This window comes from Mytilus trossulus, chromosome 11, assembly GCF_036588685.1.
Source record: "Mytilus trossulus isolate FHL-02 chromosome 11, PNRI_Mtr1.1.1.hap1, whole genome shotgun sequence".
Lineage (NCBI taxonomy): Eukaryota > Metazoa > Mollusca > Bivalvia > Mytilida > Mytilidae > Mytilus > Mytilus trossulus.
In genome coordinates, this window is record NC_086383.1 from 9,535,887 (window position 1) to 9,604,784 (window position 68,898).

The following is a 68,898-nucleotide window of genomic DNA, read 5'->3' on the forward strand; positions in this document are numbered from 1 at the left end:
AAATTCTTTTTTATTATCCATTATGATAGAAATGACCTTTATGGATCTTTAAAGAGTCTTGATCATCGAATATTCTGTAAATTAAAAAAATCTTCATATTTTAAAATAGTTTATTTTTTACGCGGGAATTAAGTGTAAACTGGTTGCTTTTTATATAAAATGGGTTTCTGCGTTAACTCGTTTATATTTATATGAATTTGGTAAGTCCATTTTACGTTGCACACGACCCTAAAATCAAGATGGTACTGTAGTTTCGTGTGCAACACATTGTGGACGGACATTTTGTGGAATAAACTGAAAGTTCAATATAATATAGGGTCAGCTTCCAAGCTTTTCATACAGAATTTACACTTTAATTTACCAATTTAAAAATCTAGACCCATCGTCATTATACAAGACGCAAATTTGTATTAGAAAGACACCTAAAAATACAATTTCTGCGCGTATCGGTACAGAGCAGAACAATTGTAACATGCTGCACAGTAGTCACATATACAACAAAACTAGATTCGTTGTCCGCGGATCTGGAGACGCGGCCGTTTAATAAACTAGGGGGAGGGGGATGCTTTCTGTTCCCTCCTTTGACTTTGTTAGTTTGTACAGATGTTTTGTGTCTCATCAATTCTATGTTTGTAATCAATTATTTGGTACCATATTGGGAACAACATTTTAACAATACATTAAAGGGAAAAAGGGGGAGAGGTGTGTGGATTTGTTTTTTCCCCAAAGAATAATTATGATTTTAAATTTATAGTAAATAAATTATAAATTATTCTTATTACTGCAATGTTCTAGCAAATTGTACTTGGATCACAACAATATTTTATAATCCCTTCCCCTTTTTTCAAAATTCAAAAATCTGTTATTTTTTTTTTGACTTATTAATTTCATAAATTTTTTGAAATGTAAATATTGAAGTTTACAAGTTATATATCAATTATGTAAAAATTACAAATTATGTGGTTTGATTGCAAATGAAACTGCTGTCAAATAAAGATCAAATGATCCATGCAGAAGTTTGTCATGATCATTACGTAATACATGTACTTGCACTGGTAGAAACAACTATTACACCTATCATGCTAATAGATTATAGAAATGGATCTCGACTAAAGCAACATTTATATATATGAAAAATAAACACTTTTTCAATTCCATGAAAATACATTTAGGCAGCAACCATTTGATTTTCGGGGGGGGGGCTATGGTTTTTTTTTCTGTGCAAACTTTTTTTTTTGCATTCGGCGAAGAACAATCTATTTTTTAAGCGACAAACTGAAAACAATTTTTTTCTTTCAATTTTAGCATTACATATAGTGGCAGCTGAGGGTGAAACAAACAATTTTTTTTTTCTCAGGGTCCAAAACAAATTATTTTTTTCACCAAAACCTGGAAACAAACTTTTTTTTCCAAAAAAAACAATAGCCCCCCCCCCCAGAAAATCAAATGGTTGCTGTCTTATTAATATCATCCTGATAAATGAACTGAGCAGCAATTCACTAATCTAAATATAAATTGGTGTAAACAATATTTAATATGAATAATACAAGTATATTTTATAAACACATTCACAATAGGATTCAGAAACAAGCAACACCTGTCTCCTTGTTAAATTAATATTTTACAGTGAAACCTGATTAAACCTAACCTATATGGGATTTGAGATTTTTTTTTGGTTTTGGCAGAAGTTTAGTTTTATCAGGTCCACAATGCACTGCGGCACATAATTTGATATTACAGTGCTTACAAACATGTTTGGTTTATACAGGTTTTCAGTTTAAACAGGATTCGGTTTAGCCAGGTTTCACTGTACACAAATAAATCACAACTACAAAAATGTACATAATACAAATATTGATAATCAGTTTAGTTACCATGGTTACATAATGAAGTGAAAAGAAAAGAGAAATGCAACTGATGAGACGAAATGCTTACAGGTTTATTGTATAAATTATTAGTCGGTAAACCTTTTAGATTTCATAATGAACATTTGTACCATGAGAAAAACAAATTGCTGTGAAATAAGTAAATGTTTGCGTCTTATTAAGACAAACCCTCATTTTATGTACTTTTCTTTGTATGGGTATTTATGAATAGGTGAAAATAAACAAATATGTTTACTGGTATTCATTTTAAATTAAAATATATGATTCACTAGCTCCCACATAATTATACAATTGTCAATTTTATCTGTTGTATTTCACGTTATAACCATGTAGTGTAAATGATTTTGTGCAATAAACATTATGAAATAAGAAGATGTGGTATGATTGCCAATGCCCAATGAGACAACTTTCAACAATCAACCACATGAAATTCATGTAGACAACTATAGGTCACCATTCTAACTGCAGTAATGAGAAAAACCCATGGTTCCCTATAGGCTATCATGACAAAATACTAGACAAAAAATAACTGCCCGATTTAATGTGGATTCTATTTTTAATGGGATATCATTTTTTTCATGGAAGAACTTAGTGAACCTCAAATTGAAGAGTTAATTGAAGAATTATTATTAAATAGGTTTATATACAATGATATACTAACTTTGTCAAAACCGTGAAATAAAATATCAACAAAATGCATTTTCCTCCATTCCATGAAAATTGGCACCATTCAAGCAAATACATGAATCCATAGTATGAACAAAACAACAAACAAAGGAATCTTAAAATTGAGAATAGAAATGGGGAATGTATCAAAGAGACAACAACCCGACCATAGAATAAACAACACCAACAGGTCTTCAATGAAGTGAGAAATTCCCGCACCTGGAGGCATCCTTCAGCTTGCCCCTAAACAAACATATACTAGTTCAGTGATAATGAATTATTTTTTATTGCAGGTTTATCATTAAAAAGATGGAATGAGTCCTAGAAAAGCTGCCTTTTTTAACAGATATTTGATTTCTACGATGAAAAACAGAATATAGAGGGAAAATGGCTGACAGTCATCATTTACTTCCCCTAGCAGATTATCTCTATAAGCTGTACAAAAGTCAATCTCTATGTGACCTCTCTATCATCACACAGAATGGTACAACTGTCCTGGCCCACAAACTAGTAGTGGCAGCATTCTCTGAAACAGTTAGAACAGAGGTGGAGAAATGGAAAGATTTACCCCAAGTGTCCATTGTTGTAGGTAAGCTGAAAAAATATAAAAAATGAAAAAAATATTTCCAAATTTGATTTGATTCTCCCGTCGAGTAAAAGCCAGTATTAGTACCTTAGACGTAACGATACAGATACAGACCAACATGATTTCTCAATTTGAATATATACTTAATCAGAGAACTCATAGTCAAATGATTGAAAGCCATGATCCATATACATGTACATGTACATGATATAAGATCTGAACCAGTTGAAGATTTAAATTAAATGACCAAAAGGACAGACAAACAATAACCAAAAACCACAAGTTGTAATTATCTTGGACCTTTTGATAATTCATTAAACTAGTTCAGTTAGTGAGTTACAGAAATAAGCTGAAACAGGCTAGTAGCCAGGAATTCGTCCGAAAACCCCCCCTGGCTACGGGTATGTAAAAAGAATTAAGACCATTTTTGGTACCAGTAATTCTTTAGAAGAAATATTGATATATTTGGATAAGTTAAAATCTCATCCACCATAACACTTGAAAACTGTAGAAGTTTTAATGTAATTTACTGAAAAAAAGTTAATATTTACCAGAGAACTCGTTTGAATGATTGTTTTTCTTCAAGACATTTTTCTGTTGATTAAACAATCCATGCACACAATTCAACAACAAAAATATCAATGAACAGGTTAAAAAATAAACATTATTTTACATTATTTTAAGTTTTTGAATGATAAAAATAAAAGAATCAATTTCAAGTTGTTAACATTCAGGCAATCAGTTAGTCAATGATGCGTGTTCAGGGGCGGATCCAGCCGTTTTAAAAGTGTGTGTGGGGGGGTGGGGGGTGGCCCAATCCAGGACAAAGTGGTGGTGGGGGGGGTCCAACTATTTGTCCCGATTCAAATGCATTGATCTGCCAAAAAAAAGGGGGAGTTCCAACCCCCAGAACCCCCTCCCCTGGATCTGCCAATGGATGTAGCACAACCTGACATGATGATCATTGATTGAGCGTTCCTGATGAAGGTAAATGAAGAAAAGCGCTTCGAACACATGAAGTTATTAAATGTGTTGTTTTCAAACTTTTTTTTTCTGACATAATGATGACTAATTTTCAGGAAAAAATCTTTTACTATGTTTACTAGATATATATATTTATAAAAAGTATAGGCATATTAATTGTGTTGTTTAAACCTTTGAGATGTATATAAGTTTTTTATTAATAAAAATGTTTATTTTTTAACAGATTGTGAAACAGCAGTTTTAAAGGAAATTTTAGAGTTTGTGTATATTGGCAACTGTCATCTCCATAAAGAGTTGTTTCCCCTTCTACAACAGGCTAGTCATAGTTTACAAATACCTTCACTTCAAAAATATTTGAAAGATAAAGGGCCTATTTCAAGAAAATCACTACAGAAAAATCTTTCAACGGACAAACAAAAAAAGGAGGAAACTAAGGCTTTACCAAATAAAGAAAATTTGAGAAGTAGGCGAAATAAAAAACCAAAAAAAGATGAACAGTTTGAATGGTCTGATGATTTACAGGAGCCAGATGAAGCTTGGGTACCAGGTGATCATATTCCAACTGCTGCTGATGATGACGGTAATGATGGTTATGCATTATGGGAAAATGAAGTGGAAGTGAGAAATGAGCCTAGGACCAGCAGGAGAAAGAGTAAGCCTGGGAAACTAGATAAATTAATCATACAGGCTTATGTGAGGTTAGAAAGAATTGATGCTTCTGTAAAAGACACCAGTCTTAAGAATACCTTAAGGAGTACAGTCCCAAACAAGGACTCAGGTTATACTGTCAAAAAGTCATTGATTCCAATGAAAGAGAGAAAGAATAGATATACAAGGGAAAATTTAACAAACCTTGCAAAGACGAAACGAACTAGAAATAAAAATTGTCATCCATTGATGAATCATTCAGAACATTCAATTGAGAAAATAAAGCATTCCATGCACAATTGGAAGAAGAGTTCTGCAGAATTACTAGCTTGGAAATGCAAGAAACTATATGAAAAACACCATAAAGATATACGAGTCAAAAGAGTTGGATATTCTTGTAAAATCTGTAAAGTTTGGCATAAAAATATCTCGCGTATCAAATTACACATAAATGTGAAACACAGAAATATACAACCCAGAAAAAGGAAATTTGCAAACAAGACGAAAAAGAAAGGTTCCTTTGAAGAAAGAAAGAAGAAAATTGAAAGAATTAAACAAAAAATTAAGAATTGTGAATGCTTTAGATGTGACAGAACATACAAATTGGTGCGTGGATTAGCTACACATCTCGTGGAAAAACACAAAATCTCATTCGAAACAGCCCAGAAACTGACCGGATATCCAAAATATTTTAAATACCAGAATCCAACAAGTCACACATGTGATGAATGTAAGATGGAATTTAATACTTTAAATGACTATAGAGCACATTGTCGAATAGTTCACAAGAAAAAGCGTTTGGAGCCAGATATGTCGTGCACGTACAAAAAATGTTCACAAAAATTTCTTTCAATGGCAAAATTAAAAGAACATTTGGTCAAATTTCACAAACAAAAGAATGTTAGTATTAAATGTAGGCAAGGCAGGGTTTCAGCCAGAGTGGACAAACAGGACATAACAACAAGACTACAGAAACAGCGAAGACTTCTAGAAGATTTATCCGTGTCAAGTAAAGAAGAACAAGTCAAAAGGAAGAAAGAAGAAAGTTTTATTAAACAAATTAACGAATTATCTGAAATCACAGAAAGTCAAAGGTCATCATATCCGAAGAAAAAAATTAAGTACAATGTTATATTACCATCAAAGAAATACAAGTGTAATAGATGTCCGAAGTCATCGGTCTGTAGAAATAAGTTAATTCATAAAAATCATAGAGAAATAAGGCATAAGAAAATACTTGTTTCAAAAGTTTTTGAAAGCCAACTCGTTCTGAAGAAACGTATCTGTCAAAGTTTCTCATGTGTAAAGTTTGTAAACAAAGATCCAAATAACTTGAAACCAAAATCCAAAGAAGATGCAACCCATAGTGGTGTTCCAAGACAGGAGCAAAATGCTTTAGAACAGAGAGATATGTCTTCTCATGTTCAAGCTTTAAGACATTCCATAGCAAATGAACACAATTCAGTTGACTTTTTACCGTTCCAAGCACCAAATATTACCAGTCAATTTGGTGGATACTTATCTTTGCTGCAAGATTCAGCCTTAAATGAACAAAGTGGTTTATTTGAATTTAGTAATACATGCAATAATGACTCTCCTGGCTCCTTACAGAAACAAAGTAATGGAAAACAGAAAAGGTGCAAAAGAAACCAGTTTACCTGTTTGAAATGTGGATTATCTTTCCATTACTACAGCAGTGCATCCTTGCACTTCAAGAAAAAGCATCAGAAAAATCACCTTGGACAGAGAACTGTATTCTCTAGTTTAAAAAAACATGTCAATTTACGCAGTGTATTATTTTCCAGAAAGTCATTATTAAAAACAAGTACGTTCCAATTGCAATTTGCTGAAGAAAGGTCAACAACTTGCCAAATATGTGAAAAAACATTTTCCCATGTTCGTAGTTTAGCCCGTCATTTGCAAAATACCCATTGTTGTACTTTTGAACAGACACGAAATACAACTGGTTACCCGAGCAAAATTGCAAAGAAAAAAGAGGAAATAACTTGTGTAGATTGTAAGAAAACATTTACCAATATTCGTAACCTAGCAACTCATCTACAAAATGTTCATAAATATACATTTGAACAGGCAAGGGAGGCAACTGGTTATCCAGCATTCATACGAGTTACAAAATTAACCAAGAAGAAGAAAACAAAGTGTGAGAAATGTTCCGAGATATTTGAAACAATGAAAGATTTCAGAGTTCATGAAGTTATTGTCCATGGTTTACCCTGTAAATACTGTGGCGAAAAGTTTCTTCATCTAGTTTCGCTGAAGAAACACGGGGTACGAGATCATCCAGAACATTTTGATGAGTTCGAAGAGATGAAGGCCACATCTAAAGCCTGGATTCTTGATGAAGATGAGAATGAAAATACAGAAGATGAAAATTACAAATGTGACAACTGTGATTTTTCTACTAGAAAATTAAACATTTTGACAGTACATGTTATGGAAGTCCATCCGGAGGTCCAGCATCATTGTCCTACATGTGGCTATTCTTTCCGTAGTCAGTACTCTGTAGATTTACATACGTCTAAACACCATGGCGAGGCAGAGAAGAAGAAACCAGTCTGTATATTTTGTAGTAAGAAGTTTCTGAGGAAGAGATTTTTGAGAATACATCAGTTCAAGGCTCATGGGATTCTTCATCCAGATGTTAAGGTATTTGTACTTTGATAGATATAGGAAGATGTGGTGTGAGTGCCAATGAGACAACTCTCCATCCAAATAACAATTTAAAAATTAAACCATTATAGGTTAAAGTACTGCCTTCAACACGGAGCCTTGGCTCACACCGAACAACAAGCTATAAAGGGCCCCAAAATTACTAGTGTAAAACCATTCAAACGGGAAAACCAACGGTCTAATCTATATAAACAAAACGAGAAACGAGAAACACGTATATCATGTATATATTACATAAACAAACGACAACTACTGTACATCAGATTCCTGACTTAGGACAGGTGCAAACATTTGCAGCGGGATTAAACGTTTTAATGGGCCCAAACCTTCTCCCTTTTTCTGAAACAATAGCATAACATCACAACATATAAAAACATACGATAAAATATCAATTAGCAGACTTAACTCAATCAAAAAACGTATGATTACACAGATAACGATTAAATTTGATCTGCGATATCTGAATACAAATGCACAGTTAATTAAATATTAGAGACAAACAGTCATGACCAAAAGGCTATCAAACAAATTCAAACACACTGAGAAATATTTAACCAATCAATGTTCACTTTAGAAAAAAAACGTTTTTTTATAATCTGAAGTTTATACAAATGTTGTAAGAATAAGTGAAAAATTGAAGATATTACAAATAATCAAAGCTGGTATACAGCCAAGATCCATATAAATAAAAAATGACAAAAAAGCATTATAAACAGTATCAACAGGTCGAATTAACAAGAAAATACGATTTGATTACATACTTAAAACAAACTAATTCTTGCGAGTGATTTTTTTCGCGACTTCGACTGGTATCTTTGATAATTATATATGTAAAGGAAAGTAAGGTGAAAAAATTATTCTTGGATCTTTCCTTGTTATGTTCTATTACATCAAGTTAATGTAAAAATCTCGAAATTTAATCACTGTGCATTGTACATTCTTTCATTCTTCATATAAAATTGAAATTGTTTCTTTTTTTCTATTTTTAGCAATACAAATGTGATGCTGAGGGCTGCATTAAAATAGCTTATACTGCAACAGAACTCCGACAACATAAGAGAAACCATACTGCAGAGAAGAGATTTCCTTGCCAGCAATGTAACTTTGTTTGTGCTCATAGACAGTAAGTTTTCTCTTCAGTAGTGTGGTGTGTTTTGTCTTAGTGGGTCCAAAAGAAATGATCTTGTCTGGGCCTTTTATAGCTGACTATGCAATATGGGCCTTGCTCATTGTTGAAGGCCGTATGGTTACCTATAGTTGTTAATGTTTGTGTCATTTTGGTCTTTTGTGTATAGTTGTCTCATTGGCAATAATACCACATCTTCTTTTATATATTGATTGGTATGAAACATATACACTTATAAGATAAATTAATGCAGAATAAGCTAAACGCTCTTTTGACTATTTTTCAGTTGTTAGGCTATTTCCCACACCTATGTCAGCTCTAGATACATTAGGTAAAACTTGTGGGTGTAACTCCCACAGTATTCTGATCAGCATCAAAACCTGTAGATGCAGGTGCAATTTCTTGAAATATAATGAGGCTTATGGTCAAATAGTTTCATTCATGCCAAATAGTTTGAAAATTCTGACTGGTTATATACTTCAAAGCTTGCAAATTGAAAAATAGTATAATTATGTTGTACTTCATGTACTTACTTTGTATAGAGAATGATAGCTGAGGTTTAACATGTATAAAAATTACGGTTAAGGTGGTACATAAAACTACAGGGAGATAACTCATGTTTTATTGTCAATGAAATATTAAGCTTCTAAATGATCAAAATTAGTGTTTGTCAAACTGCTATATATATCCAATGACATTTTCTTTCAGAAAGTCAGTGTGGTTCAAGATTTTGGATTTTTTTATTTTTTTTTCCAAGTAAATATTTTGACAAAATTTTATGAAAAATAAACAAGCCAAATAAACTTTAGTCAAGTCACCTTAAAGCCTGTGTTATGTCTGAGTTTTACTATTTTTCAGTCGTTTATTAAGACATGTGAGGACTGTACATTTACAGTTGAAGCCAGCATTATGTGAGAGTTGTGGGAAATCCTTCACGACAGAACAACACATGAAGGAGCATATCAGACGTTACCATACCAACGATTACTATGAGTTACAATGTGATTATTGTTCATTCCAGTGTGGTGTTAGAAATCAACTTCAGAGTAAGAATAGATTTTTATACGACCGCAAATTTTGAAAAAATTTTCGTCGTATATTGCTATCACGTTGGCGTCGTCGTCGTCGTCGTCGTCGTCCGAATACTTTTAGTTTTCGCACTCTAACTTTAGTAAAAGTGAATAGAAATCTATGAAATTTTAACACAAGGTTTATGACCATAAAAGGAAGGCTGGTATTTATTTTGGGAGTTTTGGTCCCAACATTTTAGGAATTAGGGGCCAAAAAGGGCCCAAATAAGCATTTTCTTGGTTTTCGCACTATAACTTTAGTTTAAGTTAATAGAAATCTATGAAATTTTGACACAAGGTTTATGACCACAAAAGAAAGGTTGGGATTGATTTTGGGAGTTTTGGTTTCAACAGTTTAGGAATTGGGGGCCAAAAAAGGGCCCAAATAAGCATTATTCTTGGTTTTCGCACAATAACTTTAGTTAAAGTAAATAGAAATCAATGAAATTTAAACACAATGTTTATGACCACAAAAGGAAGGTTGGTATTGATTTTGGGAGTTACGGTCCCAACAGTTTAGGAATTAGGGGCCAAAAAGGGACCCAAATAAGCATTTTTCTTGATTTTCGCACCATAGCGTTAGTATAAGTAAATAGAAATCTATGAAATTTAGACACAAGGTTTATGACTATTAAAGGAAGGTTGGTATTGATTTTGGGAGTTTTGGTCCCAACAGTTAAGGAAAAAGGGGCCCAAAGGGTCCAAAATTAATTTTTTTTTGATTTCATCAAAATTGAATAATTGGGGTTCTTTAATATGCCGATTCTAACTGTGTATGTAGATTCTTAATTTTTGGTCCCGTTTTCAAATTGGTCTACATTAAGGTCCAAAGGGTCCAAAATTAAACTTAGTTTGATTTTAACAAAAATTGAAACCTTTGGGTTCTTTGATATGCTGAATCTAAAAATGTACTTAGATTTTTGATTATTGGCCCAGTTTTCAAGTTGGCCCAAATCGAGGTCCAAAATTAAACATTGTTTGATTTCATCAAAAATTGAATAATTGGGGTTCTTTGATATGCCAAATCTAACTGTGTATGTAGATTCTTAATTTTTGGCCCAGTTTTAAAATTGGTCTAAATTAAAGTGCAAAGGGTCCAAAATTAAACTAAGTTTGATTTTAACAAAAATTAAATTCTTGGGCCTCTTTGATATGCTGAATCTAAACATGTACTTAGATTTTTGATTATGGGCCCAGTTTTCAAGTTGGTCCAAATTAGGATCTAAAATTATTATATTAAGTATTGTGCAATAGCAAGTCTTTTCAATTGCACAGTATTGTGCAATGGCAAGAAATATCTAATTTCACAATATTGTGAAATTGCAATTTTTTTTTTAATTAAGAGTTATCTTTCTTTGTCCAGTATAGTAAGCAAGAAATATCTGCAAGAATTTTTTTTAATTGGAGTTATCTTTCTTTGTCCAGAATCAACTTAAATTTTGTTATATATACAATATACAATGTATATTCTCTTTTTACTACCAACTGATAAATTTAAATAATCTTTACCATTCAGTGATAACAAGTAGTTTTTTTACATCTTAATATTTTATGATGTTTTTAAATGAGTAGTAATTGTTGCAAACTCCATTAGAATATTTTAATTGAAATTAGTTTTGGAATAAGGGAAAGGGGGATGTGATTAAAAAATTGGGTTCAATTTTTCTCATTTGAAATTTCATAAATAAAAAGAAAATTTCTTCAAACATTTTTTTGAGAGGATTAATATTCAACAGCATAGTGAATTGCTCTAAGAGAAAACAAAAATTTTAAGTTCATTTGAATACATTCATTCTGTGTCAGAAACCTATGCTGTGTCAACTATTTAATCACAATCCAAATTTAGAGCGGAATCCAGCTTGAATGTTGTGTCCATACTTGCCCCAACCGTTCAGGGTTCAACCTCTGCGGTCGTAAAAAGCTACGCCCTGCGAAGCATCTGGTTGAAATTGTAAAGTTTTCTTAATAATATACTGGTAACTTATAAATATACTATTCTTCCTGGTGTAGAAAGTTCAGATCACAATTCCATTATTGCATTATTGAAATTCAGAAATTTCATACATTTATTATAATTGCAATATTTAAAGATAAGAAAAAAAGGCGAAATTGATCATTGAATTATTGGCTATTGGTACTTTACGGAACGGAACGGAACGGAACGGAACGGAACAGAATTTCATTTAAGGTATCCAAAGGGGGCATTTATCAAAATTTCGAAAAATCTTTAAAACAAAACAAACTTTAAAATTTCTGTGTTTTACGGTTTTCCATATACAAATAACACAAATGTACTATAATCTCATCTTCACAGGTGAAATGTGCAATAATGTATAACATCGGGAACTATTCTGTAAATGAATATGTCGGATTGTCCTGATAAATTATCATGAAATTAACGCATTTGCAAGTCATGCATTATGATATCTAGACTGACCTCACGTCGTCCTTTCCGACGATGATTAGAAACATTGGTTCTGATTTTAACTTTTTAAATTTATTATTCCGTTCCGTTCCGTTCCGCAAAGTACCAATTGCTCTGAGGAATTGGTATTTAACGGAATCGAACGGAACCAGACATTTATAATGTAATAAAAGCAGTATGATATAAAAAAAAAAATGTGTCTGACACCCCTTTTTGCACGAGAAATAAGTGTTTTAAATAGCATTCCCGACCAGATAAATAATTAAGAATTTAAAACAAAGGCAGCTTAGACAAAAAGTCTTACTCCTTCCATTGGTAATTATATTTTTTAAAAGAGGCCTTCCACCTCTCGTGCCGACGAGGATTAGAAACAGTAATCAAGTTGTATCTGATTTAAACTTTTTAATTTATTATTCCGTTCCGTTCCGTTCCGCAAAGTACCAATTGCTCTGAGGAATTGGTATTTAACGGAATCGAACGGAACCAGACATTTATAATGTAATAAAAGCAGTATGATAAAAAAAAATGTGTCTGACACCCCTTTTTGCAGAAGAAATAAGTGTTTTAGATAGCGTTCCCGACCAGATAATTAATTAAGAATTTAACACAAAGGCCGGATAGACAAAAAGTCTTACTTCTTCCATTGGTAATTATATTTTTTAAAAGAGGCCTTCCACCTTTCGTTCCGACGATGATTAGAAACAGTGATCAAGTTGAATATGATTTAAACTTTTTAATTTATTATTCCGTTCCGTTCCGTTCCGCAAAGTACCAATTGCTCTGAGGAATTGGTATTTAACGGAATCGAACGGAACCAGACATTTATAATGAAATAAAAGTAGTATGATTAAAAAAAATGTGTCTGACACCCCTTTTTGCAGAAGAAATAAGTGTTTAAGATAGCATTCCCGACCAGATAAATAATTAAGAATTTAAAACAAAGGCAGCTTAGACAAAAACAAAAAATCTTACTCCTTCCATTGGTAATTATATTTTTTAAAAGAGGCCTTCCACCTCTCGTGCCGACGAGAATTAGAAACAGTAATCAAGTTGAATCTGATTTAAACTTTTTAATTTATTATTCCGTTCCGTTCCGTTCCGCAAAGTACCAATTGCTCTGAGGAATTGGTATTTAACGGAATCGAACGGAACCAGACATTTATAATGTAATAAAAGCAGTATGATAAAAAAAAATGTGTCTGACACCCCTTTTTGCAGAAGAAATAAGTGTTTTAGATAGCATTCCCGACCAGATAAATAATTAAGAATTTAACACAAAGGCCGAATAGACAAAAAGTCTTACTTCTTCCATTGGTAATTATATTTTTTATAAGAGGCCTTCCGCCTTTCGTTCCGACGAGGATTAGAAACAGTGATCAAGTTGAATCTGATTTAAACCTTTTAATTTATTATTCCGTTCCGTTCCGTTCCGCAAAGTACCAATTGCTCTGAGGAATTGGTATTTAACGGAATCGAACGGAACCAGACATTTATAATGTAATAAAAGCAGTATGATAAAAAAAAATTGTGTCTGACACCCCTTTTTGCAGAAGAAATAAGTGTTTTAGATAGCATTCCCGACCAGATAAATAATTAAGAATTTAAAACAAAGGCAGCTTAGACAAAAACAATAAATCTTACTCCTTCCATTGGTGATTATATTTTTTAAAAGAGGCCTTCCACCTCTCGTGCCGACGAGGATTAGAAACAGTAATCAAGTTGAATCTGATTTAAACTTTTTAATTTATTATTCCGTTCCGTTCCGCAAAGTACCAATTGCTCTGAGGAATTGGTATTTAACGGAATCGAACGGAACCAGACATTTATAATGTAATAAAAGCAGTATGATAAAAAAAAATGTGTCTGACACCCCTTTTTGCAGAAGAAATAAGTGTTTTAGATAGCATTCCCGACCAGATAAATAATTAAGAATTTAAAACAAAGGCAGCTTAGACAAAAACAAAAAATCTTACTCCTTCCATTGGTGATTATATTTTTTAAAAGAGGCCTTCCACCTCTCGTGCCGACGAGGATTAGAAACAGTAATCAAGTTGAATCTGATTTAAACTTTTTAATTTATTATTCCGTTCCGTTCCGTTCCGCAAAGTACCAATTGCTCTGAGGAATTGGTATTTAACGGAATCGAACGGAACCAGACATTTATAATGAAATAAAAGCAGTATGATAAAAAAAAATGTGTCTGACACCCCTTTTTGCAGAAGAAATAAGTGTTTTAGATAGCATTCCCGACCAGATAAATAATTAAGAATTTAACACAAAGGCCGAATAGACAAAAAGTCTTACTTCTTCCATTGGTAATTATATTTTTTATAAGAGGCCTTCCGCCTTTCGTTCCGACGAGGATTAGAAACAGTGATCAAGTTGAATCTGATTTAAACCTTTTAATTTATTATTCCGTTCCGTTCCGTTCCGCAAAGTACCAATTGCTCTGAGGAATTGGTATTTAACGGAATCGAACGGAACCAGACATTTATAATGTAATAAAAGCAGTATGATAAAAAAAAATTGTGTCTGACACCCCTTTTTGCAGAAGAAATAAGTGTTTTAGATAGCATTCCCGACCAGATAAATAATTAAGAATTTAAAACAAAGGCAGCTTAGACAAAAACAATAAATCTTACTCCTTCCATTGGTGATTATATTTTTTAAAAGAGGCCTTCCACCTCTCGTGCCGACGAGGATTAGAAACAGTAATCAAGTTGAATCTGATTTAAACTTTTTAATTTATTATTCCGTTCCGTTCCGTTCCGCAAAGTACCAATTGCTCTGAGGAATTGGTATTTAACGGAATCGAACGGAACCAGACATTTATAATGTAATAAAAGCAGTATGATAAAAAAAAATGTGTCTGACACCCCTTTTTGCAGAAGAAATAAGTGTTTTAGATAGCATTCCCGACCAGATAAATAATTAAGAATTTAAAACAAAGGCAGCTTAGACAAAAACAAAAAATCTTACTCCTTCCATTGGTGATTATATTTTTTAAAAGAGGCCTTCCACCTCTCGTGCCGACGAGGATTAGAAACAGTAATCAAGTTGAATCTGATTTAAACTTTTTAATTTATTATTCCGTTCCGTTCCGTTCCGCAAAGTACCAATTGCTCTGAGGAATTGGTATTTAACGGAATCGAACGGAACCAGACATTTATAATGAAATAAAAGTAGTATGATTAAAAAAAATGTGTCTGACACCCCTTTTTGCAGAAGAAATAAGTGTTTTAGATAGCATTCCCGACCAGATAAATAATTAAGAATTTAAAACAAAGGCAGCTTAAACAAAAACAAAAAATCTTACTCCTTCCATTGGTAATTATATTTTTTAAAAGAGGCCTTCCACCTCTCGTGCCGACGAGAATTAGAAACAGTAATCAAGTTGAATCTGATTTAAACTTTTTAATTTATTATTCCGTTCCGTTCCGTTCCGCAAAGTACCAATTGCTCTGAGGAATTGGTATTTAACGGAATCGAACGGAACCAGACATTTATAATGTAATAAAAGCAGTATGATAAAAAAAATGTGTCTGACACCCCTTTTTGCAGAAGAAATAAGTGTTTTAGATAGCATTCCCGACCAGATAAATAATTAAGAATTTAAAATAAAGGCAGCTTAGACAAAAAGTCTTACTCCTTCCATTGGTAATTATATTTTTTAAAAGAGGCCTTCCACCTCTCGTGCCGACGAGGATTAGAAACAGTAATCAAGTTGAATCTGATTTAAACTTTTTAATTTATTATTCCGTTCCGTTCCGTTCCGCAAAGTACCAATTGCTCTGAGGAATTGGTATTTAACGGAATCGAACGGAACCAGACATTTATAATGTAATAAAAGCAGTATGATAAAAAAAAAATGTGTCTGACACCCCTTTTTGCAGAAGAAATAAGTGTTTTAGATAGCATTCCCGACCAGATAAATAATAAAGAATTTAAGACAAAGGCCGGATAGACAAAAAGTCTTACTTCTTCCATTGGTAATTATATTTTTTAAAAGAGGCCTTCCACCTCTCGTGCCGACGAGGATTAGAAACAGTAATCAAGTTGAATCTGATTTAAACTTTTTAATTTATTATTCCGTTCCGTTCCGTTCCGCAAAGTACCAATTGCTCTGAGGAATTGGTATTTAACGGAATCGAACGGAACAAGACATTTATAATGTAATAAAAGCAGTATGATAAAAAAAAATGTGTCTGACACCCCTTTTTGCAGAAGAAATAAGTGTTTTAGATAGCATTCCCGACCAGATAAATAATTAAGAATTTAAAACAAAGGCAGCTTAGACAAAAAGTCTTACTCCTTCCATTGGTAATTATATTTTTTAAAAGAGGCCTTCCACCTCTCGTGCCGACGAGGATTAGAAACAGTAATCAAGTTGAATCTGATTTAAACTTTTTAATTTATTATTCCGTTCCGTTCCGTTCCGCAAAGTACCAATTGCTCTGAGGAATTGGTATTTAACGGAATCGAACGGAACCAGACATTTATAATGAAATAAAAGTAGTATGATTAAAAAAAATGTGTCTGACACCCCTTTTTGCAGAAGAAATAAGTGTTTTAGATAGCATTCCCGACCAGATAAATAATTAAGAATTTAAAACAAAGGCAGCTTAGACAAAAACAAAAAATCTTACTCCTTCCATTGGTGATTATATTTTTTAAAGAGGCCTTCCACCTCTCGTGCCGACGAGGATTAGAAACAGTAATCAAGTTGAATCTGATTTAAACTTTTTAATTTATTATTCCGTTCCGTTCCGTTCCGCAAAGTACCAATTGCTCTGAGGAATTGGTATTTAACGGAATCGAACGGAACCAGACATTTATAATGAAATAAAAGTAGTATGATTAAAAAAAATGTGTCTGACACCCCTTTTTGCAGAAGAAATAAGTGTTTTAGATAGCATTCCCGACCAGATAAATAATTAAGAATTTAAAACAAAGGCAGCTTAGACAAAAACAAAAAATCTTACTCCTTCCATTGGTAATTATATTTTTTAAAAGAGGCCTTCCACCTCTCGTGCCGACGAGAATTAGAAACAGTAATCAAGTTGAATCTGATTTAAACTTTTTAATTTATTATTCCGTTCCGTTCCGTTCCGCAAAGTACCAATTGCTCTGAGGAATTGGTATTTAACGGAATCGAACGGAACCAGACATTTATAATGTAATAAAAGCAGTATGATAAAAAAAATGTGTCTGACACCCCTTTTTGCAGAAGAAATAAGTGTTTTAGATAGCATTCCCGACCAGATAAATAATTAAGAATTTAAAATAAAGGCAGCTTAGACAAAAAGTCTTACTCCTTCCATTGGTAATTATATTTTTTAAAAGAGGCCTTCCACCTCTCGTGCCGACGAGGATTAGAAACAGTAATCAAGTTGAATCTGATTTAAACTTTTTAATTTATTATTCCGTTCCGTTCCGTTCCGCAAAGTACCAATTGCTCTGAGGAATTGGTATTTAACGGAATCGAACGGAACCAGACATTTATAATGTAATAAAAGCAGTATGATAAAAAAAAAATGTGTCTGACACCCCTTTTTGCAGAAGAAATAAGTGTTTTAGATAGCATTCCCGACCAGATAAATAATAAAGAATTTAAGACAAAGGCCGGATAGACAAAAAGTCTTACTTCTTCCATTGGTAATTATATTTTTTAAAAGAGGCCTTCCACCTCTCGTGCCGACGAGGATTAGAAACAGTAATCAAGTTGAATCTGATTTAAACTTTTTAATTTATTATTCCGTTCCGTTCCGTTCCGCAAAGTACCAATTGCTCTGAGGAATTGGTATTTAACGGAATCGAACGGAACAAGACATTTATAATGTAATAAAAGCAGTATGATAAAAAAAAATGTGTCTGACACCCCTTTTTGCAGAAGAAATAAGTGTTTTAGATAGCATTCCCGACCAGATAAATAATTAAGAATTTAAAACAAAGGCAGCTTAGACAAAAAGTCTTACTCCTTCCATTGGTAATTATATTTTTTAAAAGAGGCCTTCCACCTCTCGTGCCGACGAGGATTAGAAACAGTAATCAAGTTGAATCTGATTTAAACTTTTTAATTTATTATTCCGTTCCGTTCCGTTCCGCAAAGTACCAATTGCTCTGAGGAATTGGTATTTAACGGAATCGAACGGAACCAGACATTTATAATGAAATAAAAGTAGTATGATTAAAAAAAATGTGTCTGACACCCCTTTTTGCAGAAGAAATAAGTGTTTTAGATAGCATTCCCGACCAGATAAATAATTAAGAATTTAAAACAAAGGCAGCTTAGACAAAAACAAAAAATCTTACTCCTTCCATTGGTAATTATATTTTTTAAAAGAGGCCTTCCACCTCTCGTGCCGATGAGAATTAGAAACAGTAATCAAGTTGAATCTGATTTAAACTTTTTAATTTATTATTCCGTTCCGTTCCGTTCCGCAAAGTACCAATTGCTCTGAGGAATTGGTATTTAACGGAATCGAACGGAACCAGACATTTATAATGTAATAAAAGCAGTATGATAAAAAAAAATGTGTCTGACACCCCTTTTTGCAGAAGAAATAAGTGTTTTAGATAGCATTCCCGACCAGATAAATAATTAAGAATTTAACACAAAGGCCGAATAGACAAAAAGTCTTACTTCTTCCATTGGTAATTATATTTTTTATAAGAGGCCTTCCGCCTTTCGTTCCGACGAGGATTAGAAACAGTGATCAAGTTGAATCTGATTTAAACCTTTTAATTTATTATTCCGTTCCGTTCCGTTCCGCAAAGTACCAATTGCTCTGAGGAATTGGTATTTAACGGAATCGAACGGAACCAGACATTTATAATGTAATAAAAGCAGTATGATAAAAAAAAATTGTGTCTGACACCCCTTTTTGCAGAAGAAATAAGTGTTTTAGATAGCATTCCCGACCAGATAAATAATTAAGAATTTAAAACAAAGGCAGCTTAGACAAAAACAATAAATCTTACTCCTTCCATTGGTGATTATATTTTTTAAAAGAGGCCTTCCACCTCTCGTGCCGACGAGGATTAGAAACAGTAATCAAGTTGAATCTGATTTAAACTTTTTAATTTATTATTCCGTTCCGTTCCGTTCCGCAAAGTACCAATTGCTCTGAGGAATTGGTATTTAACGGAATCGAACGGAACCAGACATTTATAATGTAATAAAAGCAGTATGATAAAAAAAAATGTGTCTGACACCCCTTTTTGCAGAAGAAATAAGTGTTTTAGATAGCATTCCCGACCAGATAAATAATTAAGAATTTAAAACAAAGGCAGCTTAGACAAAAACAAAAAATCTTACTCCTTCCATTGGTGATTATATTTTTTAAAAGAGGCCTTCCACCTCTCGTGCCGACGAGGATTAGAAACAGTAATCAAGTTGAATCTGATTTAAACTTTTTAATTTATTATTCCGTTCCGTTCCGTTCCGCAAAGTACCAATTGCTCTGAGGAATTGGTATTTAACGGAATCGAACGGAACCAGACATTTATAATGAAATAAAAGCAGTATGATAAAAAAAAATGTGTCTGACACCCCTTTTTGCAGAAGAAATAAGTGTTTTAGATAGCATTCCCGACCAGATAAATAATTAAGAATTTAACACAAAGGCCGAATAGACAAAAAGTCTTACTTCTTCCATTGGTAATTATATTTTTTATAAGAGGCCTTCCGCCTTTCGTTCCGACGAGGATTAGAAACAGTGATCAAGTTGAATCTGATTTAAACCTTTTAATTTATTATTCCGTTCCGTTCCGTTCCGCAAAGTACCAATTGCTCTGAGGAATTGGTATTTAACGGAATCGAACGGAACCAGACATTTATAATGTAATAAAAGCAGTATGATAAAAAAAAATTGTGTCTGACACCCCTTTTTGCAGAAGAAATAAGTGTTTTAGATAGCATTCCCGACCAGATAAATAATTAAGAATTTAAAACAAAGGCAGCTTAGACAAAAACAATAAATCTTACTCCTTCCATTGGTGATTATATTTTTTAAAAGAGGCCTTCCACCTCTCGTGCCGACGAGGATTAGAAACAGTAATCAAGTTGAATCTGATTTAAACTTTTTAATTTATTATTCCGTTCCGTTCCGTTCCGCAAAGTACCAATTGCTCTGAGGAATTGGTATTTAACGGAATCGAACGGAACCAGACATTTATAATGTAATAAAAGCAGTATGATAAAAAAAAATGTGTCTGACACCCCTTTTTGCAGAAGAAATAAGTGTTTTAGATAGCATTCCCGACCAGATAAATAATTAAGAATTTAAAACAAAGGCAGCTTAGACAAAAACAAAAAATCTTACTCCTTCCATTGGTGATTATATTTTTTAAAAGAGGCCTTCCACCTCTCGTGCCGACGAGGATTAGAAACAGTAATCAAGTTGAATCTGATTTAAACTTTTTAATTTATTATTCCGTTCCGTTCCGTTCCGCAAAGTACCAATTGCTCTGAGGAATTGGTATTTAACGGAATCGAACGGAACCAGACATTTATAATGAAATAAAAGTAGTATGATTAAAAAAAATGTGTCTGACACCCCTTTTTGCAGAAGAAATAAGTGTTTTAGATAGCATTCCCGACCAGATAAATAATTAAGAATTTAAAACAAAGGCAGCTTAGACAAAAACAAAAAATCTTACTCCTTCCATTGGTAATTATATTTTTTAAAAGAGGCCTTCCACCTCTCGTGCCGACGAGAATTAGAAACAGTAATCAAGTTGAATCTGATTTAAACTTTTTAATTTATTATTCCGTTCCGTTCCGTTCCGCAAAGTACCAATTGCTCTGAGGAATTGGTATTTAACGGAATCGAACGGAACCAGACATTTATAATGTAATAAAAGCAGTATGATAAAAAAAATGTGTCTGACACCCCTTTTTGCAGAAGAAATAAGTGTTTTAGATAGCATTCCCGACCAGATAAATAATTAAGAATTTAAAATAAAGGCAGCTTAGACAAAAAGTCTTACTCCTTCCATTGGTAATTATATTTTTTAAAAGAGGCCTTCCACCTCTCGTGCCGACGAGGATTAGAAACAGTAATCAAGTTGAATCTGATTTAAACTTTTTAATTTATTATTCCGTTCCGTTCCGTTCCGCAAAGTACCAATTGCTCTGAGGAATTGGTATTTAACGGAATCGAACGGAACCAGACATTTATAATGAAATAAAAGTAGTATGATTAAAAAAAATGTGTCTGACACCCCTTTTTGCAGAAGAAATAAGTGTTTTAGATAGCATTCCCGACCAGATAAATAATTAAGAATTTAAAACAAAGGCAGCTTAGACAAAAACAAAAAATCTTACTCCTTCCATTGGTAATTATATTTTTTAAAAGAGGCCTTCCACCTCTCGTGCCGACGAGAATTAGAAACAGTAATCAAGTTGAATCTGATTTAAACTTTTTAATTTATTATTCCGTTCCGTTCCGTTCCGCAAAGTACCAATTGCTCTGAGGAATTGGTATTTAACGGAATCGAACGGAACCAGACATTTATAATGTAATAAAAGCAGTATGATAAAAAAAATGTGTCTGACACCCCTTTTTGCAGAAGAAATAAGTGTTTTAGATAGCATTCCCGACCAGATAAATAATTAAGAATTTAAAATAAAGGCAGCTTAGACAAAAAGTCTTACTCCTTCCATTGGTAATTATATTTTTTAAAAGAGGCCTTCCACCTCTCGTGCCGACGAGGATTAGAAACAGTAATCAAGTTGAATCTGATTTAAACTTTTTAATTTATTATTCCGTTCCGTTCCGTTCCGCAAAGTACCAATTGCTCTGAGGAATTGGTATTTAACGGAATCGAACGGAACCAGACATTTATAATGTAATAAAAGCAGTATGATAAAAAAAAAATGTGTCTGACACCCCTTTTTGCAGAAGAAATAAGTGTTTTAGATAGCATTCCCGACCAGATAAATAATAAAGAATTTAAGACAAAGGCCGGATAGACAAAAAGTCTTACTTCTTCCATTGGTAATTATATTTTTTAAAAGAGGCCTTCCACCTCTCGTGCCGACGAGGATTAGAAACAGTAATCAAGTTGAATCTGATTTAAACTTTTTAATTTATTATTCCGTTCCGTTCCGTTCCGCAAAGTACCAATTGCTCTGAGGAATTGGTATTTAACGGAATCGAACGGAACAAGACATTTATAATGTAATAAAAGCAGTATGATAAAAAAAAATGTGTCTGACACCCCTTTTTGCAGAAGAAATAAGTGTTTTAGATAGCATTCCCGACCAGATAAATAATTAAGAATTTAAAACAAAGGCAGCTTAGACAAAAAGTCTTACTCCTTCCATTGGTAATTATATTTTTTAAAAGAGGCCTTCCAACTCTCGTGCCGACGAGGATTAGAAACAGTAATCAAGTTGAATCTGATTTAAACTTTTTAATTTATTATTCCGTTCCGTTCCGTTCCGCAAAGTACCAATTGCTCTGAGGAATTGGTATTTAACGGAATCGAACGGAACCAGACATTTATAATGAAATAAAAGTAGTATGATTAAAAAAAATGTGTCTGACACCCCTTTTTGCAGAAGAAATAAGTGTTTTAGATAGCATTCCCGACCAGATAAATAATTAAGAATTTAAAACAAAGGCAGCTTAGACAAAAACAAAAAATCTTACTCCTTCCATTGGTAATTATATTTTTTAAAAGAGGCCTTCCACCTCTCGTGCCGACGAGAATTAGAAACAGTAATCAAGTTGAATCTGATTTAAACTTTTTAATTTATTATTCCGTTCCGTTCCGTTCCGCAAAGTACCAATTGCTCTGAGGAATTGGTATTTAACGGAATCGAACGGAACCAGACATTTATAATGTAATAAAAGCAGTAGGATAAAAAAAATGTGTCTGACACCCCTTTTTGCAGAAGAAATAAGTGTTTTAGATAGCATTCCCGACCAGATAAATAATTAAGAATTTAAAATAAAGGCAGCTTAGACAAAAAGTCTTACTCCTTCCATTGGTAATTATATTTTTTAAAAGAGGCCTTCCACCTCTCGTGCCGACGAGGATTAGAAACAGTAATCAAGTTGAATCTGATTTAAACTTTTTAATTTATTATTCCGTTCCGTTCCGTTCCGCAAAGTACCAATTGCTCTGAGGAATTGGTATTTAACGGAATTGAACGGAACCAGACATTTATAATGTAATAAAAGCAGTATGATAAAAAAAAAATGTGTCTGACACCCCTTTTTGCAGAAGAAATAAGTGTTTTAGATAGCATTCCCGACCAGATAAATAATTAAGAATTTAAAACAAAGGCAGCTTAGACAAAAACAAAAAATCTTACTCCTTCCATTGGTGATTATATTTTTTAAAAGAGGCCTTCCACCTCTCGTGCCGACGAGGATTAGAAACAGTAATCAAGTTGAATCTGATTTAAACTTTTTAATTTATTATTCCGTTCCGTTCCGTTCCGTTCCGTTCCGCAAAGTACCAATTGCTCTGAGGAATTGGTATTTAACGGAATCGAACGGAACCAGACATTTATAATGTAATAAAAGTAGTATGATTAAAAAAAATGTGTCTGACACCCCTTTTTGCAGAAGAGATAAGTGTTTTAGATAGCATTCCCGACCAGATAAATAATTAAGAATTTAAAACAAAGGCAGCTTAGACAAAAACAAAAAATCTTACTCCTTCCATTGGTAATTATATTTTTTAAAAGAGGCCTTCCACCTCTCGTGCCGACGAGAATTAGAAACAGTAATCAAGTTGAATCTGATTTAAACTTTTTAATTGATTATTCCGTTCCGTTCCGTTCCGCAAAGTACCAATTGCTCTGAGGAATTGGTATTTAACGGAATCGAACGGAACCAGACATTTATAATGTAATAAAAGCAGTATGATAAAAAAAAATGTGTCTGACACCCCTTTTTGCAGAAGAAATAAGTGTTTTAGATAGCATTCCCGACCAGATAAATAATTAAGAATTTAAAATAAAGGCAGCTTAGACAAAAAGTCTTACTCCTTCCATTGGTAATTATATTTTTTAAAAGAGGCCTTCCACCTCTCGTGCCGACGAGGATTAGAAACAGTAATCAAGTTGTATCTGATTTAAACTTTTTAATTTATTTTTCCGTTCCGTTTCGTTCCGCAAAGTACCAATTGCTCTGAGGAATTGGTATTTAACGGAATCGAACGGAAACCGACATGTATAATGTAATAAAAGCAGTATGATAAAAACAAGTCAGACCCTTCTTTTTTGAATGAGTGGTAAGTGTTTTAGATAGCATTTCGACTTGATCAATATTTAAATAAACAGCTGCGCCATGAGCGCATGATACGCCCGTCGTCTTGTGAAAAAACATAAATCTTTTTTGAATAACACAGGGTTGTACAGGATGTCATGCTTAGTATATCCTGACTCCTTCCTTATTCCCGCTCAATAGGAAGATTCATCATTGTACAAGATGTATTTGGAAACCCGACGCAACATTAGCCTGTTAAGTTTTAAGCAATAGAGATACAGCGCAACATGTGAAAAAAAACCTCTTTTTTTACAAAAAACTCAATAACTCGAAAATATAAAAATGAATCATCACCAAAAAGTATACAGATCTTTAGATTAATATAAAGAAGTGTGTAAAGTTTTAAGCAATAATCATAAATCGTTTTTGAGATATGGTGCGACATGTAACCCCCCCCCTTTTTTTTTTACAAAATACTCAATAACTCAAAAATGAAATTTTGAATCATCACCAAAACGTATACAGATCTTAAAATTAATATAACAAAGACATGTGTAAAGTTTTAAGTAATAATCATAAATCGTTTTTGAGATATGGTGCGACATGTGAAAAAAACACACCCCTGTTTTAGTTACAAAGTGCCGTAACTCAAAAAGTTGTAATCTTATTTTCACAAAAAAAACCTCCCCCTTTTTTACAAAATACTCAATAACTCAAAAATTAAATTTTGAATCATCACCAAAAAGTATACAGATATTAAGATTAATATAACTAAGAAGTATTTAAAGTTTAAAGCCATAATCAAGAATCGTTTTTGAGATACGGTGCGACATGTGAAAAAAACACACCCCTGTTTTAGTTACAAAGGGCCGTAACTCAAAAAGTTGTAATCTTATTTTCACAAAAGAGTATACAGATCATTTGACCATCATAAGAAACAACTATGTTAAGTTTCATGAAATTTGGATAAGTCGATCTCAAGTTACGGTGCGACATGTTTACACCGGACAGACGGACAGACGGGCGGACGGACGGACGGACACTGGACATTTGTATACCATAATACGTCCCGTCAAAATTGACGGACGTATAAAAAATAACACAAAGACAGGTTAGACAAAAGGTCTTTCTACTTCCATTGGTAATTATAAATTAAAAAAGGGGCCTTCCGAAGATGATTAGAAACAGTGATCAAAACTTGACAGACAAAAGATTGACGTGCGAGTTTAACACAATGTAATGTGATGCCTGAAACACTTCTCAAGCAACGTGGGTCATATTTGGCACCACAAATAGCAGAGATCTACAAAAAGCTTGGCTGTGACAAAGAGACGTCTGCAGTACTCAAACTTTATTTATAGAACGAACAACATAAAAACAAGTACACAATCCCGAACCTAATAACCGTTACACTATCCCCCCTTTTCTTTATAAACAGACAGTTCTCAATAAGAATATCTCTTATTTTTTTGCACAAATGTTTTTGTCAATCTTTGAAACGTAAGGGTTGGTTTATTTTGCGTCCATATCGACTGATTTTAGGTGGGTGCTTTTCTTTTGTCATCTGATGATTCCCAGGTAAGTCTGGAGCCTGTGTCCTCGACTCACTGGAATCTGAACTGTCATCCATCTTGGGTGAAATCTTTGGATTTAAGGCATCATTGAGAGACCCTATCTTCTTGGTTACGTTTGCATGGGTCTTACTACCACTTGAGACTGGACTCAGTGTCCCCGAATCACGTGATATAATCTCCTTCTGTTCTGATTCATCATCTTGTTTGGTTGAATTCTTGCCCGAATCTAAACTTTGTATCGTCTGTTCTAATGAACATATGATATAGTCTTCAAATAGTGAATTCTCTTTCTTTGAACTATCAGATTTATCGTCGTTAGCCGCATCATAAGCATCTGAAATTTCGACAACAAATTCTTGCGATAGCTTAATATTCTTGTTCTCAAACCCACCCGAGTCTGGAGCCTGTGTCCTCGGCTCATGTGGCACATTTGAACCAATCGCACTTACCTCGTCCATGTCTGAAACATTATCTTTTTCAAGATTATCCTGTAGGCGAGTTTCCACTAAAACCGACCCAGTGTTGTTATTGTCTTGTAAGGAAGCTGGGTCTAAAACATCAACAATACTTTCTTTTAGACTTTCAACTCCTCCATATACATCTGTCTCGTCCATGGGCTTTAAAGTATCTAAAGTGGGTTCCATTTCAGCCGTAACTCTTGATATTTGGCAATCATTTTCTGTTCGATACCGTCCTGGTCAGCAGATCACCTTATTTGGCCATTATGATACCATCCACTTCTTTCAGTAAGTCTATTCCAATCAAAATATCATCTCTTATGGGGGCAATGCATACTTTCCAAATTATCTCCTTTTTACCCAGTTGAAGCTTTGCAACAATATTCATGTCAGCCTCCATTTCTTTCCCATTTTCTGCATTCAATAAGCAAGCTTTTATACCGGTAGTACCGCTCAAACCAATACAATTTGCAAAGGATCTTGAAAGTACCGTTACATCTGCTCCTGTATCAACAATAGCATCGACCTTATTGCCATTGACTTGAATTGGAATGAGTAAATCTTGTCCTCTGCCAATTTGATAATATATCTCCTTTCACAATCAGCACCAGTATCTTGTCTTCTCATAGGGCTGGGGGATCGTGATCTTTTTGGACAATCACGTTTGAAATGGCTTTTATCGCCACAAAAATAACATCCCGTTGACTGTGCTGTCAAGGTAACTGGTTTTGAATCATGCAGCATGGCCCTTTCTAAAAGATCTCTTAGTGCTTTGATTTCATTCTGTAATGTTTGATTATCTGGTTTCCGAAATGAATTTACCAACTGCCTAACGCTGTCCATCCCTTCATATTGGTCAGTATTCTTTTCCTCTTCATCTTTCCACGTAACGCGTCTGGTCCTTTGTTTTGTATTATAATCAACATCCCTACCCAACGTAGCATGATAATTGTGTTGTAGTTGTACAACAATATCTAGTGCTGAAGATACAGTCTAAGGTTGGTGGTTTAAAGCTTCATATGCTATTTTGGCGTTCTTGTGGCCCTTCAAAAAGTGTTCCGCTGCAAGTTCCTCTTGTAACTCGATACTACTTGTTGGGTATGCTCTTGAGACTTATCGTCTTACTTCTTCAGCAAACTCTTCATTCTTTTCATTGTGTTGTCTTAAATCAGATAGTTTTTTTCCGTGCAGTGGATGGGGGCTCTTTTCGGTTGAACCTGTTTCCATGTGACGCGAATTGGATTCAAAAGAATCTCTTTCCTGTCGAGGAATTGCGGTCATAAATTTACTCGCCTGTCCTCGCAGGCATTCAATGTACCTATCTAACTTTTCCTCCTCTGTCCATTCGTTTCTCCTAGCTTCCCTGTTGAATGGGATAATAAACCCCTCATAATCATCCTTCCCGTCGAATGTTGGAAGTTTTTGGTGCGGAACGTCACTATTTGGTACTTTTTGTCTTGTCTGCTGTGTATTGTTACTACTGTGCATAGCTTCAATATCACTAGAAAACGAAGGTTGTATGTTTCTTATCAAATCTTGTCTATTATTTGTGTTCATAGAACTCGACCTAGACTCCCATCTTTCTATAGTGCTTAACAACGGTTTAAAAGGGGGGAGTGTTGTGGTATCCCTTGGTGTTGATGACAATGGTGTGTGTGAATTAGCATTTAGTCTGGGACTGTTCCCGCGACCAAACTGCAAACTCCCGTTCTGTCTGTCATCATCTAAATTCTGTGTTGTTGTATCCCTTTGTGTTTATGACAATGGTGTGTGTGAATTTGCATTTGGTCTGGGACTGTTCCCGCGACCAAACTGCAAACTTCCGGACTGTATGTCATCATCTGTATTCTGGGACGATGGCCTGGGACTGTTCCCTCGACCGAACTGCAAATATCCTATTGGTTGATTATCTAAACTAAATGAAGGTGGTCTGGGACTGTTCCCACGACCGAACTGTAAAACCGATTTCGGCTTGCTATCTTGACCGAACAGAGATTGTCTGTGACTGTTCTCTTGGTCAACCTGAAAACTGTCAACTGGTTTGTTTTCACCTAACTTAGGGTCTAGGTGTTCATTATTTCCATCATATAATCCATACTTTGGACAAATAGAAGACCCAGAAAAATCGTCAACTGTGTAACCGGAAGTATTAGTTCCTGTGCTCTTAATGTCGGATTTCGATGTCTCCCGGTTCTGCAAAAACGTATTGTTCAATTCTTCTATACTTCTACTTTGTTGGTAGAGTAGCTGCATTGTATTGGCAGAAACCTTATCCCGTTTTCTAAACATATGTCATGGTGACAGCCAAGGTTCCCATGTCGTTCCCCATTCTTTCTAACACGTTAAGCATTTTTATGCCCAACTGATCACCATTTGGAGGGGAATCTTCGCTGACTTTTCGATCAGAACCCGTCTCTACTACTGTATCGTCATTCATGTTTATTATTAAATTGCAATTTATAAAAGATTGTAATTTTCAATCCTGTGGATCGACGTGTACTGAAAATGATTCCCTATCTAACCAATACTCTTGGCATATGTCAAGTGTTAATCTTCTAAACCACTTTTGTGCCCATATTCTTTTAGGATGAAGCCCGTCTCTTACCAGGTGAAAATTAATATTTTGTCTGTTGTGTGATGACGAGTGGAATAGACCTGAGATAGTTGTGTAGAACAGTTTCACTCATAAGTCCTTTATTTTCTAAATTCGATCTGTAATACTTAAAAAACACGTATTACATGAAACAGTCTAAAAATATGCAAATTATTATGATACAAAATGCAAATCTTGACTAAAATAAAATAAAGAATAAAAAATAAAAAAAATTTTGTATGTCCGGTAATTTGGTGACGAGGTCGGAGCCACCGGAATTATTTTTTTTCAAATGCAAATTTTTGTCAGCTAAATTTTTTGTAAAATTAAAACAATTTTCAGTATTTAAAGTATAAAAATCATACGATCTCACCGGAATAATTATGTTTGGGTTGTGATTGACGGAGATCCGCTTCTGGATCGCCCAATCGTCGACTCACGTGGTTTTCCAAACTGGCTACTTTCCGATGAATTTCCAAACTTCTCAGTCGAATAAATTCACAATAGTCGACACTTCTGACACCAGTGTGATGCCTGAAACATTTCTCAAGCAACGTGGGTCCTATTTGGCACCACAAATAGCAGAGATCTACAAAAAGCTTGGCTGTGACAAAAAGACGTCTGCAGTACTCAAACTTTATTTATAGAACGAACAACATAAAAACAAGTACACAATCCCGAACCCAATAACCGTTACAGTAATTAAAAAATTGACACTGTCATAGTTTAAGTACACTTGTATTTCTACATCAAAAGCTTATGTCATTCGCACTGTATTTTGTCAAAGTTGCGGACTTCTAATTTAATAAAAGGTTGATTTTGATATTTTCATTTGTAACCACTGTAATGACGCCGGGTATAATTGACGAGAGCTTTGTTTTTATTCAAGACATTTTTTTTCATTTTTTTTTTAACTTAAATACACATGCATGATATTCATTAGCACAATTTAAAACTTACATTCAAATGAATTCCAAGAGGATCAACATTACTTTAGACATACAAATGTAGCAACTCATTCCGAACTTAAATAATTAACGACAACATTTTTTTGCCCATTTCATCATTTTTTTGCCCATTTCATCATTTTTTTTTCCCGAAAATTTTAAAATATAATAAGGAATGGATGGATTTTGGGTAACCTGCATTTGTGTTAAATTATTTATTAATGATCAGGTCGAGAATCCTATATAAAACAATTACCACTCATTCAAAAAAAGAAGTGTCAGCCTTTTTTTATCATACTGATTTTATTACATTTGTAGATGTCTGTTTCCGTTCGATTCCGTTAAATACCAATTCCTCAGACCAATTGGTACTTTGCGGAACGTGCAATGTGAAAAATGCCCGGCAGGCATGGCTTTTTATCAGGAATTTAATGTAAAAAAACTCATCAAAATCGGACTTGAAATAAAAAACAAATATATTTTTTCAGGCCCCCCCCCCATTGGCCCCCTTTATCTCGGGTCCCATAAGAGCAATATAAATCCGTAGGCAGTCTACAAATAGAAAATTAAAATGGAATATAAAGAACAGGTTTTTATTACATTATAGATGTCTGTTTCCGTTCGATTCCGTTAAATACCAATTCCTCAGAGCAATTGGTACTTTGCGGAACGGAACGGAACGGAATAATAAATTAAAAAGTTTAAATCAGATTCAACTTGATCACTATCTCTAATCATCGTCGGAACGGGCTGTTGGAGGCCTCTTTTTTAAAATATAATTACCGATGGAAGGAGAAAGACTTTTTGTGTAACCTGCCTTTGTGTTAATTTTTTTATTATTGATCAAGTCGCAAATGCTATCTAAAACACATACCACTCATGCAAAAAGAGGTGTCAGACAATTTTTTTTATCATACTGCTTTTATTACATTATAAATGTCTGGTTCCGTTCGATTCCGTTAAATACCAATTCCTCAGAGCAATTGGTACTTTGCGGAACGGAACGGAACGGAATAATAAATTAAAAAGTTTAAATCAGATTCAACTTCATTACTGTTCCTAATCCTCGTCGGAACGAAAGGTGGAAGGCCTCTTTTAAAAAATATAATTACCAATGGAAGGAGTAAGACTTTTTGTCTATCCTGCCTTTGTTTTAAATTCTTAACTATTTATCAGGTCGGGAATGCTATCTAAAACACTTATTTCTTCTGCAAAAAGGGGTGTCAGACACATTTTTTTTTATCATACTGGTTTTATTACATTATAAATGTCTGGTTCCGTTCGATTCCGTTAAATACCAATTCCTCAGAGCAATTGGTACTTTGCGGAACGGAACGGAACGGAATAATAAATTAAAAAGTTTAAATCAGATTCAACTTGATTACTGTTTCTAATTCTCGTCGGCACGAGAGGTGGAAGGCCTCTTTTAAAAAATATAATTACCAATGGAAGGAGTAAGACTTTTTGTCTAAGCTGCCTTTGTTTTAAATTCTTAATTATTTATCAGGTCGGGAATGCTATCTAAAACACTTATTTCTCGTGCAAAAAGGGGTGTCAGACACATTTTTTTTTGATCATACTGCTTTTATTACATTATAAATGTCTGTTTCCGTTCGATTCCGTTAAATACCAATTCCTCAGAGCAATTGGTACTTTGCGGAACGAAACGGAACGGAATAATAAATTAAAAATTTTAAATCAGATTCAACTTGATCACTGTCTCTAATCATCGTCGGAACGGGCTGTTGCAGGCCTCTTTTTTAAAATATAATTACCGATGGAAGGAGAAAGACTTTTCGTGTAACCTGCCTTTGTGTTAAATTTTTTTATTATTGATCAAGTCGAAAATGCTATCTAAAACACATACCACTTATGCAAAAAGAGGTGTCAGACAATTTTTTTTTATCATACTGCTTTAATTACATCAAAGATGTCTGTTTCCGTTCGATTCCGTTAAATACCAATTCCTCAGAGCAATTGGTACTTTGCGGAACGGAACGGAACGGAATAATAAATTTAAAAAGTTAAAATCAGAACCAAATGTTTCTAATCATCGTCGGAAAGGACGACGTGAGGTCAGTCTAGATATCATAATGCATGACTTGCAAATGCGTTATTTTCATGATAATTTATCAGGACAATCCGACATATTCATTTACAGAATAGTTCCCGATGTTATACATTATTGCACATTTCACCTGTGAAGATGAGATTAAGTATACATTTGTGTTATTTGTATATGGAAAACCGTAAAACACAGAAATTTTAAAGTTTGTTTTGTTTTAAAGATTTTTCGAAATTTTGATAAATGCCCCCTTTGGATACCTTAAATGAAATTCTGTTCCGTTCCGTTCCGTTCCGTTCCGTTCCGTAAAGTACCAATAGCCGAATTATTGGTATATATATATGCGGAATTCAAATTTTAAAATGTCAGTTTTTTATTTTTGTTATTTCTATTCAATTAAATTTTTGTAATGATAAGAACACATCACAAAAATCAATTAAGAGTAAAATTTGATTAGCATATAAAAAGATCGACCACCAAAAAATATGCGTTCCTATGCAGTTATGTGGTTGTTATCATCAGAAGACACATTTGGTTAGGGACAATAACTCAAGTTTTAAGTGAATGGATCATTATGAAATTTTACCACAAGGTTCAACACCACAAAAAGAAGGTTGGGACTGATTTATGATAATATAATACCAACAGTTTTGGAAGCCACTAGCATTGGTTTTATACTAATTCAGTTGTCAGGAAAATGTTTTTTTTTTTTTTTATTAAATTAAGGAAGTCTAAGTGCTGTTGTTCTTTACCTTTTCTGTATTGATAGATTTAACATTGAACCTTTGTAAAAATTACATAAAATCTGTAAATAATTCAATATTTAATGTTTTTTAGCACATGTATGGAACCAACATCAAATGAAGATGGCAGGTGATAGTCGTCAATACTACCAGTGTGACCGATGTCCATACCAAACGCCACTTAAATGTAAATTTAACAATCATATGAATGGCCACAATAACATCAGGAACTATGTCTGTGACCAATGTGATTCTAGGTTTGTTACGTCCAGTACGCTACGGACACACAAACAATGGAAACATTCGTCAAAAGAGGAGGACAAAATCTGTAGCCATTGTGGTTATAAAACTAAAACAAGCAACAAATTAAACGAACATATTAGAGTTCAGCATCAGTTAAAAGGAGTAAAGCCGTACCATTGTACATACTGTGACTTTAAATGTGCCACCGGTGGCAACTGCCGCAAACATATCATGGCTAAGCATAAAGATCTTCCTGTCCATTATACCTGTGACACAGAATATCTGGAAATTGCCAGAATGGCACGGCAGGAAGGGAACACTAACCCATTGATTGTCCACACTGCCAATGATACTCATTCAGACAATCAGATAGCACAGAGTCCAGCTACGTTTACACAGATCGTACCTAACTTTGAACAGCTACCACCAGCGGATCATTTAATGTTTGACCCAGTCCGATACGAAAAACTTTAAATCAGTTGTTTGGTAAATGAGATTTAAGTGAAGGAATTTTATGGAATAATAAGTAAATTTTATTATGAAGGCTTTGATTAATCTAATGAAATAATGAATTAAAAAATTATTGGTTCAAAAATTTGTTTTTTTCTTGTTGATTTAGTTAAAATTTTCAAACTTTAGTTTTAAGTTAACAAAAAATAATGGCTATTTGGTTAATGAGAAGGTATACCTTATGTAAACTTAGTGTTTAGTCTGAGACTTCAGTTATAGAAAGCTCAACACAGATTTAGTGATCCATTGCAGGGGTGTAAACTAACTACTTAAAAGCTTTATATTTTAGAAGGTTCAAGACATGGATGGTTTATACATTGTTTAAAGATGCCTTATAAAGTTTCTGTCTGTCATATGTCTATTGTCCTGGACCTCATTTTATGGTTCATTCACTACATGATACTTTAAGCCATAGGTACTCTTTCAGACAATCAGATTGCACAGAGCCCAGCCACATTTACACAGATCTTCCCTAACTTTGAACAGCTACCACCAGCGGATCATTTAATGTTTGACCCTGTTATTTGTATATGAAGTTTTGGAGAAGGAATTTTATTTGATAATAAGTAAATTTAATTATGAGGGAATTAATTAATCTTATGAAATAATGAATTAAAAATTGTATCTTTTATTACAAATATTATCTTTTTGTATTGATAAAGATTTCAAACTTTGTATTAAGTTAAAAAAAAATGGCTACTTGGTCTCGTTTGTTTATACAAAGGTATACCTTATGTGAACTAATGTTAAAGTTGGAGTAAGGGCAGTTCTGTCTTAGTCAACAAGAGACACTTAGAAATATACAAAAAATGTTTCCCTGTACCAAGTGAAACTTGATTTTGAATTGGAACTTTTAAAAAAAATTCTGACTCTCTCTCACATTTTATATCAGTGTAAGTTTTGATTTTTAGCTCACCTGGCCCAATGGCCTGATTTCTTGTGAGAGTAATTGTCCTTAAATAAGGAGTTTAACCTTTTATTTTCATTTGCCTATTACTTTGAAAACTATAATAGATAGAGAACAACATTAAAATGCTAAAATGAGGAGCAAGACAATTTCTACAAATAATATACAAAAAGAAGATGTGCTATGTCAGATTGCCAATGAGACAACTCTCCACAAGTGACCAAAATGACACAGAAATTAACAACTATAGGTCACTGTTTGGCCTTCAACAATGTACAAAGCCCATACCGCATAGTCAGCTATAAAAAGTCTATATCACATAGTCAGCTCATTCTGGATAGTCATCTATATAAATAAGTCTGCAATCAATGTCAACACCTTATTAAAGTTATTGCCCTTTGATAATGATTTCTACAAATTAGTTTTTTTATCTTATACCTTGAAAGTTATAATCATTAAAGATAGATTGAAAATTAAACAAGCAAAAATGATCCACAAGACAGAGTCCTCACTTAGGCGAGTCCATGAGTCCTGGACTCATCAAAATCTGTCTGGACTCATGATTTTCAAAACTGGTGAGTCCACAGATGCATCAAGATTGAAATATTTTGTATAACCTGAACACAGTTAAACACAAATATCATCATGTTGTAGCAAAAGTTTAAAAGTGATCTGAATTTAATGTCATTTCATTGCTCTGTTAGGAAATGGAGACTAAAATGTTATATTATATTGCAATAAAATATTTTCTTCTTTCTGTTGGACTCATCATGGCTAAAAATGATGAGTCCCTGGACTCGCCTTCAAAAATCCTTAGTGAGAACCCTGCTCAAGTCATGAACTACAATTAAGACAATATACAGGTAATAGTCCAATGACTCTTTCTCTTAGAGTTATTGCCCAATGAACAATGGCAATGTTCACCATTTGATTTGCATTTTGAGTTGCATGATCAGGTTATAAAGATATATATACACTTTAAATCACAAAAATGATCAGCAAGTTGTGATCTACCAACAAGAAAACTTTTGCTGATATAGTTAGTAGACTGTCACACCTTATATGAGTGATCTCCCTTAAATGTGGATATTGTTGACGCTCTTTTGTGTTATGAGTAAAATCTAATGAAGATAGAGAGAAATTATATAAAGCCCAAATGATCAGTATTACAAAATCAGCAAAACCAGAGATTTTTTTTATGAATTCTATTCTCTATAATGTAAGAAAGTGCCCTTTATTGAATATGCACATAGACCCAGGTGAGAGACACAGGCTTTTAAGAGCCTCTAGTTGTTCTGATTTTGTTATGTACTGCCTAATAAAATTTGTTTTAAGCATGCTCAACAATTTTCATGAATTAAGGAAACAGTGTATTTTCTCGGATTGAGGAAACAGGAAGGTCCGAATGATTTTGAGAGTTCTGGTCCCAACGAATTAGGGGCCATAAGGGTCCAAAATTAAACTTTGTTTGATTTCCTCAAACTTAATAATGGGGGTTGTTTGATAATGCCTTATCTAACTGTGTATTCAGATTCTTAATTTTTGGTCCTGTTTTTAAATTGGTCTACATTTATAAGGTCCAAAGGGTCCAAAATTAAACTTAGCTTTGATTTTGAAAAAAAAATAAATTATTTAGAAGCTATATTGGTACAATTTATCGGTTACAATTTTTTTCTTTAAAAAGTTGTTTTTTATGTTATAAGGACACACTAAACCAATTTCATTTTTGAAGTAAAAAGTAGTATAAATAACAACAGTCATAAAAAACATAACTTTTCTTTGTTTTGAATTGTCCTTCTTGGGGGATTCCCTGTTTTTTCCACATAAAAACACCCGAAAATCCTTAAATTGGACTTTCATCCTTTTTTAGGGTTAAATTAACTATTGATCACACATATCATACTATATGTAAATCGAGATATTGATCAAAAAGCATTTTTATTTTTGGTTTTTATGGGAAATTTTACTCTGTTGGCACTTTTTGAAATTGGCCCTTCTGTGAAAAAAATCCTCGGCATATTGGCCCTACCTCTTTAAACTAAGTTTGATTTAAACAAAAACTGAATTATTGGACTTCTTTGATATGCTGAATCTAAACATGTACTTAGATTTTTTGTAATGGGCCCAGTTTTCAAGTTGGTCCAAATCAGGATCCAAAATTATTATATTAAGTATTGTGCAATAGCAAGTCTTCAATTGCACACTTATTGCGCAATAGCAAGAAATATCTGATTGCACAACATTGTGCAATAGCAAGAAAATTTTTAATTAAAGTTATCTTTCTTTATCCAGAATAGTAGTTGAATCAACTTAAATCATTGTTTTATACAATATACAATGTATATTCACTTTTACTACCAACTGATAAATTAAAATAATCTTTACCATTCAGTGATAACAAGCACGTTTTTTACATCTTAAAATTTTATGATGTATTTAAATGAGTAGTTATTGTTGCAAACTCCATTAGAAATTTGAATTGCGATCAGTTTTGGAATAAGGGAAAGGGGTGTGTGAAAAAAAATGGGAATGGTTCAATTTTTATCATTTCAGATTTCATAAATAAAAAGAAAATTTCTTCAAACATTTTTTTTGAGAGGATTTATATTCAACAGCATAATGAATTGCTCAAAGACAAAATAAAAATGTTAAGTTCATCAGAACACATTCATTCTGTGTCAGAAACCTGTGCTGTGTCAACTATTTAATCACAATCCAAATTTAGAGCTGAATCCAGCTTGAATATTGTGTCCATTTGCCCCAACCGTTCAGGGTTCAACCTCTGCGGTCGTATGAAGCTGCGCCCTGCGGAGCATTTGGTTTTAATATGAGAGCTCAACTCTGTTCATTGTTAGCTCACCTGGCCCGAAGGGCCAATTGAGCTTTTCTCATCACTTGGCGTCCGTCGTCCGTCGTCGTCGTCGTCGTTAACTTTTACATAAATCTTCTTCTCCAAAACTACTGGGCCAAATTAAATCAAACTTGGACAAAATCATCATTGGGGAATTTAGTTTAAAAAATGTGTGGTGTGACCCGTCACACCAACCAAGATGGCCGCCATGGCTAAAAATAAAACACAGGGGTAAAATGCGTTTTTTGGCTTATAACTCAAAAACCAAACCTTTTAGAGCAAATCTGACAGGTGGTAAAATTGTTTATCTAGTCAAGATCTAACTGCCCTGATATTTTCAGATGAATCCGACAACCCGTTGTAGGGTTGCTGCCCCTGAATTAGTAATTTTAGGGAAATTTGGCAGTTTTTGGTTATTATCTTGAATATTATTATAGATAGAGATAAACTATAAACAGCAATAATGTTCAACAAAGTAAGATCTACAAATAAGTCAACATAACCAAAATGGTCAGTTGACCCCTTTAGGAGTTATTGCCCTTTATAGTCAATTTTTAACCATTTTTTGTTAATCTTAGTAATCTTTTACAAAAATCTTCTCCTCTAAAACTACCAGGCCAAATTAATCTAAACTTGACCACAATCATCTTGGGGGTATCTAGTTTTAAAAAATGTGTGGCGTGACCTGGTCAACCAACCAAGATGGCTGCCATGGCTAAAAATAGAACATAGGGGTAAAATGCAGTTTTTGGCTTATAACTCAAAACCAAAGCATTCAGATAGACTAAATGGGACAAGTGGTAAAATTGTTTATCTAGGCAAGATCTAACTGCCCTGAAACTTTCAGATGAATCCGACAACACGTTGTTGGGGTTGCTGCCCCTGAATTGGTAATTTTAGGGAAATTTTGCTGTTTTTGGTTATTATCTTGAATATTATTATAGATAGAGATAAACTGTAAACAGCAATAATGTTCAGCAAAGTAAGATCTACAAATAAATTAGCATGACCAAAATGGTCAGTTGACCCCTTTAGGAGTTATTGCCCTTTATAGTCAATTTTTAACAATGTTCATGAAATTTGTAAATTTTTACTAACATTTTCCACTGAAACTACTGGGCCAAGTTCAATATAGATAGAAATAATTGTAAGCAGCAAGGATGTTCAGTAAAATAAGATGAACAAACACTTCACCATCACAAAAATATAATTTTGTCATTAATCCATCTGCGTCCTTTGTTTAATATTCACATAGACCAAGGTGAGCGACACAGGCTCTTTAGAGCCTCTAGTTTCTTGCACGGTCGGTAAAGCAAACGATATGGACATATATAGGACCAGTAACTAAGGTTTGATCGATCTATATTATCAGAAGTCCATTGCTGAAATAAATTAATGGTGCTAGCTTTATTTCCTTGTTTATGAGGAAGATTTTAGTTAGTTTAAACATTTTTATTTATAGTGGATTGGGAAACAAGTTTTGCAACTTATATTAATCCCTTTCCACTTTGCGGGTGCAAGTGCTGCCTTGTAGCGGTATTAGCCTACACTTTTCGAAATCTACAAGGGTGTTTTGTAAGTGCAAGAGATATGGCTCTCTCTTCATACGGGTCAGCCATTTATCGTCCCCTTCCGACGGACTATCATCGTACTCGCAGATAGTGTCAAGGGAGAGCCGACAATTGAGTTCCTGCAATTTTCATCCCAAACGGGAATCGAACCAGGAACCTTGTGTTAGTAGTTCGATGCCCTAACCACTACACCAGTACACCACTGCTCTTTGAGCTTTCGGACATTGATAATTCCAATAGAAATGCAAACAGTAAACTATCCGGCAGTTGAAGAACGTGTTCACCAAACTAAATACAAAATGTCAATTGAAAACAAAATCAAGTGCTTTTAGAGCAGATTTTGCAAAATGAATCATATTAAAAAAAACCCAGAATTTTCTGAATTAGAATTTTTAATTTTCGGAGTCAAGAACATGGACATTTTTTTTCCTTTTTCTTTTACAGGTCTATATACAAACTAGATCATGGATGCCATTTTCTATGACAACATTGACCAATTCCGATAATTGTATTGCACTTCTTGTATTGATTTTGGACAAGTATTTTAAAAAAAGGCAGGATTGGAGTTGTGAGTAAAAACGGAGTATTAGCACTGACTTGGCTAAAAAAGGTATAGGATGACAATTTATGTAAAATAGTCAGAATAAACTGAGGCCGTTAGTTTCTCATTTCAATTGTTTTACATTGTCTTATCGGGGCCTTTTAAAGCTAACTAAGCGGTGTGGGCTTTGCTCATTGTTAAAGGCCGTACTGGTTAATGTCTGTGTCATTTGGGTCTTTTGTGGATAGTTTTCTCATTGTCAATCATACCACATCTTCTTTTTTATAATAAAAAAGACAGGAACGAGATTTATTACAACTAAAAAATATGCAGAACAGAATTTTATCCTAGCCCTCCGGTCCCCTTAATATTAAATGGTACAAACGTACCTCTATCAATTACTATCTTTTTAACTTCATGATTAAAATATTTAAAAACTGGCCGAAAAAAAAATCTATCAGGCGGAGAGGTTGTTCAATAACACAGCAGCTGTATTTTTAAAAGGGTTCTTTCTATGCTCATGATGCTTGCAGAAGTTAAAACTGGCTCGAACCCGATATCGTATCTTCAATGTTAGAATATCAGGATTTGCTAGCATTGAGTTAAGGCAGGTAAAAATTAAACAAATCAGTTAAAACAGAACTTTCCTTAGGCAGCAACCATTTGATTTTCGGGGGAGGTGGGGGGCTATGTTTTTTTTTAAAGTTTGTTTCCAGTTTTTTGTGGACTGAAAAATTATTTGTTTTGGACCCTGAGATAAAAAATTGTTTGTTTCACCCTCAGCTGCCACTATATGTAATGCTAAAATTGAAAGAAAAAAATAGATTCAGTTCTTCGCCGAAGACGAAAAAAAAAGTTTGTACAGAAAAACAAAATAGCCCCCCCCCCCCCCCCGAAATTCAAATGGTTGCTGCCTTAGCCAATTAATATACATTTATAATACATCAAAACAGAGTCCTAGTGAGCGTATCATTGGGCCGAATACAAAATGCAGATACGGAAACGACGGACCCAATCCACGCCCTCCTATATATAGTTCCATGTTATATAAAAAATAATGCAATGTATGTTATTTATAAAAGATGATAAATTTCCCATATTACATTTTTCGTTAATTCCTCATCTGCATTCAGGGGTTTATACAAGGTCTGCAGGGGGGCATAAACCATGTGGTGCCGTTTTACAAGTAGTAAGTAGCACTGTCTTTCACTTTGGCGCTTGAATAAATTTGATAAAATGTTCACCGAAATACTTGGGGATGAATGAAACTTAATTTAGAAAGGACCAGTGACAAAATTTCATCCAGGGAAAAAAGTAATAGAATAAAAATTATATCCTTGGTAAAGCGAGATGTTCCTTATGTCGTGAGCATTATTGGAGGTGTTTAGATGGGGTTGGTGGTGGTAATTTGACTGAATTCTAGCACCGTAAAACTGTCAGTCAAGTTAATTGAACCTAGTTTGACTGCTTTGAACCAAGAAATTGATTGCATAAAAACCAAGGCTTTGGCCACAGGCACTTGTCTCAGAATTTTTTTTCCTATATACCTTATTATAACAAGGTATATAGGATTTTTTTTTCTGAGACAAGTGCCTGTGGCTTTGGCTTAAAACACAGTTTTTTTGGGTACACCAATCACCTAATGGGAGGAGACCTATTACGGACGGCGGCTTCAGTTCATTTACAATTGATTGAAATAATTGATATTTATAACAATAAACATCTACTGTTGCCATTTAAACTGTTTCAGAAGGCGCTGCTGATACTATCCAAATGGAATTACTTGTACTTAGGGACGAAATCAAAAGATCGATCTAGGATTAAAAAAAAAATCAAATAGTTGTGGGTGGGGGGTTAAAATTCTGCAAGTTTTGTATATCTAAAATCGATTTTTTCATATATCCCTATTCAGGGTAAATCAATTTTTCACAAATTAAGTTTAGAAGGGGGGAGGGGGTGTGGGTCAGTGAAAAAAACTATGTGAATTAAGTTTTTTAGCCTACATTAAACTTTTGATGTCGTCCCTTAGTTAGTTAAAATATATTGGACGTCACGAGTCCTCTCTAGTGAAACACCTGTCTATTGTTGGGGCGACTTTAAATTAAGGGTCGAGTTTGTCTAATTTTGTAAACAACATTATTCTCTTTTCCGGCCTGGTTTATCCTCGCGTAGCCTGCTCGTACAATGATTACTTCATGAAGAACCCAGGCTAAGCATGTTCCCTGAAAAAAAACTTTGCATAGCTACCTGAATTATTTAAAGCAGGATTGAGAATGTATGCAAGTTTTCTTTCGCAAATGATAGATATGTTTCTTTCATATTCGCTATATGTCTGCTCTGTATCTTCCTTCTTAAGTAGGAACACCACCTTTAATGGTGGAAGAGAGGGTAATAAACTCACTGTAGATCTAATGTGACCTTATTTGAGGGTAGTAATGGGGATACCTTCATGACAAATAATTATAGAAAAACCTGGCCAAATGATGTAAACAGCAGTTTTTGGTGCATAATGATAAATTGAGAATGAAATATTGACTTTTTTAACGAATCTTGTAGTCCAAATAATTATGATGTCTTGAAAGGCTATTATAATTTTTTTCGTAAGGCGTCAAGCAAAGTAAGGCGTCAAAGTAAAAAATTATAATAGCCTTTCAAGACGTCATAAATCTTTGAACTACGTATCTTGTTATTTGTTAAAAATAACAGTAATGATAATTATACACCTTTAATATCGCTATTAGCCTACTCGGGCGTGCTACCCGGCCGCTTGACCTTTTGACGCATACAACAATCACTTTCCCATTGTGGTGTCAGATGTTTTGTTTTATGACGTCAAAATTTTACGGGAACCTACATGTGATATCCAGTAATGGCGGACAAATAGCGATAAGGTGTATTGAGACCTCTGACGAATCATTATAACAATAATTAAACAAATCATCGTAAAATTTTAACCTATTTGATGCATAAAGAAGAGGTAAATGAAATTTAAATCCCTGACAGTACTACAGGGCATTCATACCCTCATACTTATATATATACGTTTTCTAAATCAAAGTATCATCAATAACATTCTTTCGTATGATGAAGACATAATCTTTCAATCAGTTTAATTGAGGTCAGGAGCTGGCATGTCAGTAACTGCTAGTTGACCTCTGTTTATTTATGTACATTCCCGCTGCAAATGTTTGCACCTGTCCTAAGTCAGGAATCTGATGTACAGTAGTTGTCGTTTTTTTATGTAATTTATACGTGTTTCTAGTTATAAAGATTAAATCCTTGGTTTTCTCCTTTAGATGGTTTTACCCTAGTAATTGTGGGGCCCCTTATAGCTTGTTGTTCGGTGTGAACCAAGGCTCTGTGTTGAATGTCATACATTGACCTACATTTACATGTATAATGGTTTACTTTTATAAATTGTTATTTGGATGGAAAGTTGTCTCATTGGCACTTAAACCACATCTTCCTATATATCTATCATCATGTATATTTGTCATTTTGCTTAGTTTCTTTTATATATATATAATTACCTGCTATGACATCAGACTTAAACACGGACCAACGCTGAATAAATGTGGGCAGTTTAAAGAAAATTACACATCTCAAAGTTCAGTATATATATGTAACAATAACATCTCCATGCCTTATATATCATGTACTGTAGTACGCCGCTAGATTAAAACTGACATGGAAAGGTAACACATTCCCACCGAAAGCTTTACTTTTGTGAAGCCCAGGTGGTCGTGTGGTCTAGCGGGACGGCTGCTGTGCAGGCGATTTGGTGTCACAATATCACAGAAGCATGGGTTCGAATCCCGGCGAGGGAAAAACCAAAAATTTGCGAAAGCAAATTTACAGATCTAACATTGTTGGGTTGATGTTTAGACGAGTTGTATATATACTGAGCAAAAAAAGTTTAGCAACACTTTTTTTTTCAAATTTTTTGTTGTTGTATCTGAAATCATTTTTATACGACCGCAAATTTTGAAAAAAATTTCGTCGTATATTGCTATCACGTTGGCGTCGTCGTCGTCGTCGTCGTCGTCGTTGTCGTCCGAATACTTTTAGTTTTCGCACTCTAACTTTAGTAAAAGTGAATAGAAATCTATGAAATTTTAACACAAGGTTTATGACCATAAAAGGAAGGTTGGTATTGATTTTGAGAGGTTTGGTCCCAACATTTTAGGAATTAGGGGCCAAAAAGGGCCCAAATAAGCATTTTCTTGGTTTTCGCACTATAACTTTAGTTTAAGTTAATAGAAATCTATGAAATTTTGACACAAGGTTGATGACCACAAAAGAAAGGTTGGGATTGATTTTGGGAGTTTTGGTTTTAACAGTTTAGGAATTAGGGGCCAAAAAAGGGCCCAAATAAGCATTATTCTGGGTTTTCGCACAATAACTTTAGTTTAAGTAAATAGAAATCAATGAAATTTAAACATAATGTTTATGACCACAAAAGGAAGATTGGTATTGATTTTGGGAGTTTAGGTCCCAACAGTTTAGGAATTAGGGGCCAAAAAGGGACCCAAATAAGCATTTTTCTTGGTTTTCGCACCATAACGTTAGTATAAGTAAATAGAAATCTATGAAATTTAAACACAAGGTTAATGACCATAAAAGGAAAGTTGGTATTGATTTTGGGAGTTTTGGTCCCAACAGTTTAGGAAAAAGGGGCCCAAAGGGTCCAAAATTAAACTTTGTTTGATTTCATCAAAATTGAATAATTGGGGTTCTTTGATATGCCGAATCTAACTGTGTATGTGGATTCTTAACTTTTGGTCCCGTTTTCAAATTGGTCTACATTAAGGTCCAAAGGGTCCAAAATTAAACTTAGTTTGATTTTAACAAAAATTGAATCCTTGAGGTTCTTAGATATGCTGAATCTAAAAATGAACTTAGATTTTTTATTATTGGCCCAGTTTTCAAGTTGGCCCAAATCGGGGTCCAAAATTAAACTTTTTTGATTTCATCAAAAATTGAATAAATGGGGTTCTTTGATATGCCAAATCTAACTGTGTATGTAGATTCTTCATTTTTGGTCCCGTTTTCAAATTGGCCTACATTAAGAGTCCAAAATTAAACTAAGTTTGATTTTAACAAAAATTAAATTCTTGGGCCTCTTTGATATGCTGAATCTAAACATGTACTTAGATTTTTGATTATGGGCCCACCCTCATGAAAATATTTTTCTGAATTTTTTCTGAACTGGATGCTGAATTTTTACTGAACACATTTAGTAAACCCTTCTCTGAAAAATGCCTGAATTTGGCACGTTCCAGCAAGTTTTCAGCACATTTTCAGTAAAAATTCAGCAGTACGTTTTCAGTAAGTATTCAGCATTAATGCTGAATTTTTCTGAACACCTTGCTGAATTTTAGAGAATCTATTAAAAATCTTTTGCTTAAAAATGTCTGATATTGGCACATTCCAGCACAAATTCAGCAAATTTTCAGTAACAATTCAGCAAGTAATTTTCAGTAACTATTCAGCAATATTCAGAAATAATTCAGCATTAATTCTGAATTTTTCTGAACACCTTTCTGAAATATTCAGAACCTATAAAAAACCTTTTGCTTAAAGATGGCTGAATTTGGGACATTCCAGCAAGTTTTCAGCAAACTTTCAGTTACAATTCAGCAAGACATTTTTGACAGTAAATATTCAGAAATAATTAGCATTACTTCTGAATCTTTCTGAACAACTTGCTGAAATATTCAGAACCTCTTAAACACCATTTTCTAAAAAAACCCAGCTATAACACGTTCCAGTGGGTTTTCAGCAAATTTTCTGTTAAAGTTCATCTAAGACTCTTAAGGTAAACTTTTCAGCATTTCTTTCTAAAATGTTCAACAAACAAAACTATATTTAAGCAAAAATTCACTAAAAATTTGAATTAATCAATACTCAGCCAATATTCAGTCTTCAGCTATTGTTCAGGATGTGTTCAGACCATTTTCAGTTATAATTCAGGAAAGGTTCAGATGATTTTCAGTTATAATTCAGGAAAGTTTCCATTGGTATTTAGACAATTTGAGCTTTTTAATATTCTGTCTGAAAGACACTTTTTATCCAAAACAAATAAACATTATTTAAGAAGTACAATGGTGTCATATGTGAAGTAGAATAATTAGTTGTGTCTTTGTCTTTTTTATTATTTCTTTTTATTTTGTGTCTTATAAAGTTGCAATCAGATCAGTCAAGCCTTTTACAACTGATGATTAGTTTGTGTTATGTTGTGACATCATTGACCCAGCATTGTGACATAAGAAATTTATGAGAAAGTGGACACATTTTAAAGTCGGTTATACATAATACAGTATAGATTTTGCCCATTTTAATCTTTAACTGACCAGTAATGACCGTTTATTAAATCTCTGTTTTTTTTTATCTATGAATTGTTTGCTCAGCATCAATCATGCCACATCTAATTATTTTTATATTTTGTATAATAAACATATAATTGTCCCAAGTGAAAGCTTCCATGCTGCTGTTGATACTTGGGCCAAGTATTGTACACCGTTAGGTTACCACACGAAAGGAGCACTACAGTAAATCTACATGTAATCTCACGTCTTTCACTTGAAACATTTCGTATCTATAACAGTAACATTAACAATATATGCGTCTTGTTCTATTTTCCAACTAATAAAAGAAGTCTTTTGGACTCTTTCCTGTCCTTCAACCCTTTGAAATTTTCTTATGTTAATAGGGAAAATCATCAATCCAATTTCAACGTCCTGATAATTATTTCAAATAATGTGAATCATGAATTATTCATGAACTTTTAATTCTGTTAATTCAGAAATTGAGAATCATTTGTATATTAAATAAAAATCAGATTAAAATATATATGTAAACTTCTCTTTTTTTCTGTATTAATCAAAATTGAAGTTTCAGAGCTTCAAACTTAGATCAGTTCAATTTCTGCTTGAATTTCAAAAAGTTTCTGTGGAAGATGCAGGACTTTCACCTGCAAGAAAATACAATCCACAAAGAATCCAATGTCTTACTTATTTTCTAATTCAATATAAATTATGATTTTTTTTAAATGCCATTTTTTAAATTGATTGATTTGGTATCATGAAAGAAAAAAAATTTAGAAGGGAAGAGAAAAAAGTATAAACATTTCAAGGATTTTCTTCATTTTTATTTATTTTCTGGTGTTGACTTTCTCAAAAATAGTATTTATAGATTGTCTCAATAAACTTAATCTTTAAATTAGATTTAAAATTAGCAATAAACATTTCAGTTCAAACTGTAAAATACTTATCTGATAAATATAGCTATCATTTCACAAATCGTATTTAGGGCGCCTAAATAGTTTTTTGTTGACGTAAATCATGAAAACTTTGTGTTACAATATTTATGCTTTTTATGTTGCATTAACAGCCTGTGTTGCAACTGAAATTTTTGTTTTTTACCTTTTAAAATTTGAAATATTTGAAATTTTTACTTTATAAATCATAAATTATTTAAAAATTAATTTTTAAACAGAAAATTTTTAAAAATTTTAGTGCTTCATATATATGTTTTGGTATTTTGCAAGATACATGCATATGCTATTTGCTTAGAGTTAATTTTTGGTGCTGCTTCTTATTATTTATTGCATGCTGCATGCCTTGTTTTATTTGTTATTGCATATGTTTTTATATTCGGTGAAAAGCTCATTAGAGCTTATGTTTGTATTGTTTGTCAATATGCCGAATCCAAATAAAGTTTTACTTACTTACTTACTTACTTACGTAATTAATTATGCGTTTCCGGTTCAGAAAGGTTTCACTTATTAAACTGGTATCTACTTTCTACGAACATAGTGTAGTAGCCAGCAGGGGATCAGCTTAAATCATGAAAACGTTTTAACTCCCTATATAACTGACTGTACTATCAATGCTTGTAAATAACACTGTACTAGTTTACACAACAACGATTGACTTATCTGATATTTTTCTTAGTTCTTTTTTTATGCCGAAATACAATTAAGTAAGGCATATTGAAGAACTTGGAGAGAGATTCAGAAAACTTCTTCTACAGATAAAATTTACACTGGCAGTGCACCAGCAAAAACGGATCGGCTATCGAACAAATAGCTAATAATTTCAACGTAAGTTCCCTTTTCAAATTTTGATTTTTTATTAATACTGCGACACCAAGACACATTGACAGTGGCAAGACCTCCGGTGTCAATATTTTAATATAACATAGGACCTTGGTTACCTCTCAAGTCTTCATATAAATGAATTCTAGACATTCCGGCACCTTGTCAAATCGGCACTGTTATAGACAGTTCGGCACCAAGTCAAATCGGACCTGGTTAATTCGCCCCCAAAATGAACAGATTATGTGTTGCAAGTTGGGGAATCATGACATTTAAAGAAAGGAAATTTATTACAGAAACAACAAACTTGTTATAAATTGTAATTGAGTCAATGCTATAAGTTCTTCAGTTTTTAATGTAACATTATTAATAGAGTACTCATGACTGTAAACAGAAAGCCAGCTTATTTAATTGTTTATTGTAGATTTCACAGGTACCTGGGGACATGATTACATTTGGGTGCCCCTGAGTGGGAGAATCCTTAATGACACACACCCCCTTTTTTTGGTACATGTAGTCAATGATTTTGAGATTTTTTATTTGTTTATATAAACTATTTTCACTTCGAATATATATTTTGATTTTACTGATTGGCTAATATCTCAAAAAGATACGACCCAAATTCTTAAACTTTCCCTTAAAAATCATATGTCACAATGCTTATGTTATATCAATAACTCTGCTCTAAAAATAAATTGTTTACGTTGTAAATGCCAATTGACAGTCAGAGCTCAGACATAAATAAGTCTGAATCTGCTTTTGACTCATAGAGGTCTAAATTTGTAAGTTTTAGGATTTGTCTTTAATGTAAGACAAAATACGACTTGAATAAGTCCAATATTGTTAAACAAGAAATAATTGACCAGAATCAAAAAGTTGCAAATATCGACTCCTACAAGTCGATGAGTGATCAAAATTGGTTAACTTCAAGACCCACGCATACTTATAAGGAGGTCATGCATCTAAATCAAATAATGACAACATTGAAAACCAATGCTTTGTCTTCTAAAGAAAAATATGAATGAGAGTCTAAAAAATCGGAGATGATGTTAATTAACCTTACAATGCAACCACCTGGAATCACATTTAATGAGGTAAAACATCTGTGTGTAGTAAGGATGTTCAATTAGATAATTAAATATAGATAGCTCAAGTCCTTGTGAACTCTCATACAGGTTTTTGCTGTCATAGGTAGTGTAGTTTGGCCACACAGTAACATTAAGTTTTTTCACCAACATAAATAGACCTAAACAAGTCTGTCATTTTCTGACTTAGATAAGTCTGAAATTGAAACTGCATTTTTATAATAAATACATGTTTCGACTTATTTAAGTCAAAAACAAAAATCGACTTGTTTATGTCTGAGCTCTGACTGATTGACTTCAGATCAACTCATGTAACATGTGTAATTAAAAAAACAACTTCAGTTTGGTGGTCTTTGGTGTACATGTATTCTGCTCTAATCTGTGGGTCTGTTCGTCTGTCTGTTTGTCCGTCCATTCATCTGTCTGTCCCTCTTCAGGTTAAAGTTTTTGTTCAATGTAGTTTTTTTATTAAGACTTGAAGTCCAAGCAACTTGAAACTTAGTATACATGTTCCTAATGATCTAATGCCAAAATAGAGTTTTACCTCAATTTCAAGGTCCACTAAATATAGAATATGATAGTGTGAGTGGGGCATCTGTGTACTGTGGACACATTCTTATTTGTATTATTTTCAGAAGATTTTCAGTATTCTGTCTGAACAGTTCAGCATCTGGCTAATCTGTTCATATAAGCTCTTAGAACTGTTCTGAACAGTTCAGCTTTCTATCATTTCAGAAAGTTTTTTTTTAGCTGTTTTGAACAATTCAACACTGTCTGAATAGTTCAACACATTTTCAGATGTCTTTCTGAAAAATTAAGCAAGTATTAATTCTGTTCAGAATGATTTCAGTATTGTTTCTGAACATTTCAGGATCTTAAAAATCTGTTCAGAAAGTTTTCAGGGCTGTTCTGAAAAATTCAGCACTGTTCAAAGATATCAAAAAGTTTTCAGCATAGTTTCAGATGTTTGTCTGAGGAGTTCAGAAATAACTGAACAGTTCAGAATATTTTCAGCTTCAGTTCAGCGATGTCTGAATTTTTCAGCACAGTCTGAACTTTTCAGAAAATGTTACAGCACTTTTTCAGCATATCTGAACATTCCAGTAATTTTTCAGTATTTGTTCAGAATTTGGAAAAAGTGCTTCAGCACTTTTTCAGATCCCAAAATTTGGTTCAGCATGCATTCAGCTAGGGTCCAGAACCTATTCAGCAAAACTCAGCAAAAATTCAGACATTTTATTTCATGAGGGCAGTTTTCAAGTTGGTCCAAATCAGGATCTAAAATTATTATATTAAGTATTGTGGAATAGCAAGTCTTTTCAATTGCACAGTATTGTGCAATGGCAAGAAATATCTAATTTCACAATATTGTGAAATAGCAATTTTTTTTTTAATTAGAGTTATCTTTCTTTGTCCAAAATAGTAAGCAAGAAATATCTTATTGCAAGAATTTTTTTTAATAGGAGTTATCTTTCTTTGTCCAGAATCAACTTAAATCTTTGTTATATACAATATGCAATGTATATTCACTTTTTACTACCAACTGATAAATTTAAATAATCTTAACCATTCAGTGATAACAAGCAGTGTTTTTACATTTTATTTACAGTTTATTTTATGATGTATTTAAATGAGTAGTTATTGTTGAAAACTCCATTAGAATATTTTAATTGAGATTAGTTTTGGAATAAGGGAAAGGGGGATGTGATTAAAAAATTGGGTTCAATTTTTCTCATTTGAAATTTCATAAATAAAAAGAAAATTTCTTCAAACATTATTTTGAGAGGATTAATATTGAACAGCATAGTGAATTGCTCTAAGAGCTCTAAGAGAAAACAAAATTTTTAAGTTCATTAGAACACATTCATTCTGTGTCAGAAACCTATGCTGTGTCAACTATTTAATCACAATCCAAATTTAGAGCTGAATCCAGCTTGAATGTTGTGTCCATACTTGCCCCAACCGTTCAGGGTTCAACCTCTGCGGTCGTATAAAGCTACGCCCTGCGAAGCATCTGGTTTTTAAATATCATTGATATAGTCCTTAGTTTTACCTTTAATTTTCAACAGTCTTACTTTTTTTCTGGATGATTGATTTCGTGCCATTTTAGCTTTCCACGTGTAATTGATGTTTTTCCTTCTGTACCTGTACTTTTAAAACAAAATTTGATTTTTTTTTCACTAACGTTCAGAAACACACCATTGGTAAGAAAAACACAAAAAAGTTTGAAAAAATTGCATATGGCGTCAACCTGGACTCCCCAAAAATTACCGTCAGAAGGCTATTGGAATGGTTGATGCTAGAATGAGTGTTTCTAATTTTGAGGCTTGATTAAATGTCCATACAATGTAAGTCAACAGTTTAGAGACTAACAAACAGATATTGACAAATTGCAACTGCATGGGATAGGTCGATATGTCGTAGACATGGTAGACCAAGAAAAACTATCGTCAAGGGAGGAGCGCTACTTTCGCTTTACACCAACACGTGACAAGTGTTTTCCGGCCACAAGAGTAGTGCATTGACTAAGGGAAGCTGCTGGTGCGCCTGCCAATCCTTCATTAATGCATTTAGGACATGACCGAGAAATTGATTTTGAATAACACTAATCTCATTTTCGTATTTTGACCCTCCCACGCTCCATACAAAGAAAATCCTAATGAATGTGAGTGATAAACATTCATGTTACTTCTGACATGTAATAATTTCATTTTTTTATTATCAAAATCATATGTTGTAACAATTTTGTAATAAAATAAAATTTCATATTTTTCTTGCTAAACTTTTTTGGCTCAGTATATAAAAATATTATTCACTATTTGTTATGCTAATAAGTCTACACCATTTTCTTGCTGCTTTGAGAATCAATCAGTGGCCATCGGCTGTTATCTACTCGTTGATTTGGTTGTTGTCTCTTTAACATTCATTTGACATTATATCCATTTCCATTCTCAATTTTATTTCAAAAATGTAATAAAATTTCGTCTAAGGAGAAATAATTAAGTTAAACATAAAATTTGAACATCACACACCTTGTTGCATTGGCATATTAAAATCCAAGATTGTTATTGCCAGCACTGCTGAGGGGGGATAGAAGGGGTCCTAATCCCGAAATCCTGGACTTAAAAAAACGAAATCCCGAGGTCCCCAATTCAAATAAAGTAAATCCCGACGTCCCGAAATTAAAAAAAAAACGATTCCCAGATCCCACAAGGGTCAATCCCGAAATCCCTAGCTTAAAAACACCTGATCCTGGAGTCCCGATAAAGGTCCTATGCCCCCTCACTGCTTGCATGTATTTTATCCTGACCTGAGTAATTATTCACAATTTGATTGGCTAATATTGTCCTAATAAATTTTAGTACAATTTTTTATTACATCAAGAATTGGAATTATCTCCCTTTAAAAAAAAAAAGGTTTTGAGTTGCTCTTTTAAATTCTTGTATTAGGACAATTGTACACTGTGTATAAACCTATTGTATAATTACATGTAATAGTAATTATTCATTTATTAATTTCAGGTACAAGCTAAAGAATCAATTAAAAGTTTGCTGGCAGCTGTATACTGTAATCCAGAAATGTTCATTTCTAAGATGGCTTAATTAGTGACAGAGTAAGGAGGAATAACATCAAGATGGTAAACTGTGATCACTTATCTCCCTTAGGAGATTATCTATATCAACTGTACAAAAGTCAAGCTCTATGTGACCTGTCAATCATAACTAGAACTGGTACAACAGTCCTGGCTCACAAACTGGTGGTGGCAGCTTTCTCTGGAGCAGTCAGGACAGAGGTGGAGAAATGGAAAGATTTACCCCAAGTGTCCATTGTTGTAGGTCAGTTGATCGAAATACAGGTTTATGATCTTACAAATTCATTAAACATGATCAGAATTTATAAAATAGAAAATGGAAATGGGGGATGTGTCAAAGAGACAACCTGACCAAAGAGTTGAGGCCCACTAATGGGTCTTCATCAAGGCGAAAAACCTTGCACAAGAAAACAGACTTCAACATGCCCCTTAATAAAAAGTGTACAAGTTTAGTGAAAATGAACATCATACTAAACTTCTAAACATATATATACCTTTAATTAATTTCCATGCATGTCATTCAAAGTATCATGGCTGACATGACACAAGGTTGAAGTATAGCATACAGGTCTATAGGTCACTAAACCATAGCACAGTCCAGCCTGCCGATTAAAAAGATAAAGAAGATGTGGTAAGATTGCCAATGATTGAACTCTCCACAAGAGACCAAAGTAACACAGAAATTGATAACTCTAGGTTACCGTAGGGTGAAACTTATCATGATTATAGATACCAATGAAGAAAATGTTTACCTTGGAAGATTTTCTAAAGTTATTAAAAAAAGTTATAAAAGGTATCAACATGTACAAATCATGTAGGCCAAAATCCTTTGTTGATTAATATATTTTTATTATTTTCAATTATGCTTTCTCTGTTTTCCAGTTTGCCTACATGTAATATAAGACATTCATGGTAAAGTTGTTATGTGTTTGCATACTTTTTTTTTTACATCAGTTTTATTAAAATCATACAAGATCATGTATATAAAAAATCTAGTGAGTGTTGTTCTGGTGTTTAATAATTGAACTAATGTAAACTGTTATAAATAAATATAATTTTATCATGTTTACATGGTTTCTATTTTCTTTTTATAGATTGTGAAGTAGCAGTCTTAATGGAGTTTTTAGATTATATGTACACTGGAAATCTACATCTTAGTGAAGAGTTATTTCCCCTGCTACAGAATGTAAGTCATGGTTTGCAGATACCTTCACTTCAAAAATACTTGGAGGAGTATCAAACAAGTTTAACAAGGCCAAGTAATGGAGATTACGCACAAGAAGGGGAAGTAACTGGTATAAAAAAGGAAGATGAAGGAACTATTTCAGATATATCTGAACACACAAAAAGTGAAATAAGGGAGATAACTATGAAAACAAATGGTGTAAATAGAGACTGTAACTCTGTCAGTGAACATACAAGCACTGAAGAGTCAAATGAAGTAAGGGAGGTTACTCTCATTACAAAGGAAGAAAAAAGAACCAATTCAGATATATCTGAACACACAAGCTTTGAAAAGTCAAATGAAGTAAGGGAGATAACTGTCATCCCAAAGGAAGACAAAGAGATTGTTTCAGATATATCTGAGACTGAACACACAAGTATTGAAGAGTCAAATGAAAGGGAGCTAACTGTCATGCCAAATGAAGTAAGGGAGACAACTATGAAAACTAATTGTGAAAAGGGAGACTGTAACTCTGTCAGTGGAAAGGTGAAACATGGAAGAAATTTAGAAATGAATAAATCATTTGACAGTCAAAGTTTTGAAATGTGTGACGATTTAGAGGAAGCAGATGATGACACTTCTGCTGATGTGAGTGACAATGCTGCATCATGGGAAGGTGGGATAGAGGTCATGAATGCATCCCCAAGGACAAGTAATATGCCAAAGCAAGGACAACCAGATAGTCTGATCAAAGAGTCATATGTACTACTAGAAAGAATTGATAGTCTTGTCCAACCTAGAGACTGTAACAAAACTTCAGGAAAAACAGATCAAAGCAATACCCATGATACCTCTGGACATAGTGTCATAGCATCATCTATTCTAGTGAAAGATGGAAAAAATAAATTTACATTGGATGCAGAACATTTGACAAACAGAAAGAAGAAAACTATCAGACATGATATACATAGACTTTTAATGAATCACTCACAAAATTCATTACCTACCATGAAAAAGTTTAAAAAGGAGAGTTTGGCTGAAATGTTTGTTTGTAAATTAAAGAAACTGTACTCAAAACAGTATAAAGACATACTAGTACAAAAGATCGGATATTCCTGTAAAATCTGTCGGGTTTGGGATAAAAATGTATCTCGCATCAAACTTCACATAAATTTGAAACACAGAAACATAAAACCAAGAAAGTTAAAATCTACAAGCCAAAAAGGAAGAAAATGTATATCTAAGAAAAGAAGTAAACATATGCTTGAAAAAAGAAAGAAGATAATGAAGAAAATTGAACAAAAAATTGAAAATTTTGAATGTTTTAGATGTGACAAAAGTTACTCGGGTATTCGTGCATTGGCATCTCATCTGATTGAAAAACATAAAATAAAATCTGATAGGGTGCAGAAATTGACCGGCTATCCAAAATATTTCAAGTACAAGAAATTTTCTAATCAGAACTGCAAAGAATGTAATATAAACTTTGATTCATTGAGTGACTTTAGAGCACATTGTCGAAGTGTTCACAAGAAAAAACGTTTAGATCCTGATATAGCTTGTTCATATGAAAATTGTTCCGAAAAATTTCTACTTGAATCAGAACTACTTGAACACATAGTGGAATTTCATAAAACTCATGCAAGAAAAAGTGTTGAGCATACAACCTTAAGGCGTCATGAGGTCAAAGATTCACATGGTGTTGAGTCTGTTGACAGATATGATCTCTCAAGACCGGAAAAAGAAGTAAAACATCAGAAAATATTGTCAGGTTTCTCACATAAAGTTAATGTAATAAAACAGACAATGACATGCATGGATTGCAAGAGAAAGTTCACAAATCTACGTAACCTCTCAAGTCATTTACAAAGTATACATATGTACACATTTGAACAGGCAAGGGAAGTAACTGGGTATCCAGCTTTCTTTAATAAAAGAATACACACGAAGAAGGTATCGAAAAATCAGAAATTTCAGGAACACACAGGAAATCTTAAAGAATTACAAATGACACAAGACACACCTGATAAAGAAAGTCCTGCAAATGAAAAGTTACCAACGCCTACCTCAAGACAAATTTCTTTGAATCAGAAGAAGAAAATCAGTAATGTTTTATTACCATCAGAGAAGGACAGATGTGTTGAATGTCCCAAGTCGTCAATTTGTACACATAAGGTAATAGAAAAAGAAAAAAAACAACAGAAAACATCGACAGGTTACTCTCAGAAAGTTGATGTGATAAAACAGACAATGACTTGTGTGGATTGCGAAAGAAATTTCACCAATCTACGTAATCTGTCAAATCATCTCCAGAGTAGTATACATAAGTACACATTTGAACAGGCAAGGGAGGCAACTGGTTATCCATCTTTTGTAAAAACGAAAGACACTTCTGGGAAAGAAAGTTCTGAAAATGCATTAGAAAATTTTACCAAGGCTATTGAGAGTCAAATGTCATCATATCCAAAGAAAGCAATCAAGTACAAAGTAATATTACCATCAAAGAAATACACATGCAATAGATGTCCGAAGTCATCGGTCTGTAGAAATAAGTTAATACATAAAAATCATAGAGAAATAAGGCATAAGAAAATACTTGTTTCAAAATTGTTTACGAGCCAACTAGTTCTAAAGAAACATATATGTCAGAGCTTTTCATGTATAAAACATCTTTCCAAAAAGCCATTCCAACAAGGTTCAGTAATTAGTACGTTGGATTCAAACAATAGTGACTCTCCTGGCACCTTGCTGAATCAAAGTAATGGAAATCAGAAAAGGTGCAAAGGAAACCAGTTTACTTGTTTGAAATGTGGATTATCTTTCCAATACTACAGCAGTGCATCATTACACTTCAAGAAAAAACATGGGAATCTTCAGTTACGACAACGAGCCATTTCTTCCAGAATAAAAAAGCATGTGGACATGCGTTCTACCATGTTTTCTAGAGAGTCATGTTTACCTAAGGTACAGGTTGAATTTGATGAAAAAAATAGAACATGTTACAAATGTCAGAAGACCTTTTCATCTAAGAAAAAGTTCTCCCGCCATTTGAAAAGCACCAGATGTCATACTGATTTCTTACCATTAAAGCAGACAGGCTACACACATACAGTTGACATAAGAAAGCAGACAAAAACATGTGTAGATTGCAACAGAAGTTTCACGGCATTACGTGGCCTTGCAAACCATCTACAGAGTAGTGTACACATGTACACATTTGAACAGGCAAGGGAGGCGACAGGCTATCCATCACACATCAAAATAATAGATTATACAATGAAGGTGTCAAAATGTCAGAAATGTTCTGTCGTATTTACCACAATGAAAGATTTAAAAGCTCATACAGTTGCAGTACATGGTATTCCATGTAAATTCTGTGATGAAACATTTTCAAGTCCCTTTTCATTAAAAAGACATGGGTTTCGGAAACACAGAGAACATATTAAGGAATTCCAAATGATTACATATACATTTGATAAAGAGATGAATGAAGCATGTGATGGAGAAATTATCCCCAAGGCTAGTATGGCTAGCGAAAGTCAAGCATGTGATGGAGAAAATATCTCCAATGATAGTACGGTTAGTGAAAGTCAAGCGTGTGAAGGTGAAAATATCTCCAAGGCTAGTGCAGTTAGTGAAAGTCAAGCGTGTGACAGTGAAAACATCTCCAAGGCTAGTACAGTTAGTGAAAGTCAAAGTTCATCATATCAGAAGAAGAAAATCAAGTACAATGTTATATTACCATCAAAGAAATACAGATGTAATAGATGTCCCAAGTCATTGGTCTGTAGAAATAAGTTAATTCATAAAAATCATACAGAAATAAGGCATAAGAAAATTCTTGTTTCAAAGTTGTTTGCTAGCCAACTTGTTCTAAAGAAAAACATGTGTAAAAATCGCTCATTGATCAAATCAGTTACCAAAGACGACCTAGATTTGACCTCTAAGTCAAAAATAGAGGACATTGAAAAGATTTCAGAACCAAAAGTTGGACAGGAACCAAAAGTTATAGCCCTAAATGAAATGTCAGCTGATGTAGCAGGTTTAACACAGGAACCAAAAGTTGTAGTGGTAAAGGAAAAATCAGCTAACATGATAGGTCTAACACATTATTTTAAAGATGAAAATAATTCCATTGAACCATTATCAGACATGAAGTCAAACATAGGTGATCAATTAACTCTGATGGAAAATTCAGCCTTGATTGATCAAAATAACCCATTGGATACAATAGATAATGACTCTTCTGGTTCCTTGAATAATTCAAGTATTATTAATGAAAAACAGAAAAAGTGCAAGAGAAACCAGTTTACTTGTTTGAAATGTGGGTTGTCTTTCCCTTATTACAGCATGGCTTCATTGCATTTAAAGAAGAAACATGGAAGGCATCAGCTCAGACAAAGAGTCATTTTCTCAAGAATGAAAAAACATGTCAGTTTACGTAGAGTTCTATTTTCCAGAGACACAATAGAAACAAATACTTCCAATATATTGTCAGATGAAAAAAGGCAAACAAAATGTGATATATGTGACAGGACATTTTCATGTGTTGATACTCTTGCCCATCATTTAGTACACTATCACACTAACATGACCAAACGGGCAATGCAAGCATCAAGTAACATGGACCCCACTAATATGACTAAACCGGCAAGGCGAACATCTAGTAACTTGGGCAAGCAGAGAATTAGGTGTGTACATTGCAGGAAATCATTGAAATATCCCCGTACCCATGCTGCCCATCTTCAGATTGTTCATCATTATACTGTTGAACAGGCAATGGAAGTAACTGGATACCCTTCATTCAGAAAAAAAAAAGTTTACACAAAAAAGCCAACAAAATGTCTGAAATGTTCTGTGATTTTTCCAACCTTGAGAGAGTACAAAGGTCATGAAATGCTGGTCCATAGTATTCCATGTAAAATTTGTGGGGAGAAGTTTTCAAATTCATGGCTTCTAAAAAGGCATTGGATTAAAAAACATCCAGAAAATGTTCATGACCTTGAAGAAATGAAAACTACATCTTTAACCAGGATCGCTGAAGAAGAAGAGAATAGAAAAGAAGGTGAGACAATGTTTAAATGTGACAATTGTGATTTTACAACTAGAGAATTAAATGTGTTGTCATCACACATCATAGAAACTCATCCAGAGGTCAAACCGTGCTGTTCTGTCTGTGGATATGTATACAGTAGCCAAGACGATGTGGAGTTACACATGAACGAATGCAACCGGAAAACAAAGACGTATCAAGAAAAATGCAGTGTTTGTAATAAAAAGTTTTATAAAAGATCAAGTTTGCAGATACATCAGTTCAAGGAACATGGAATACAGCATCCAAATGTTAAGGTACGTATGGTATATATAGTAGCATATGAATCTATTGTAATAAAAATTCATAATTTCAAATAAAATTTGTAGATTTAGCTTACAACAAATGTACAAAGTCCTTATATTTGCATACAGTAACATTCGTTTAAAGTAGAAACTTGTTTTAACATCAAATAAGCATTTAAAAATTTAAATACATTTAAAAATTGCTTGCTAGTCCCTGTCTGTGATTAGTATTAGATAACTTTGGTTCATTTCCAAATCAATCTATTATGAAGGGGAGATAAACATATTGATTTACATGTATAGTTCTTTGCAAAAATGATGAACAGTTCTTTTTATTGTGGATTTCTTGGTTTAATACAAGTCAACAACAAAACTAAATTTTCAATGAATAACAAATATTCTTTAGGCTTGTATGCAGACTTCGGCAGAAACACGAAAATTAATATCCATGAAATGAAAGATTTCATTAATTCATTAAAATAGGTACCTAGGAAAAATGAATGAATCAAGAGAAAAAGACTAATATGACTTTTGACTCCAGAATTTTTTTATTTTCTTCATGTTATCCTCTATTGAAAGTTGAATAAAGCTTACAATCTGATCCATAAAGCATGTATAGGGATTTTTATTTTTTTATGTTTTCGATACACAAACAATTCTAAGGAAAACTGTAAATGTAAAACAATTCCAACGATAAAACTAAAGGCCTTATTTATCATGTTTATGTACAAAAAATGAATGAAAAACAAATATGTAATTCTTAAAGAAACGACAGCCACTGAATAACTGGCTCCTGACTTGGGACAGACACATACATACAGAATGTGGCATGTTAGACATGATTAGGTAACCTGTCGACTAATTGTTAATGAGACAACTCTTCACAGGATACCAATTGACAAAAAAATTTCAACTAAAGGTGACTACACCAGAGTTAGCAAAAATTGTCAGTCCTAACGATTTCACCACCAAAATTTTGCATAGGACTAACACAATTTTAGTATTTTTCAATAGATTAATAGAGAGAGGACCAGCAGATTTTCTTCAAGGACCACCAGGGGAAAAATATTTCACGAACTCTGCTTCACAGCCTTTCACAATGAACTTTAACAAAGATCACACTGCTTAGCAAGCTATAAAATGACAAATATTAAACAATTCAAATGAGAAAAATAACGGCTGAGTTTATGTACAAATACTGTAAATTCAGAAAATATTGTATGCATTTATTATTGCGATATTGTAATTTTAGACTTAATTGCTATTTTAATTTTACTATTTTGAGAAAAATCCTGTTAAGGTCATACAAAATATTCCAATATGCAAGTTTGAATTATTGCTTTTACAACTCTGTTGCATGTTTCCCATTTAATAAAACCTTGCAATAATTTCTGAATTTACAGTAAATGAAAGAAAAACAAATATGGAACACAGCAACAAACGACAACCACTGAATAACAGGCTCCTGACTTTGGACAGGCACATAGACCATTGTACATACAGAATGTGGCAGGGTTCCTGTGGTTTAACAAATTCTGTAGACAATTCAAATGCAAATTTGTATTGTCTAACACATAAGATTTTATGTTTAATGTTTATGTATAATTTACATGTTTGAATTTAATGAGAATTAACACTTACACTAATAATAACTCTACAGCCCTAAATGAATTTTTAACTTTATCATTTCAGAAATATAAATGTGATTTTGATGGCTGCAAAACCATCACTTACACATTACCCAATTTTAATCACCATAAAAAAATGCATACAAGAGAGAAGAAATATTCTTGTGACGAGTGTCAGTTTATGAGTTCACAATATAGGTGAGTTGAGTGTTAATTATACTAGATTCTTATATGACGCGCTTCTTACCTTTTCTAAAAAAAAACCATGCTCTAACATGTCTAAATCCAATAGAATTTGTTTTCACATGCGTATACATTTGTGTATTGACTTATTCAGAATAATGAATTTTATCAAATTACCTGCACTTAATATATTTCCTTAACTTAAAAAAACCCACTTTCAAACTTTATAATGGTGCACATGATGTTAATAATTCATTTATTATGACTGTAATGTGTTGCATTCTGAAATTGACATATTTGACCTAGATATGATGACCCTTCATGCTGGCTGTCTAAACTCCTCCCAATGAAAAATCACAGTACCAGCCGTTTGCTTCTTTACAAACAAAAAAGTGAGGTTCATGGAAGAGCCTACATAAACGCTTTTACACTTATACTTATCGTACATAGAAATTACCTTAATCGACACCATAGGCATTATATTTGTGTTATTTTAGCCTTCACTATCGCTTGGGCATAAATTATCACAAATATATAATGCCTATCCATGTTAAAACTACAATAAAGTATAGCTTTTATTTCTTAAACCAAAACAACTTTGGGTTCAGGGGCACCCTTTCTCAAAATAATATACTGTCAAACCTGTTTTAAGAGACCACTTATGGGAGAGCAAAACAATGGTGACTAACGACAGTCACAGGTGGTCATTAATACAGGTTCAATCGATATGAAATGTATTACAGAGCGATCTAAAATCGGTGGTCTTTTAACACAGGATTTTGCTTAAGACACATGGTTTCTTAAGCAGGTTTGACTCTTTTATACTAATCTGTGATCAGTAGCCTTTAAGTTTTTGTTAAAAAGTTATACTTAGGTACATATCTTACATGTATTATCTTTCCCCCAGTCCAGACATTGTGTTTTGTTTGTGACTGATAATTTTTTTTCCTACAGATTAACCAATAGCTGAATAACTTTAATTAATACTATAGTGTTATTAACTGGCTGTTTCTGTATTGGCACTGGTATAGATTCTAGGTTTGCTGTATTGGCCTCGAGACCCGTAGGGTCGATGGCCAATGCAGCTGACCAAGAATCTATACCAGTGCCAATACAGAATCAGCCAGTTCATAACACTTTTATTAAATGATTATAAGAGAATTAAAAACCAGAAGTGAACGTCCCGTATTAGCCCATGGGCCAATACAGCTTTTTTCCCGCTTTTTTCTGTATTGGCCCTGTTTTTTCTGTTTCAAAACTTTAAGACGTTACAAAACATTGCACATCATTTAACCTGTTTATTTTATGACTTTAATTCAAAAAATATAATACAAATGTTTTTATGCATAACGATACTTCCAAAGTTAAGTAAAGTAAGAAAATTGAAAACCGGAAGTGAACGTCCTGTATTAGCCCTAGGACTAATACGTCTTTTTCCCGCTTTTTTTTTATTGGTCCTGTTTTTTTACGTATTGGCCCTGTTCGAAGAACAATATTTAATCTTGATTTATATCGACAGTGGAACGTTTTTAGTATTGCACATGCTGATTTATCCGTATTAGGGCTTATTTGCTCATATCATTTAATAAATAGAATTATTAAACAGTTAAAGGCATGCCTTCTATCTTGCAGGAAATACATGATCTTGAGCTTATTTACAAGGTTCATAGATTAAGGGAAGCTACCATTTACATTAAAGGCTTTAAGGGGGATATTGTTTTTTTCAGAGTCTGAAATTTTGTTTGTTCAAAGTGCAATCAATTTATTTTGTTTTTCTACACTATCAATATTCAACTTTAAGGTATGGGGGAAATTAGGATTTAGAATATTTTTTTCTCATCTGCTTGACAAGAATATTTTTTAAATGGTTGTTCCCGTATCATTATTATTGATTTTTTTTTATTAAACAAGCAGTATTTTTTGCAGTCATTTATTGAGACATGTAAGGAGTGTACACAGACGGTTGAGACCACACTTATGTGAGAGTTGTGGCAAGGCTTACTCAGCCAAGAAAGATCTAATTCACCACATAGCAAACACTCATACAAGAGACAGCCACAAGTTCCAGTGTGAATATTGTCCTATCCAGACTACAACCAAGAGTAGTCTTCAGAGTAAGTTGTCTCCCTTATATTGTCCAATCCAGACTACAACAAAGAGTAGTCTTCAGAGTAAGTTGTCTCCCTTAATTCACAGTAAAAGAAACTGTAAATATATTTAACCCTATGGTGTGGCAATGGTCACTTTAAACATTTAAATCCATCACAGAGATTAATGCTGGCTCATTGAAGAAATTGTTAAGGAGGGTCTTGATTTGGAGGTCTTTTCTTTATTTTTTAGACCAGTTTTTTCTAATCTATAATTATTTGGTCAATTTTTCACAATGCCCTCATTAATTATGCCCCACCTACGATAGTAGAGGGGCATTATGTTTTCTGGTCTGTGTGTCCGTTTGTCTGTCCGTCTGTTCTTTCGTCCGTCCGTCTGTTACACTTCAGGTTAAAGTTTTTGGTCAAGGTATTTTTTTATGAAGTTGAAGTCCAATCAACTTGAAACTCAGTATACATGTTCCCTTTGATAAGATCATTCTAATTTTAATGCCAAATTAGAGAATTTATTCCAATTTCACGGTCCAGTAAACATAGAAAATGATAGTGCGAGTGGGGCATCCGTGTACTGTGGCCACATTCTTGTTTTTTCTCTACCTATTTGTATGGCCTATATAATTTTTCTGACGTCAGACACTCAAATCAATCCATGTGTTCGTAGATAGTAGATGTTGTTGTGTCCTGTTAAATTGTTATACGATGATGACTGATGTTCCCATATTTTGACTATTTTATTGATTGTGACTGTTTATTTAACGCATCATGTAAATGTAACGGAATTTGATGAGACTGTTATTAAAGTGAGAGGGTAAGCGCTATAGAACCAGGTTTAATCCACCATTTTCTACATTTGAAAATGCCTGTACCAAGTCAGGAATATGACAGTTCTTGTCCATTCGTTTTTGATGCGTTTTGTTTTTTGATTTTGCCATGTGATTATGGACTTTCCAAATTGATTTTCCTCTGAGTTCAGTATTTTTGTGATTTTACTTTTTACAGGATGTAATATGATAACCCCTTGTCCGTCCATCCATTTGTCTGTTTGTCACTCCTTCATCAGTATGTCTTACGCTTTCACCAATTTTTATGAAACTTTGTAAAATGTTTATATATATGTCCCTTGTCCATTTTTATACATTTTCTGAGAAATGGGATTTTATTCATAAAAAAGCAGACAAATGACATTAAAAAAAAATACAGTTTATTTTTTTTTACGCGAAATGTGATGCTATCCAAAATTTCTGGGGAGAACACTGTTATTCCTATAGCTATTAACTGTATAAAAAAACATTTAAAATACAATAACAATACATTTAACTTTCATCTATTCCTATAGCCATTAACTGAATAAAAAAACCCATTAAAAGTACACAATAGATATAGGAAGATGTGGTGTGAGTGCCAATGAGACAACTCTCCATCCAAATAACAATTTAAAAATTAAACCATTATAGGTTAAAGTACGGCCTTCAACAAGGAGCCTTGGCTCACACCGAACAACAAGCTATAAAGGGCCCCAAAATTACTAGTGTAAAACCATTCAAACGGGAAAACCAACGGTCTAATCTATATAAAAAAAATACATTTAACTTACATTTATTCCAATAGCTATTAACTGTATAAAAAAAACCATTAAAAGTACAATAACAATACATTTAACTTACATTTATTCCTATCGCTATTAACTGTATAAAAAAAAACATTAAAAGTACACAATACATTTAACTTACATTTATTCCTATCGCCATTAACTGTATAAAAAAAAACATTAAAAGTACACAATACATTTAACTTACATCTATTCCTATAGCTATTAACTGGATAAAAAAAAAACATTAAAAGTACACAATACATTTAACTTACATTAATTCCTATCGCCATTAACTGTATAAAAAAACCCATTAAAAGTACACAATACATTTAACTTACATTTATTCCTATAGCTATTAACTGTATAAAAAAAACCATTAAAAGTACACAATACATTTAACTTACATCTATTCCTATAGCTATTAACTGTATAAAAAAAACCATTAAAAGTACACAATACATTTAACTTACATCTATTCCTATAGCTATTAACTGTATAAAAAAAAACCATTAAAACTACACAATACATTTAACTTACATTTATTCCTATAGCTATTAACTGTATAAAAAAACCCATTAAAAGTACACAATACATTTAACTTACATCTATTCCTATAGCTATTAACTGTATAAAAAAAACCATTAAAAGTACACAATACATTTAACTTACATCTATTCCTATAGCTATTAACTGTATAAAAAAACCCATTAAAAGTACACAATACATTTAACTTACATCTATTCCTATAGCTATTAACTGTATAAAAAAAACCATTAAAAGTACACAATACATTTAACTTACATCTATTCCTATAGCTATTAACTGTATAAAAAAAACCATTAAAAGTACACAATACATTTAACTTACATTTATTCCAATAGCTATTTACTGTATAAAAAAAACCATTAAAACTACACAATACATTTAACTTACATTTATTCCAATAGCTATTAACTGTATAAAAAAAAACCATTAAAAGTACACAATACATTTAACTGACATTTATTCCAATAGCTATTAACTGTATAAAAAAAAAACATTAAAAGTACACAATACATTTAACTTACATTTATTCCTATAGCTATTAACTGTATAAAAAACCATTAAAAGTACACAATCCATTTAACTTACATTTATTCCAATAGCTATTAACTGTATAAAATAAAAACATTAAAAGTACACAATCCATTTAACTTACATTTATTCATATAGCTATAAACTGTATAAAAAAAACCCATTAAAAGTACACAATCCATTTGACTTACATTTATTCCTATAGCTATTAACTGTATAAAAAAAAAAACATTAAAAGTACACAATACATTTAACTTACATTTATTCCTATAGATATTAATTATATAAAATTACTGTTCTTACAGATCACTTATGGCATCAACATAAGGTCAAGATGGCCGGTGATGATCGTCAGTACTTCCAATGTGACCAATGTACTTATCAGACTCCAAATAGAAAAATATTTGCCAATCATATGAACAGTCACAATAACATCAGGAATTACATCTGCGATCAATGTGACGCCAGGTTTGTGACCATGACCGTATTAATTGGTCATCAGAAGTTCAAACATTCTACGAAGGATCAACACAAAGTCTGTAGTCAATGTGGTTATAGAGCAAAAACTAAGAGTTCCCTTAACTTGCATATCCGAGTTCAGCATCAACTCAAAGGAATTAAGCCATATAAATGTGACTATTGTGATTTTAGGTGTGCCACTGGTGGCAACTGCCGCAAACATATAATGGGCAAGCATAAAGGTTTACCAGTACATTATACCTGTGACAAGAAATATTTGGATAAGGCCAGAAATGAAAGGAAGGCTGGAAACACTAATCAATTGTTTGAGTAGACTGTGTTTTAGACACTGATCCTTAGACATGTAAGACTGCAAATGTTACTGTTTCAGAGACTGGCCATTATAACATGTAATTGTTCTTAAATCAGGATGAACACTCAAGAACCAATGTATAGATTCTCCCAAATTTTGACTAGCTCCAAATGTCCAATAATTTTAGAAATAAGTCTGACATGTTTTATCTTTTTAAAACTGATTGAAATTATTTAAATAAGTTTTAAATTTGTACTGTTTTCACAGCCAGTTAAGTGTGGAGAACACTTTTTTTGTTGGGTTTATGTCAATGTAGCATATGTGTTTAACCACTCAATCATATATATAGATATTATAAATAAGAAGATGTTGTATGAATCCTCATGAGACATCCTATTCACAATATATAAAATAGTAACAATTATAAACTTACTTATAATGAAATTTACAGGTCATTCATAATTTATCATATATATCATGTTTATACATATGTCTCAATAATGAACAAAGTTATAAAAAATGCAAATTCTTTGTATTGTACATAAATCAGATGGTTATTTTTTGTGTTTGAATTGTTTTAGATTTGCCATTTCCAGGTCTGTAATAACTGACAATGCCATTTGGAATTTGCTCATTGCTTAAGGCCGTACATTGACCTATAGGTGTTAACTACTATGTCATTTGGTCCCTGATTAAGTTCATCTCATTGGCAATCATACGGCATTTTCTTATTTTTGTGCAAACATATAATTACTGAAAATTTCAAACAGAGGTTGCTAAATAATAATAACATATTGGACAAGATTCGAAACCATAATATTACATAGAGCATACAAATAAATGGCACCATATTATGTCATAATAAAGGTTTGAAAACAATATAGCATGCTTTAGAATTAGAGGTAACACAACAAAATTGTGATTTTATTTTGAATATATTTAAACCAGATTAATCAACCAAGTTCGGGATGCCATTTCAAAATCCATACATTAACAATTAACCAGGGTAACCATATGGACTATAATACCAATGTCATATATATATAACTGCAACAGATAACCCATAATTACCATATTGTATATCAGTTTAGTTTGTCTACCATATTGTTTGATAACAATTGTTTCTGCTAACTATCCTAATGGTGTACACTTAGTAAAAAGTAAATTCACAAAAATGCTGAACTGTGACAATTCAAAAAGGAAAGTCCCTCAGCAAATGTTAAAATCAAGGGCTCAAACACATCAAACGAATGTATATTAAACAACTAATTTTATAGCTAGTTAAACCTCTCACTTGTTTAATAGTCACATGAATTCCATTATATTGACAACGATGTGTGAACAAAACAAACAAACATAATATGTAAAAATGTCAAAAATAGGGGTACAGCAGTCAACATTTTTGTATTATCCCAATCACTATAAAAACAAACAAATATGTCAACAAAGAAAAACAGAAAGGCATATATAATTTAAAGGTGTATATATATACAAATAAGAAGATGAGGTTTCATGAGTGCTAATGAAACAACTCTCCACCTAAGTCTCAATGTATAAAAAGGTAAACCATTATAATGGGTCAGAGTATGGCCGTCAACACGATGCCTTGGCTCACACCGAACAGCAAAATATAAAGGGCTCCAAATCAGAAAACCAATGGTCTAATCTATATATAAAAAAACAGAAACGAGAAACATTTATGAGCCACATCAACAAATGACAACCACTGAGTAACAGGTGCAAACAAATTCAGTGGGTTTAAACGATTTCTGTCTGTCTGGCCGTTTTCACATGAGCTTGACCTCATTTTCATGTTTCATTAGTCAGTATTATGTTTTCCTGATTATGTTTCTTAGATACTGAAGGCAATAGGTCAACTTAAATTGATGCATGGCAGGATTGTTAGTTGTTCATGTTTGACTGGTGAGGTCCATCTGACCTTGACCCCTTTTTTATGGTTTTGTCTGTTTCTTGTAAACTATAAGCAATAGCCCGTCAACTATATTTAATTTGTGGAATGATTATATTTAGGTGTAAATCTTTGTATGGGTTGGTTAATTTGACATTAACCTCATTTTTATGGATCATCGATAATGTTATGTTTTTTGTGATCCTTGTAAAACTTAATCTTTAGGACTTTTATCAACATAAGATCAATCATTGTTAATGAAACTAATATATTTCAGCGTGTGCTTTCCTTTTTTTTAACAACATAATTAAATATTTATTTCAAATATTGGCTTGTTACCATATACTTCAGGAGTCAAGACAAGACAAGACAATTTCATTCTTTAAAACCACTGTATACACATTGGTACAAAGAATGAAATAATAATACATAGTATACAAAATAAATTGTGCACATGACAAGATAGAAATGTTACAATTACTCTTTTAATAAATATGTATACAAGAAGTTATTATAATAGAAAAAAAGCAACCAGGAAGACCTGCTACTGAATTTATAACCTTAATAAATTTGCATATATTTTTTAACTTATTTCTATGTGTTGTTTGTAATAATTTACAAAATTTAATTATATTTACTCTGCTACAATAACAGTTACCCAAAAACAGTTTTCTTGAGTCGTCTAGGGATCTACAATTTAAAGAAAGTGAAATTCATCACCTAATTCTTGACATAAATTACAATATCTCATTTCTCTATCTAAACCTATCCATCTTCCAACTTCAAAATGCAACTCTATCTCTATCTGGTAATATATCTAAATATTATTCGAATTCAAACTTATCCTTACATAATTTAAATGATAAACCTTTGGACGAATTATATATATCTGATATACAGTTCTGTTGAAATTGATCAAATAGCTTATGTTTTAACTATTACTCAGCCATTTCGTGCTAAAGCCAGTTTGTGCTAACCAGATATTACTGTAACCACATGCATCAAGAATACTTTTTATAAACCTAACCCATTCAGATTTACAAT

At 33.1% G+C, this 68,898-nt stretch overlaps 2 protein-coding genes across 2 annotated transcripts; both read left to right on the forward strand.

The window, feature by feature from the left end:
* The first annotated feature begins 221 nt into the window (after window positions 1-221).
* Window positions 222-33,475, forward strand: LOC134690718 (zinc finger protein 91-like). The gene is made up of 6 exons (XM_063550743.1): window positions 222-317; window positions 2,846-3,141; window positions 4,346-7,437; window positions 8,451-8,584; window positions 9,446-9,633; window positions 32,784-33,475. The coding sequence occupies exons 2-6, from the start codon at window positions 2,940-2,942 to the stop codon at window positions 33,404-33,406; spliced, it is 4,239 nt and encodes a 1,412-aa protein (XP_063406813.1). The 5' UTR covers window positions 222-317; window positions 2,846-2,939; the 3' UTR covers window positions 33,407-33,475.
* An 18,593-nt stretch (window positions 33,476-52,068) lies between these two features.
* Window positions 52,069-66,171, forward strand: LOC134690719 (uncharacterized). Its single transcript, XM_063550744.1, has 5 exons — window positions 52,069-52,331; window positions 53,182-58,601; window positions 60,282-60,415; window positions 62,327-62,514; window positions 65,479-66,171. The coding sequence occupies exons 1-5, from the start codon at window positions 52,130-52,132 to the stop codon at window positions 65,964-65,966; spliced, it is 6,432 nt and encodes a 2,143-aa protein (XP_063406814.1). The 5' UTR covers window positions 52,069-52,129; the 3' UTR covers window positions 65,967-66,171.
* The last annotated feature ends 2,727 nt before the right edge of the window (window positions 66,172-68,898 follow it).

What these genes read in the sequence shown, in the direction of transcription:
- LOC134690718 (XM_063550743.1), top strand. Translation starts at nt 2,940, where the DNA reads ATGGCTGACAGTCATCATTTACTTCCCCTAGCAGATTATCTCTATAAG. An exon ending in CCAAGTGTCCATTGTTGTAG is followed by an intron (nt 3,142 to 4,345) that starts GTAAGCTGAAAA and finishes ATTTTTTAACAG; the next exon opens with ATTGTGAAACAGCAGTTTTA. An exon ending in TGTTAGAAATCAACTTCAGA is followed by an intron (nt 9,634 to 32,783) that starts GTAAGAATAGAT and finishes AATGTTTTTTAG; the next exon opens with CACATGTATGGAACCAACAT.
- LOC134690719 (XM_063550744.1), top strand. Translation starts at nt 52,130, where the DNA reads ATGGTAAACTGTGATCACTTATCTCCCTTAGGAGATTATCTATATCAA. An exon ending in TACAGCATCCAAATGTTAAG is followed by an intron (nt 58,602 to 60,281) that starts GTACGTATGGTA and finishes TTATCATTTCAG; the next exon opens with AAATATAAATGTGATTTTGA. An exon ending in AACCAAGAGTAGTCTTCAGA is followed by an intron (nt 62,515 to 65,478) that starts GTAAGTTGTCTC and finishes CTGTTCTTACAG; the next exon opens with ATCACTTATGGCATCAACAT.